At 41.4% G+C, this 65,096-nt stretch overlaps 3 protein-coding genes and 1 non-coding gene across 4 annotated transcripts; 1 reads left to right on the top strand and 3 right to left on the bottom strand.

The window, feature by feature from the left end:
- Window positions 1-9,032: 9,032 nt before the first annotated feature.
- LOC115133478 (cornifelin homolog B-like) lies at window positions 9,033-15,068 on the bottom strand. Its single transcript, XM_029666740.2, has 4 exons — window positions 14,959-15,068; window positions 10,410-10,526; window positions 10,005-10,159; window positions 9,033-9,276 (listed from the first exon to the last, which is right to left on the bottom strand). Exons 2-4 carry the CDS (start codon window positions 10,513-10,515, stop codon window positions 9,154-9,156), a joined length of 384 nt encoding a protein of 127 aa, XP_029522600.1. The 5' UTR covers window positions 10,516-10,526; window positions 14,959-15,068; the 3' UTR covers window positions 9,033-9,153.
- Window positions 15,069-44,607: 29,539 nt separating this feature from the next.
- Window positions 44,608-47,311, top strand: si:dkey-112a7.4 (uncharacterized). Its single transcript, XM_065021862.1, has 3 exons — window positions 44,608-44,865; window positions 45,250-45,595; window positions 45,848-47,311. The coding sequence occupies exons 2-3, from the start codon at window positions 45,406-45,408 to the stop codon at window positions 45,898-45,900; spliced, it is 243 nt and encodes an 80-aa protein (XP_064877934.1). The 5' UTR covers window positions 44,608-44,865; window positions 45,250-45,405; the 3' UTR covers window positions 45,901-47,311.
- On the bottom strand, window positions 46,976-60,966 carry cldn7a (claudin 7a). Its single transcript, XM_029666739.2, has 4 exons — window positions 60,348-60,966; window positions 57,868-58,032; window positions 50,547-50,631; window positions 46,976-49,463 (listed from the first exon to the last, which is right to left on the bottom strand). Exons 1-4 carry the CDS (start codon window positions 60,568-60,570, stop codon window positions 49,289-49,291), a joined length of 648 nt encoding a protein of 215 aa, XP_029522599.1. The 5' UTR covers window positions 60,571-60,966; the 3' UTR covers window positions 46,976-49,288.
- A 1,600-nt stretch (window positions 60,967-62,566) lies between these two features.
- Window positions 62,567-62,635, bottom strand: trnaa-agc (transfer RNA alanine (anticodon AGC)). The gene has a single exon. It is a non-coding gene; the product is annotated as a tRNA-Ala (tRNA).
- Window positions 62,636-65,096: the final 2,461 nt, after the last annotated feature.

Raw genomic sequence — 65,096 nt, 5'->3', positions numbered from 1 at the left:
TGTCTAGTAAAATTGTAATGCCAAGTCTCTCTCCCCAATTCAGACATCAGTATCAAGCCTGTCTATTAGTCTGGACTTCATCTTGAAAGTCTCCATGTGCTGACTCCATACATGTGTCTGTGAACACACACACACAGTCACGGTTATATTACCAACGGAAGTTAGGATAGGTTATATATCTGAGAAACAAACAGATACTATATTGAGGTTTGAACAGGTCAGATAAAAACAACCCTATCAATGGCGGTTATGATTAGCATGGTGGAACCAACCTGATCGCTGCATTCACCTTTCAATTTCACTTCCGATATCATATGTGAAGTGAAATAGAATGGCAAATGCAGCGATCAGGCTGGTTCCACCAGGCTAAATTATGAAGGTGAATAGGGACAAAACACTAAACGGTTTTGACCTTTGACCATTTATAGGAATGCTCACAGCGAGGGCATGTCTGCATGATGTCGAGGGTCCGTTTGCTGGTCTTCTCTATGTTGCATGTTCGGCTGCAAAACTGGACATTTCTCATAAACAACATGTACTTCCTCATCTTATGAGGTGGTGCTGACGGGGAGCGCCGGTAATACAAGGGACAGCCAAGTGGTCAATTATTATCAGGAAAGGACAAAGCTTTTCGATAATGCACTTCACAACCAAAATGACTTACTACTTGTATCTGCTTGGCTGGGTAATTAACCTTGACCTACTAGTTTATCAAACCTGGGTAATTACAACTTTTCACACAACACACATTACATTGTTGATGAAGCTGTCTGTGTCATCAGGGCAGTACCTCTGGTCAAGTTAATTTTATGCTTTACAGATGTTGACTGACTAGCTCAGATTGGATTAGATTCAGGCAGGTGACGGTTTGTTGTTCCTAGTTCATTGTATTAGTCAGACTTAGAAATAAATTAGCTACCATCATAGCTGAATCCATTATTTAATTTTGCCCTAAACAATACAGAATACACTTGTATGAGCTACAAACTGACTTGCAAATCCGACTTGTAGTAGGGTAACGTTAGTTAGCTAGCCTGCCTTGCTAGCGTTATCAAATGATAAATTGTCATGAGGTAGCTAGTTAGTTATCCAACTAACTAACTACGTTAATGGTAGCCAAAATATTAGCTAGCCTGCCTCACTCTATCAACAGATAGCTAACGTTACCTACATAACCAGCAAGAATGTTATATAGAGTCCTTGGCTAAATTACACCAGCTAGCTAGGACATGATGTTCCAGTATCTATAGTTATATGCACCACCACCATTTGATGCACACCAAGCTAGCGTTACTGGTGCAGATTTGGGGAGCGACAAACTCCAACCACCTATTCAGCATACTAGGCTACGAGTACTAGCACAGCTAGAACAATGAGACTAGTTATACAAATCTTTGGTACTAAGGTCCATTGGCAGGGCATGCAAACTTTAGAACGTTGGTTTCCACTAGTTACCACAGCCACAAAGTCAAAACTTTGTGTGTGGAGGCATGATCAGATGTGTATAAGTATTTTCAGTCTCAAACCGGCGGGAGGCGATGAAACAACAGAGCCCCATTCAGTGAAGGGAAGCGGAAGGACGATTTGCACGTGGAGATTGGCAAAAGGAAGCATGATTTGTTGATATTGTAATCCAAACCCAGCCTTAATTTACTCGTTGTGACACACAGGTTCCAAACTCAGTTTTAGACTAAACTGACTTGATGACCAAAATGATCCTATTTACACTTTGTAGTAAATTTTAACACTAGAATACATGTTTCTGACTCATAATGATGCTTCGTAGGCCGTTTTAAGGGTAGTCTCTCTTACATTTTTTTGTATTGTCAAATTTTCAGAAACAGGAGAATAATAGTTTAGAGTTGTTTAGCGAACAATTGTTTATTTTGTTTAACAACAAATATACAAGTTGCAGGCAAAGTAACATTTTATTTTTCACATTAACACATGGTAGTCTTTGGTATAGATAATGTTTTGATAAAAATGTATTTGACAATAAATCCATTTGACATTAGATGGACTCTTCCCTTCACTAATGTACAGCAATGTCCTTCTATGTTTTGGAAAGTCAGAGGGAGAAGGGAGAGAGGGGGTGAGAGAGAAAGACAGAGAGAGCACACTATGCTCAAACCCTATACTCCAACCTGTGCACTCCATTCTGCCATGTCTGGTCTCTTGGCCGTTCTACCCTTACAGGGGGTCAGCTTCTGCTCAGCCCAGTTAAAACTTCTCAGTCCTGACACACCAATGGTGGAACAAGCTTCCCCCTATCGTCTGGACAGCGGAGTCCCCAACCATCTTCCGAAAATGTATAAAACCCAATCTCTTCAATGAGTATCTGGAATAAATCCCACAGGGCCTCCCACCCTCCTTTTCCTATCAACACTGACTTTGAGGATAACTATAGTACTTTATTGACTGAAAATGTACTTGCTACGACTGTGATATGTGGTTGTCTCACCTATGTTAAGATGAATGCGCTAATTGTAAATCTGACTAAAATGGCAAATGAGGGAGGGAGAGGGAGGGAGGGAGGACACAGCAGAAGGAAAATAAACGTGAGCTTTAACGATGATTAAAATCACAGCACATGAGTCACTGTGACTGTTACCACAGTCGTATCAGAGGGCTACAGCCTCCCCCTCTAACTTGCTCTGCTGGCCTTATCCAACGACATTAACAACTGCCTGGCTCTTAAGTTAACAGAGACGCTAAACTGTAGTAAGAATAAGTCATCACAGGCTTGCTTAGAATGGTGCTAGGCCATCATTGTAAATAAGAATTTGTTCTTAACTGACTTGCCCAGTTAAATAAAGGTTAATAAAGGTTCATTAAATTACATAGTGTGAGTGCTACAGGCTATGGTATTTAAATGTATTCTATGGTTAAAGCTATTTATATGTTTTCATAATTAACACTTACATAATCTACATTTAACACATTTCCATCTGCATTGGGGGATTGACATATATTGGGAGCATAATTTTTAAAGGAGTTGAAAGAGTAGATACCTTGGCTTTACCACCAGAGGGCGGGGCTAACCCCGTGAGGTGTGTTTGCAGGGTCAAAGGTTAAAGGTTACCTGAACCTAGTGGCCAAGACTGCCTGAGGGGTGGAGTTGATTATAGGCTGAGAGGATATGACCCGTGGTCTGAGATGTATTGACCCCAGGCTGGGAGGCCATCACCATGTTCTGACCGGGCAGCATCGCAGACTGGGAGTTGATGACTGTGAAGGTCTGTCTGCGTCTCTTGATCTCCCGGGCCAGCTGGCACCAGGAGCAGATGTTGCAAAAGGTGGAGTACACACAGTCCGCCATCATGTCACCCTGACTTAAATACTATAATCTCAAACAGTCATTATCGTTTGATCTTGTAGGCGTCATGTTTAGTACTCTATAGTGTTTCTAGTCATAAACAGTTGCAATAAGGTATAGGCAAAGGGTACCAAACCTGGAATACTGTATGATTACATTGACTGCTAAAACTAAGCTCAAACTTCATGTGACTGAGTTCTATTATGGAAAAGCCAGAGACAGCGAGTGCTTTCTGCCTACTCCGGACTTTCTCTCTCGCTTGACCACCTACCTCAGATGACCACTCAAGCCATGAACTTAATGACTGTCCATCTCAGATGTTTTTTTTTTTTATGACTTGTCTTTTTTTGTGCTTTGGAGCGCTTTGAGATTCTTTGAAAAGTGCTAAATAAGTTGAATAAATTATTATTATTTGTATTATTAGGCACAAGCCCACATAAGCCCTCATGTGCTGTGGAGAATGCACTGCCTCACGGTTACACAAAGTCCATAAGCTTAGTCTGATAGTCTCCCTTTAGTATCTTCATTCCGGCGTTCAGACTAACAGTACAGCTCTCAATTTGTTAACCAACATGAACGGCATAGCGGTTGCACACCGCCACCTTCATGGACATGGACACGAGAGGTCCGGGAAGACACCCCTACCAGCTGGGTAAATCCCATTAAGATGTCCAGCAGGGGGAGACAGAAACACTCTCCGAACTTTGAGGTGGTGGTGTAGGCAAAACAGGGGAAGCACCAGTAGGCAAAACAGCCTGAGGATGGGGTGAGAGAGTGCAGGGCAGAGAAAAGATCTGCTAGCACTGATAGGAGACGTATCTAACTCACCGTGATTAGTAGCGTGTAGCGCTGTGTTTTTATGAAGTTATTTTGTATGCATGGAATATAAAGAGTGGTTGTATCAAGAGGTTGATGTCTCAAAATATGCCATGTTTTAATAAGACATTCTGAAATACAGATGTAAACTGAACTCTGACCGACAGACTCACAGACTTGTAAGTCGTCGAAGCAGCCACAGATGCCAGTGCTCCACTGGTTAGAGTGGGTGGCTATTAGAGCTGGTGTCTAGGGCTGAGGAGGCTGAGACTGTTGGTTGTTGTTGATTATCACGTTTGTTGCCATGGTGACTGGCCAGCCGCTCGACTGAGGAGGAAGAACATGAACAACAAGCAACAACAATGGACTGTTACTTTTTCCTAACTTTTGGCTCTATCTGCAACTCAATGCCAACTTGTGTCAAAAATTAAATACGTTTTACTTGGCTGCAACTTGCTTTTTAACGGCTCTGCAATTCCTTCTATTGTTCAGGGGTGCTGATTCCGACCCGAGTTTTAAGCGTGCATAAATGGAACGTAATTCCCTTTTGATGCACTTTTCTCTCTGTGCATATTCTGACATCAAATTTAAGCATGAGAATAGCGTGCTATTCACCTGCTATTCGTTTTGGGGGAGATCGAATAAATGAAGATGTGGTGGAGGTGTGTCTGACCTTGACTTAATTCCCTAATAATTCCACCACCTTTATGCATGAGGAAACCATGAATAGGGTCTTCCCGAACCAACCGGTTCCAAGTAGGAAAACATCTACTTTATTGTTTCAGATGGAAATAACACCATTCTCCATGCACTGTAATTGATAAGAGCTAGGTTAATGAGCAATTTGTTTGGATAAGGGAATTGTAATATAAATAACATTTTGTTTTAGATATATTTTACCTTATAGTCGCTGGAGACAAATGTAATATGGACGCAAACTGAAGCATGTCATCATATCAACTTTCCCACAGTAAAGTTTATGAAATGCTGTACCGTTATGCAGAATATAAATTGTATGGCCTTTTAACTTGCAGGGGTGGGCACTCTCGAGTGTTTGATAGGCTATACCAACTTTCTCTGTTTCCTATTTCTGTCATGTTATTAGCCACTAGCAGTATCAACCGTCAATATGCCTAATAACAGCACATATTCAACTGCCAATTTACTGTTAGTTCCCTTCAGTTGATACAGTGCCTTCGGAAAGTATTCAGACCCCTTGACTTTTTCCATATTTTGTTAAGTTGCAGCCTTACACTAAAATGTATTACAAATGTATTTTTTCCCTCATGAATTTACACACAATACCCCATAATGACAAAGCAAAAACAGGTTTTTAGAAGGACCAAATATAACATTCACATAAGTATTCAGACCTTTTACTCAGTAATTTGTTGAAGCACCTTTGGCAGCGATTAAGGTAAGGTAAGTCTGAATACGAACTACCCACAATTGTGTAGGAAAGGCGTGCGTAAGAAAGGTATAATTTCCTAAATCAGAATTGGGCCCCTATTGAATAATATTTCTCATTCACATCTTACAAACACTTCAATCTTTCAGTCATCACTTTGCAGCCAATAGGCTACTCTGTGCACTCTTTAAACGGCAAAACCTCAGTGTTTGGAACTATATCTTTCTAAACCATAAGCTATACTGTGCATTATCATGATATTCACCATTGACCTGATGTTAAATTGTATAAATCTCCCCATCAACCACAAATCATGGCATCCTATAATTATAGTAGTGGGTAATATTCAAGTCCCATTTTCTTTAATTCTGATTCTTTCAAAAAAATACACTCACCTGAAATGGTCAACTCTGACTGGCTGTATCCAGGTTTGTGATCCCTACCTCCAGATTACAAACACAATTATGGAGAGTGGCTTTTTGCATGCGTTTGGTTTGCATATGATTCAAAATCCTGAGGGTCTGTGATATACAGTATTCAATGTATTTACATCTTTGAGAATGGCTAGACAGGCACTCATCTTTTAATATTTTACTTACCATTAAAGACACATGCATTTATACTGTAAACAAGTATAAGATAGATATCTATCATTAGATTGAACATTACCCACTACCAGAATTGTAGGCTGCCATGATAGATATATGCAGCACCAGTCAAACGTTTGGACACACCTACTCATTCCAGAATATTTCTTTATTTTTAATGTTTTCTACATTGTAGAATAATAGTGAAGACATCAAAACTACGAAATAACACATATGGAATCATGTAGTAACCAAAAAAGTGTTAAACAAATCAATGTATTTTATATTTGAGAATCCTCAAAGTAGACACCGTTTGCCCTGATGACAGCTTTGCACACTCTTGGCATTCTCTCAACCAGCATCACCTGGAATGGAAATATGTAATTTACATAAGTATTCAGACCCTTTACCCTACTTTGTTGAAGCACCTTTGGCAGCAATTACAGCATCGACTCTTGGGAGATGCTACAAGCCTAGCACACCTGTATTTTGGGGAGTTTCTCCGATTCTTCTCTGTAGATCTTCTCAAGCTCTGTCAGGTTACATAGGGGAGGGTTGCTGTGTGGCTATTTTCAGGTCTCTCCAGAGATGATCGACCGGGTTCAAGTCCGGGCTCTGGCTGGGCCACTCAAGGACATTCAGAGACTTGTCTCGAAGCCACTCCTGCATTGTTATGGCTGTGTACTTAGGTTCATTGTCCTGTTGGAAGGTGAACCTTCACCCCAGTCTGAGGTCCTAAGCACTCTACAGCAGGTTTTCATCAAGGATCGCTCTGTACTTTGCCTAGTCTCCCAGTCCCTGCCCCTGAAAAACATCCCCACAGCATGATTCTGCCACCACCATGCTTCACCATAGGGATGGTGGCAGGTTTTGTCCAGACATGATGCTTGGCATTCAGGTCAAATAGTTCAATCTTTGATTCATCAGACCAGAGAATCTTGTATCTCAGGATCTGAGAGTCCTTTAGCTGCCTTTTGGCAAACTCCAAGCGGGCTGTCATATGCCTTTTACTGAGGAGTGGCTTCAGTCTGCCACTCTACCATAAAGGCCTGATTGGTGGAGTGCTGCAGAGATGGTTGTCCTTCTGGAAAGTTCTCCCATCTCCACAGAGGAACTCTAGAGATCTATCATCGAGTGACCATCGGATTCTTGGTCACATCCCTGACCATGATCCTTCTCTCCCGGTTGCTCAGTTTGGCCGGGCGGACAGCTCAAACTTCTTCCATTTAAGAATGGAGGCCACTGTGTTCTTGGTACCCGTCCCCAGATCTGTGCCTCGACACAATCCTGTCTCGGAGCTCTACGGACAATTCCTTCGACCTCATTGCTTGGTTTTGGCTCTGACAAATATATATAGACAGGTGTGTGCCTTTCCAAATCATGTCCAATCAATTGAATTTACCACAGGTGGACTCCTATCAAGTTGTAGAAATATCTCAAGGATGATCAATGGAAACAGGGTGCATCTGAGCTCAATTTTGAGTCTCATAGCAAAGGGTCTGAATACTTATGTAAATACATTTTCATAAATTATCAAACTTAAAAACCTGTTTTAACTTTGTCATTATGGGGTATTGTGAGTAGATTGCTGAGATTATTTTTTTAAATACATTTTAGATAAGGCTGTAACGTAACAAAATGTGGAAAAAGTCAAGGAGTCTGAATACTTTCCTTAGGCACTGAATGTATATATATATATATATATATATATATATAAATGTCTGTTTTTCCTTGTTAATCTTTCATAACTTTCTCTCGTAATACAATTGTATGTTTCTGCAATACAATGGTCCAGTTTTCAAAAGCGTTTTGTAAATGTATTTATGCGGACCAAACACTGTATTTAGCTGTTGACAGGGAGGAAGTTGTGAATGTGAACTACCTGTGACAGTATGGTGAAAGATGAAGATTGGACATTCCACAACACCCAGACTAGCTCGAAATAGTACACGTGCCTGAGTGACGTTACATGGAGAGTGATTTATTAGAGTCAACTGAGGATATAATGTGTAGTCCACGATAAGTATGATATTGTTGGTATTCCATTCACATATGTCTTATATTTAATATGATTAGTCTAATGACCATGATGAAGATGGATATATGATGATGGTGGTGTGCGACTGTGACAGAGAAGTCCGCAACTGGCCGCGGGCAGCGTTTGGAACACACGCACACTCGTCACCGGCTTCGTTATCAGCTACGTTAGCAATGTGGTTCGACACACAAGTTAACTTCGCCATCTTAGTACCTACATTACACACTTTATTACACACTTTAGTCTTACCTCCCGTCAGTAACAGTTTGTTATGGTATAAATAATATACAGACACGCGTTCATGTTAAACAACGTTTATTGTACTTATCAATGTTATGAATGAGCGCGCTGTTTGTTTGCTTCTATTCCTCTCTCCGTCTCTGTAGCTTCCGGGTATGCTGGGATAAGGACCAGAGCTAATGGCAATAGGACTGGCTTTGTAGTGCCTGTTCCGAATGGCTCGTGCATGTGAATGGGTATGTTGGAAGACACCATGTCAGTAGTAATGGGATTTTGTAAATGTGTTATATTGTATCATGAGAAACAGATTGCAAATGTGCAATGTATATAATTCGTGATGTTTAGCTGAGTGGGAAAATGTAGGCTTTGATGATGGTAATTGCTTAATTAATTTGTGTTAGGTAGTTTCTGATGGGAGGGGCTTCCCCTACAAAACCTGCCTCTCTTTCAGTTTAAAGGGGAGGGGGGCATGTTGGATTGAGCTGTTGATGGGGCACCAATATATGTTTTATTAATTAATTAGAATTTTTTCCTCCTCTTTTTTATTTTAATTTTTTAAAGCTGTCTTATACTTTTGATGGCAGTACTGTTGTTTTTCTTCCAGATTCATTATGTAAATAAACATCCTTACTTTTGCTGGTCCACCATCCTTTTATTTGATAGAGGTGAGGTTTTTCAGTTTGCCTTCTGACCTACTCTACGCGACAGTGATGATGAAGAGGAGTATGAGAAAGAGCGAGGTCTTTCCTTATCTTGTGTGTGCATTGATGAGAGCGATGGGTTGGAGGCGGGTCTTCATCTCTCGTGACATTTGACACCAGGTGCAGGGCAGGCAGAAGAAGGAATAGACACAGTCATTACACATGGTGCCCTGTTAGGGAGGAGACAGAGATACATCGTTACACATTATAACTGATCTAAGATTAGTGGAGAGACAGAGACACTCCACATTACACCTGATTAAGGATCTGTTAGTACTGGCTACATTTGTCAATCAATTACAAAGAGGGGGTAGAATATCTGATCGGAGTGCAGCACTATGACATCATCAGAACATTATGTATTACTCCCCGACTAGCCTGGTCCCCAATCTGTTTGTGCTATCATTCCAACTCCTTGTTTGGCATGACTGGGAGTGGCAAGGAGTGGAACGTTAGTGCAGACAGACTGGTACCCAGGCTACTCCCTGAGCAAGAAGTTACGGAAAACTGGTTAGGACAGTTCTGAGATCAGATTAGAAGTTGTCTAAGGTGAGGGAAACATCATGAATTACTGGAGAGATGGAGGGACTGATAGATTACTGGGACTGAGACATTACACACGTTCACACGAACAGTGTCAAAGGAACTGGGAAATATACCTAATTTCTATGGACACAACATTTTTCCATGATACAACATCTTCACCAATAGTCATACCTGTACATATTGCCTATAACTATAAGGCCCAGAGTATTTCCTGGTCAGATCATATGATCAGTCAGGAACAACCCAGGGCTCTAGTCATAAGACATGCCAAGCTAAGTCAGTAAAATAAATCTAAAGCAAACATCAAGGCTTCAAAGAATAGACTAGAGCATGAGGCTCTGTGTGTCCGTACCTCGATGCCGTAGCGCTGGCGCATGCCCACCCTCATGGACATGGTGGCTGGGGGGATGAGGCTGTAACCGTCTAGCAGAGGCAGACACAGACACTCCCCAGCCTCTTTCGCTGTTATACAGGCAAAACAGGGGAAGCACCAGAACGCAAAGCAACCTATAGAAGGATATAGAGGACAAGAAATCACAGTGAACAGGATGTTCTCTTTGTTGATTGATACAAGCATAGTTTATCGATTGAATGGAATCGAGTGGTAACAGACGCACACGAACACATGCAAGCACGCATGCGCACGCACACACACACACACACACACACACACACACACACACACACACACACACACACACACACACACACACACACACACACACACACACACACACACACACACACACACACTTACACGAAGACATATCCTGGGTGCAGTCACAGATTTCGGAGCTCCATCGGTTTGATGTGACGGCCTGAACAAAGTGATTGGGCTGCTGAATGACCATCTTCTGTGACATGGTGGCGGTGTCTGTGGGGATTTTTAAAAAAATGTTATGACAGGAGTCACACCACCAGCAAACTAATATGAGGGGATGTTTCACACTCCACAATAATAGTGCTATATAGTTTTCAAGATAGTTTGTGAAGTCAAACTGAGTTGAAATTCTTCATAATGCTGTATGTTCAGCACACAAAAGTCCAGTGCAAACTGGTTTAGTCAACATTTCAACGTAATTTGTCAATATATTGTGACGTGGAAAATACATTGGATTGGAAAAAAGTAATCAACGTAAACTGTTGTTTTGATGGTGGAATTTCAACCAGAGGATTATGTCATGATTGTAATTCATTTTCAGCGTATAAAATATGTTGAATTTGTACCTTTGAAACAATATAAATTCTTCAACGTTATATCCAGTATCAGAAAAAGACAATTGGCTAGGCAGCACCTCCTACTGGAGAGGTGATCTATCTACAGCTATTTATTGGGTCTCCCATCCTGGGTTTTAATTAAACCCAGCTCTGCTTAGCACATAGGTGACAAATATCAAAGCTATCTCAAGAATGATTGTTGAATGATTTTTGAGAGATCTCTTAATAACTATATTCACTATTGCTATCAAAATCATTCCAAAAGGTAGGTTTAACAGAGCAAATGAAATGTAACCATACTTTATAAGTCATATATCATCAATGAGACTATTTAGGCCTATATAGCATATTCAAAGTCATCAACAGCCATTGTTTGTATTCCATCCAGGGTTCAACAAAAAATGTACAATATATATATAGGCCTAGGGCTTCGAGCTTTGGTTGATTTTAAATGTCATCTTCAAGTTAATCATTAATATGTTGGATTCACTTTTGAATTGTGTTTGGTTGTCAATGCAACCAAATATCAACATTTGAAGGAGATCTTCTGCTTGGATAGTTCCATCAAAGTAACACATACATGGCCACATTTTGAGGTTAGCTGTTACGTTCCCCAGTTTCTGTGTTGTTGTGGGTTTGTATGTGTGTGTGCATTTCAGGAAACAGTTTTGTTAAAAGTATTTTATAGCGGCTTTCTGAGGTATGTGTATGCCAATAGGACTTAGAGTTTTTGATTATTGAAATTCTTCACTTTAAGTTAGTAATTATTCTGTTTTATTTGTTCCTGGGGGTGAAGGGAAATGCACATTGGGAGTGTTTAGGCTAGAGGCCTGCGGGCATGCGTAACCCGTAGTATTTACTGTCTACGCACACTAGGTAAGATCTGGGCGGACCACCTCCTGTATTTTGGTTAGCATGCCAGGAGGTGCTGAAAGATTAGGTAAGTAGTGGGTAGGCAGGTAAGGTAGGAGAGGGTTCTCTTTAACTTTGAACTTTCTTTGCTTTGGGTCCGTCCAGCCCTTTTCCCAACAATACCGTGTTAGGAATAATAAATTCCCTGTAAAAGGTCATTTTTCTCTGCCTCTGTCGTCCTTCCTCCGCACCTACGGCCACATACTTTTTTTCACTCCACAGGGAGTTGAGTTGTAGCAGGGTGTTGCGTTCCCCCTCCAAGAGGCATATGTAACATTAACCTACCTTAACAAATGTCTTACGTAATCATAAAAAGTGTGCATGTTCAAGATGGCATGCATAGGTTGCATGTTTGTTACGATCTTCACAATCGCTATACATTGCCTTCAGAAAGTATTCATACCCCTTGACTTTTTTCAATGTTATTTTACAGGCTGAATTCAATTTAGATTTGTCATTGGCTTATACATAATAACCCATAATGTCAAAGTGGACTTATGTTTACAAAGGAAAACCTGAAATGTGTTCAACCCCTTAAGTCTATGAGTAAAGACTGGATCACCGGCAACAATATGAGAGCCTATAGGGAGGTCAGAGAACTGGCAGTGTGGTGTCAGGACAACTTTTCCCTCAACGTGAGCAAGACAAAGGAGTTGATCGTGGTCTACAGGAAACGGTGGGTCGAACAGGCCCCTATTGACGGTGCTGTAGTGGAGCGGGTTGAGAGTTTCAAGTGCCTTGGTGTCCACATCACCAACGAACTATCATGGTCCAAACACACCAAGACAGTCGTGAAGAGGACACAACAAAACCTATTCCCCCTCAGGTTCCTAGATCCTCAAAGTTCTACAGCTGCACCATCGAGAGCATCCTGCCCGGTTGCGTCACCACGTGGTATGGCAACTGCTCGGCATCTGACCGTAAGGCGCTAGAGGTTAGTGCGTACGACCCAGTACATCGCTGGGGCCAAGGTTCCTGCCATCCAGTACCTATATAACAGGTGGTGTTAGAGGAAAGCCCATTAAATTGTCAGACTCCAGTCCCCAAAGTCATAGACTGTTTCCTCTGTGACCGTACGACAAGCGGTACAGGAGCACCAGGTCTAGGACCAAAAGGCTCCTTAACAGCTTCTACCCCCAAGCCATAAGACTACTGAACAATTAATAAAATGGCCACCGGACTATTTACATTGACCCCCCAGCCCCCCCCCCCCTAGTCACTTCACCCCTACCTACATGGCAAATTACCTCAACTAACCTGTACCACCTGTATATAGCCTCGTTATTGTTATTTTATGGTGTTACATTTTTAAGTACTTTTGTTTATTTTGCAAGTATTTTCTTAACTCTTCTTGAACTGCACTGTTGGTTAAGGGCTTGTAAGTAAATATTTCATGTTAAGGTTCTTGTTGTATTTGGCGCATGTGACAATGTTTGATTTAATTTCCTTAAGTCACAGAATATCCCTTTGAGAATGGTGAAGTTATTAATTACACTTTGTAGGGTGTATCAATACACCCAATCTCTACAAAGATACAGGCATTCGTCCTGACCCAGTTGCCGGAAAAGAAGGAAACTGCTCAGGGATTTCACCATGAGGCCAATGATGACTTTAAAATAGTTGCAGAGTTTAATGGCTATGATAGAACACTGAGGATGGATCAACACAATATTAACCTAGTTGATAGAGTGAAAATAAGGAAGCATGTACAGACTAAAAATATTCCAAAACATGCATCCTGTTTGCAACAAGGCACTAAAGTAATACTGCAAAAAATGTGGCAAAGTAATTAACCTTTTGTCCTGAATAGAAAGTGTTATGTTTGGGGCAAATCCAACACAACACATTACTGAGTAACACTCTCCAGAATTTTCGAGTACAGTGGTGGCTGCATCATGTTGTGTAAGCTAGTAACCGTTTCAGCAGGACAATATCCTAAAACAGAAGGCCAAATCTACACTGGAGTTGCTTACCAAGAAGAGAGTGAATGTTCCTGAGTGGCCATAACAGTTTTGACTAAAATCTACTTGAAGATCTTTGGCAAGACCTGAAAATGGTTGTGTAGCAATGATCAACAACCAATTTGACAGAATTGAATTTTTTGTTGTTGTAATGGGCAAATGTTGCACAATGCAGATGTGGAAAGCTCTTAGAGATTTACCCAGAAAGACACACAGCTGTAATCGCTGCCAAAGGTGCTTCTACAGAGTATTGACTCAGGGGTGTGAATGCTTATGTACAGTGCCTTCGGAAAGTATTCAGATCCCAGACTTTTTTGGTTACTATATGATTCCATATGTGTTATTTCCTAGTTTTCCTATATTATTCTACAATGTAGAGAATAGTAAAAAATAAATAAAAACCCTTGAATGAGTAGGTGTTCTGAAACTTTTGACCGGTAGTGTATGTAAATCTTATATCTCATTTAAAAAAAAAAATATATATACATTTGCAAGAAATTCAAAAAAACTGTTTTTGCTATGTCATTATGGAGTATTGTGTGTAGATTGACGATGAAAAATAACGATTTAATCCATTTTAGAATAAGGCTGTAACAAAATGTGGAAAAAGTCGAGGGGTCTGAATACTTTCTAAATGCACCGTGAGTGAGATATTTGTGTATTTCAGTTCAATAAATGTGCAACAATTTCTAAAGCATGTTTTGACTTTGTCATTAAGGGGTATTGTGTGTAGATGGGTAAGACATTCTTTTGATTTATTCAATTATGAATTCAGGTTCTAACACAACAAAATGTGGAATTGGTCAAGGGGTATGAATACTTTCCAAAGGCACTGTAATAATCTAGCAGAATCTCAAACAGCATTGATCACTTGCACTATGTACTGTTAATGTCATCTCGACTGGAATCAGGTCATTTGGTTCTGATATTAGATGAAGCAATATGATAACACATTTAGATGACAACTAAATCAAAAATCAGACACTGTTTTTCTATTGGAATTTGGTTGTGCTTTTAGATAGTTTTAAGCATAGTGATAACACATTGGGAATTCAACAAACTTCTGGCTGAGTGGGTGAATAAAGGTTGAAATCTCATTGATCAACGTCTTTACCGAATATTACCAACATTTCCACATTGAAATGACAAAAAGTAGGTAATATGTTAATGACATACAGTATATGCGTAAATATGAAATATTTATGTTTGTCTTACCTGAGTTAGCTTCAGAGAAGAGAAGTGTGAAGTGGGAGGCTGAGTGACTGAAACCCAGTTAGGAAGTGTGGCATGCTTTAATGTAGGACAGAGAACGAAGGAATGTCTCAACAAACACACACACAGAGATGACAAAACCACCCATGAACTGGCCCATCCAGTTTGGCTAAATAGTTTAGACTCTCAGATAGTCTTTCCTGATAAGCCCCGTGAGCTCAAAATCTCAAAAGACTACGTGACCTGAGCACGACAAACTTGAAATTATAGGCCATTGTTACATAAAGTAGAAAGACAATTTAAAAAAAAAACATGGCTGTGAAGTGAAACCATGAGAAGTAGTGCACCTAGACTGAGATCTGGTGTTTGGGATGTTTTTGAATGGAAACCCAAATGTAAATGTTATGACACACAGAAAGTGTTTTTAAAACAGAGTAGAAGTACTCTGAAAGTACTCTCAACGTGGATCTTCAATCTAAATGTTGGTGTTTCTAAGAGAATGTCTTGAAAAAACTTGTTTGTGTATCAATGCATGTACAAAACAGCATCAAAACACACAAATAATGCTTTGGAATCATAGAATCAAATGGTGAAATACAAATATTTTATAGCGTAAGTATTGATTGATAATTTTTTCCATAAATATTTGACATCTTATTGTACACAACAATTAAACAAATATTTAGATACAGAGCTGCTTTATTTTTCCAACATTTTCTAAAATATGTTAATACTTTAAAGAAGACACTGGTAACTAAATAATTGTCCTATAGTAGTTTAAATAGTCCATAGGCTACAGTTGCCAGGCAAATTGTAAGATTATAAATTATCTTACAATAAAAATTAAATCAAATCAAACTTTATTTGTCACAATGCGCTGAATACATCAAGTGTAGTCTTTACCGTGAAATGCTTACCTACTTACAAGCCCTTAAACAACAGTGCAGCTCAAGAAGAAGAACATTTTTACCATGTAGGCTAAAATAAAAAGCCCGGTCGATGTTAATGGAGGCCTGTTCGGCCTGCATTTTCCTGTAGTTCACAATCAGCTCCTTTGTCTTGCTCACATTGAGGGAGAGGTTATTGTCCTGGCACCACACTGACAGTTTTCTGACCACCTCCCTATAGACCGTCTCATCGTTGTCGGTGATCAGGCCTATCACTGTTGTGTTGTCAGAAAACTTAATTATGGTGTTGGAGTCGTGTTTGGCCATGCAGTCATGGGTGAACAGGGAATACAGGAGGGGATTAAGTACACACCCCTGAGTGGCCCCAGTGTTAAGGATCAGCGTGGCAGACGTATTTTGCCTACTCTTACCAGAGTCCTTAGCTTAGTGATGAGCTTCGTGGACATTATGGTGTTGAACGCTGAGCTGTACAGTAGTCGATGAACAGCATTCTCACATAAGTGTTCCTTTTGGTCCAGGTGAGAAAGGGCGGTGTGGAATGCGATTAAGATTGCATCATCTGTGGATCTGTTGGGGCGGTGTGCGAATTGGAGTGGGTCTAGGGTGTCCGGGAGGCTGCTGTTGATGTGAGCCATGACCAACCTTTCAAAGCACTTCATGGCTACCGACTTGCTTGAAACATGTAGGTATTACAGACTCGGCCAGGGAGAGATTGAAAATGTCAGTGAAGACACTTGACAGTTGGTCCGGGTATGCTTTGAGTACACGTCTGGCCCAGCGGCTTTGTGAACGTTGACCTGTTTAAAGATTTTGTTCACATCAGCTACCGAGAGCGTTACCACACGGTCATCCAGAACAGCTGGTGCTCTCATGCATGCTTCAGTGTTGCTTGCCTCAAAGCGAGCATAAACGCATTTAGGTTGTCTGGTAGGCTTGCGTCACTGGGCAGCTCGCGTCCGGGTTTCCCTTTGTAGTCCGTAATAGTTTTCAAGGCCTGCCACATCCGATGAGCATCAGAGCTGGTGTAGTAGGATTCAATCTTAATCCTGTATTGACACTTTCCTTTTTTGATGGTTCGTCTGAGGGCATAGCGAGATTTCTTATAAGCGTCCGGATTAGTCTCCCGCTCCTTGAAAGTGGCAGCTCTAGCCTTTAGCTGGATGCGGATGTTGCCTGTAATCCATGGCTTCTGGTTGGGATATGTACGTACAGTCACTGTGGGGACGACGTCGTCGATGCACTTATTGATGATGCCAATGACTGAGGTGGTGTATTCTTCAATGCAATTGGATGAATCCCGGAACATATTCCAGTCTGTGCTAGCAAAACAGTCCTGTAGTGTAGCATCCGCGTCACCTGACCAGTTCCGTATTGAGCGAGTCACTAGTACTTCCTGCTTTAGTTTTAGCTTGTAAGCAGAAATCAGGAGGATATTGTTGCCAAATGGAGGGCGGGGGAGAGCTTTGTATGCTTCTCTGTGTGTGGAGTAAAGGTGTTCTAGGATTTTTTTCCCCCCCTGGTTGCACATGTGACATGCTGGTAAAAATTTGGTAAAACTGATTTAAGTTTGCCTGCAATTAATGTCCCCGGCCACTAGAAGCGCCGCTTCTGGGTGAGCATTTTCTTCTTTGCTTATGGCCTTACAGAGTTGGTTGAGAGCAGTCTTAGTGCCAGCTTCGCTTTGTGGTGGTAAATAGACTGTTACGAATATACAGATGAGAACTCTTTTGGTAGATATTGCGGTCAACAACTTATCATAAGGTACTCTACCTCAGGAGAGCAATACCTCGATACTTCTTTAATTTTTCACATCGTACACCAGCTGTTATTGAAAAAAAGACACACACCCCCACCCCTCGTCTTACCAGAGGTAGCGTCTCTGTTCTGCCGGTGCATGGAAAATCCCGCCAGCTCTATATTGTCCGTTTCTTCGTTCAGCCACGTCTGTGCCATTCACTTTGAACTGTTTTTTACAGCTTGAGCAGATGTGCTTATTTTGAGATCAAAGTGAAAGCTGCATGTTGCCACCTGTGCACATTTGTTCATATTTTATTATTTATTTTAACTAGGCAAGTCAGTTAAGAACGAATTCTTATTTTCAATGACAGCCTACCAGGGAACTGTGGCTGTAACAGTAACTGCCTTGTTCAGGGGCAGAACAACAGATTTGTACCTTGTCAGCTATGGGGATTCCATCCAGCAACCTTACGGTTACTGGCCCAACGCTCTAACCACTAGGGTACCTGCCATTTGTTGTGCTCAGGTCACACAGTCTTTTGAGGTTTGGAGATTACGGTGCTTACCAGGAATGCCTGTATCTGAACTATTTAGCCAAAATGGATGGGCCAGTTAATCGGTGGTTTTGCTAGTTAGTGAGTTATTAGCCCAGTTATAGATAATTTGTTAACAGCAATGGGGGAGTGATTGCTTCCTACAAGAGTACAAAATGTGCATTTATAGACATCTTTGAAAAGTGAGTCAAGGTTAGAGCTTTTTTTTGCCTTAAAGGGGCCGTGTTGTATTTTGAGACAGGCTGGAATGAGCTAAATAGCCAATAGGCGGAGGGTAGAATAATTAGTCTCATTGTCTGTAATAATGGTATGGGAATAATAATAATGCATTTTATTTTGTAAAGTGGTTTCTTCCATCAAACTCAACATTTTCAGTCACGTCCTTGTCTGAAGGACAAGCGGATAAACAGGTTCATGTCAAGCCCTGCATGTTTTTTCTAAAAGTCTCATGGAATGTAGGCCTACATTGAACACCACACATTGGCTGCTACTGTAGGCTGAACGATAGAACAAGTTTGTGCTCAGCAGACCAGACATTTGCTCAGTCACGAAAACATTTGCTCAAGGCCATTATTTACTCTATCTCTGGAGCAATTGGGACTAAGTGCCTTGCTCAAGAACACAAAAATTGTTCTACGTGTCGGCACCATAATTCAAACAAACCACATTCTGCTAACTGTACCAACTCAGACCTCAAGGCTATTTGCCACCCCAAATGTGTAGAGAAGGGTGCAATTGCAGCCCGCAATTCAGGATGTTCCTGCATGTGGGTGGTTCTGCATCTGCACAAACGCATCCTTATTTGCATCAACATAGAGACTGAAGTGGAAGCAAGACATGTCACTCCATAGGCGGTCATGAAATTTTGTCAGCTGGTGATTGTCAAACAAATAACTGTCGGTCTCACTGTAATTGACAGTTAATTAATAACATTAACACATCTAGGATCTCCTGGCTTCCACACATAGCCTACAAGACATATTAAAAAGTCTAATAAATCCATGCAATATAGCCTACACCTTAACAATAAATGCATTATTTATTTTATACAGGTCTAAAGAAGCGTGATATTAAGAAAATGTAGTCTATTTCAGATGAAAAGAATAGCATACTCTGAGTTGTCCTTATGTTAGATCCTGATGTGGCTATGCCAAATTGTTGTGGGCTACACTAGTTCCTTTAGCAGACAAGATTTTCTTATAATTCCATGGTATTGTTTTATATTATTTTATAGAATGAAGAATACAATTGAACAAAGCTGAAGAAAAAAAATTGAAATATTTTCTCCAAACGATTTGAGGGAGTGCGCACATGTGGCTATTCTGTGTTGGGCAGTTAACAAAGAAATAGGTACTCCCATATGCTTCATTTAGAGTTATTAATGTAACTTTAGTTGTTCTACAAACGTTGGGCTATATGTTTAGATTTTTTAATACATTGTAAGGCTGCATGATGAGAATATAATGATGATTTGAAAAAGTCGCTTGAAAGGCATTTGCTCTGCTTTTTTTGCGTAGGATGTACACACTTCATCAGTCTCTCATTCACAATTTGACAAGCACTTCATAATGCCTCTAATTTCACAGCGGCATCCCCTTTGTGGCCGTAATGCACCCTAAAAAAATCCTTGCTTTTTGCAGCTTGGAGTGCCCTTCTCCCTGAGTGTGCTGCACAATCAGAAGCGCCTCTCGCTCACATCTAGTCTTTCTCACAGGCTACAAGTGAAGACAGACATATCGGGGACGCAACTGGGCGTGTCCTTTTCCAAATCCGAGGTGCATATTGAAGACATTGGAAGAACTGTCCACATTTAATTTTCGTCAGCCAACAAGATAAGTAAGCCTAACGAACAGCAAAAGCACTAGCCTATGCTAATCTACTGTCCCCTACAGTACAAAAGTCGACCTATTCTACTGTGTGTGAGAAATATATATTACAAACAGCCTGGGACAGTTGTGGGATACAATAGATCCCAAATTCATACAACCACTAGCATAAAAAAAAACGTTTTTATGCAATGTGGCTGACGCAACAGATCAGAACGTTTAGCTTAAAATGTTGATAAACTATCAGTGTATTTCTTCACATTATAAGCGCAGCAATGCGCACACGGTAATAAGTCCCATTAGCGGAAAACACATTATCAAAAGTGACTGCAAATGCAATTTTGCATGTAATGCTTTTATTATAAAGGTGCATTTTTATGGTGAAAAATATTTTCCCCAAACTTGAAACTCACACGCTGCTTATGTATGCCAGTTAGGCTCTACACCCCTTGTAAAGTGGGTTAATGTGCTTAATTTTAAGAAGTTATTTGGCTACTTTAGTTGTGATACAAACCTTATTAAAACATATAGGCCAATGGGCTAAGCTACATGAAGTGTGCGACTATGATTCGAAAAAGTTGCAAAAAGAGGCATTGTTTCTTATGCCAGGCAACATTCACAAGTGATAATATATCATTCACAAGTGATAGGCTAATATTGTCACCCATCAGACTAATCTTGATTTAATTTTGTCTTTACATATACTAAATAACATATGTGTGACACTTGTTTTGATTTAGAATGGACCATTAGCATGCACCTATATCGAAACAGGGGCCGTGGGAATAAATATATGTCATCTATGCACTTAAAGACACTTTTCCCCGTGATTTATTTTCATGCCAGACAGGTAGGCTACACTCCTGTTGTAAATATAAGCAATGTGCTTAATATTAGGAAAGTTGAGAAATAAATATAGTTGGCCTAGCCTATAGAAAGCTGATGGGATCCTCCTCTTTTTATTTGCGGCCATCACTCTGTTTTCTCCCGCAATTGCATAGCCTATAGAAATGTTGAGCAACATGAGCTCATGTGCTCTCATGAAGTGTTGGATTAGATTTTCGAAAACATTTGCGTTGATGTCAGAGTGATTAGATGGACAATAGAGTGCTGAGTACCAGGCAGTTAGCAAGTTTGGTAGGCTACTAATGACCAGCAGCAGCATCAGAGCTTGGAGAAGCCTAATTACCATGACTAACGGTCATGTGGAAATTGACTCATTTTATTTCTGGTTCAGTAGAAGTCAATGTGCTAAGCCAAAGAGATGGATAGAGGCCTCTAGTGACCAAAAGGCCATTTTAGCATGGACATTGCCTTTGAGGGCTTCTACCATTTTACTGTAATCAGCTGCTTGGGTTAAGGAAGGATCACATGATTATATCTAGGTCATGAGGAGGGATCAGCCAATGATCAGATCATTCTCTCCGACCGTACCTGACAATTCTTTTAAAATCTGTCATCTTGGCTATGGATAATTAACACAAAAGTTTGGACATAACTATGTCCTTTGCAGTTTTGATAACAACGTTACGACAAGGGAAGTAGCTAGCTAGCTAGCTAGAACACGGTACACAGTGTCCTTTGCCCTCGCCGGGGCCGGTGTCATAGCATACGTTAGCTAGCTACTTCTTCTATGGTATTATGGTGGTCTGCAAACAATTGGGTGAATGCCTCCATCTACTGTGCTGGCACTAGGTAGCTACATCCTTCTAAGCTAACCAGGTACTTCCCTCACCGTAATCATGTTTTGTTTAGTCTGATGTTTTGTTATGCCTCATGTTTTTGTATTTTTTTTCTATAATTCTAAAGCGACTTTGTGTCCTTGAAAAGCGCTTTATAAGTCCCATGTATTATTATTATTTGAACCAATGGAAATTCCAACATTATTTTCAAATGCTTTATTTAGACATTAGAAACAGGAAGAGAAGGAGACAGTCAGAAGAATAGAACCCCCAACCTCAGGAAATTAACATGACATTTGCTTTGGGAATGTTTCCCACTCAACCACACAACCGCGTATCATGTGAGGAACTTGTGAATCCCATTAAGGTAAAGCCTGGGCCCCCAAGTCAGAAGGGTGCATTCAGAAAGTATTCAGACCCTTTGACTTTTTCCACAGTCTGTTACGTTTTTCCACTCATCAATCCACACACTACCCCATAATGACAAAGCAAAAACAGCTTTTTTTATAAATGTTTGCAAATGTATAAAAAAAAAAAAACTGAAATGACATTTACATACGTATTTAGACCCTTTACTCAGTACTTTGTTGAAGCACCTTTGGCAGCGATTACAGCCTTGAGTCTTCTTGGGTGTGACACTACAAGCTTGGCACATGTGTATTTGGGAAGTTTCTCCCATTCACCTCGGTGGATCCTCTCAAGCTCTGTCAGGTTGGATGGGGAGCGTCGCTGCACAGAGATGTTCAATCAGGTTCATGTCTGGGCTCTGGCTGGGCCACTCAAGGACATTCAGAGACTTGTCCCAAGCCACTCCTGCGTTGTCTTGGCTGTGTGCTTAGGGTCGTTGTCCTGTTGGAAGGTACCTTCACCCCAGTCTAAAGTCCTGAGTGCTCTGGAGCAGGTTTTCATCAAGGATCTCTCTGTACTTTGCTCTGTTAATTTTTCCCTCGATCCTGACTACTTTCCCAGTCCCTGCCGCTGAAAAACATCCCCACCATGCTGCCACCACCATGCTTCACCATAGCGATGGTGCCAGGTTTCCTCCAGATGTGGCATTCAGGCCAAATAGTTATTGGATTCATCAGACCAGATAATCTTGTATCTCAGGATCTGAGAGTCCTTTAGGTGCCTTTTGACAAAGTCCAAGCTGACTGTCATATGCCTTTTATAGAGGAGTGGCTCCCTTATGGCCACTACCATAAAGCCTTGATTGGTGAAGTGCTGCAAAGATGTTTGTTGTCCTGGAAGGTTCTCCCATCTCCACAGAGGACCTTTGTCAAAGGCCCTTCCCCCCCGATTGCTCAGTTTGGCCGGGAGGCGAGCTCTAGGAAGAGTCTTGGTGGATCCAAACTTCTTCCATTTAAGAATGGAGGCCACTGTTCTTGGGACCTTCAATGCTGCAAACTCTTTTTTGTACCCTTCCCCAGATGTGTGCCTCGACACAATCCTGTCTCGGAGTTCTGACAATTCCTTTGAACACATTGCTTGTTTTTTGTTCTGACATGCACTGTCAACTGTGGGACCATATAGACAGGTGTGCCTTTCCAAATCATGTCCAATCAATTGAATTTACCAAGTGGACTCCAATCAAGTTGTAGAAACATCAAGGATGATCAATGGAAACAGGGTGCACCGGAGCTCAATTTCAGGTCTCATAGCAAGGGTCTGAATACTTGTTTTATTTGTAACACATTTGCAAACATTACTTAACCTTTTTCGCTTTGTCATTATGGGGTATTGTGTGTAGATTGGAAAAACGTTTATTTTATCCATCTTAGAATAAGGCTGTAACGTAACAAAATGTAGAAAAAGTCAAGGGATCTGAATACTTGCAGAATGCACTGTATTTATATTCAAGGCAATATGTCAACTTCAAACATTGTGCTATCTTAAATTGTCTAACTCTTAAAGGGTAGTCACAATTGAGAATTCAAGCCTGTACAACTCTGATCATGTAGCGCCACAATAAGAGTTGGTCCCGTACTTTCCCCAACCAGGGAATGAACCTGAAACCTATTGTTCAAGAAAACACCTTAACTCACTTAACACAAAACCATGCATTTTCCTAGATAGACATTAGCATAATGAATAACTGGTGGATAACATTGTCACGAACCGGCTCAAAGCCCGTAACAAAAGGGAGACAACGTTGAGATAAGGAGCAACAAAATATATATTTATTAAATTACGTAAACTAAGTACAATATACAATGGTGTGTAATCAGTAGTGTAAGTGAGTGATTTGCATGCATGAATGTGATAATGCAGGGTGTTGAAAGGTGCCAAAGCAAACAGCCAAAAACAACCAAGATACACAACTAAATCTATAAAGGTGTCTGCATGGCAAGAGTCTCTTCCATGAATGGGGAAGAGGTGTATTTATCCTGGGACACACCGGGACCAGGTGTTTCCCATGTAGCTGACGACCCTCTCAACTCCGCCCACCGGCATCCTAATAAGGAAACAGGAACAAAGAGAGAATACGGCAGACAGAGTGGGAGGGTCATCACACACCCCCATAAAACCGGGGACCAACAAGGACCCCGGAACATACCGGCCTCTGCGTCCCCAAATTGATGAGGAGTACGTGTTCACACTTCCACTTGCCCCAGCCAACCTCCTCCCCAGACCTCGGCAACCTTTGCACACAGGAAGCAACATTTAAGAGGAAGGAAGAACACAAGACCAGGAGGGAACAGACAGGAAAGATAGAACATGACAACACCAAACAATGGTCAGTCACGTAAACATTCAGGAACAGGGCACAAGAGACCGCATCAGCTACAAACGAAAAGAACAACTCCCAACAATTCATAGTCACTTCCCAACGATTCATAGTCACTTCCCAAAGTAACAGAATTTCACTAATTTCAATCATTCAACCTTGTAATGTTCAGCGATCTTTAACAACTGTTCTCTAGTACATAATTCGAACAGTTCCTCTGATGGAAAGCGAATGAACTCGTCTACATAAGACGCCATAGTCATAAGTAAATAATCTTGCTCAACCCGTCTGCTGAGCACATCAGACGACAACCAGAGAAATGACAATCACCCTGAGCACCTCAGGAGAGAGAGGAGATATGGAGCTTCCCCAAAACCTACAATAACTCAACCCTAGTCTTCGTGCGGATTTGCGGTGGGTATTTACACACTGTAGCCTGCTGGCAAGGTAGCAATTTCCACTACCCTACCCAAATCTCCCACCGAGGTACACAGCCGATTTACTCACCTCAGACCGATGTCCCAACAGAAAGTTGAACAAGAGTTCAGGCTGGGCAGGGCCTGGAAACGAACCATTATACTCTCCAACGCAGCACACAAACCAAAACAAAGGCAACCAATACTGGGCCTATCAAACTCAAAAAACTAAATATGCAAACCAAACACGTACAGAATTTAACATTACCTCCAAGTTCTCCCAAACCAATACCGTGCAAAGATCCCGGATGAGCGCCCACTTGTCACGAACCGGCTCAAAGCCCGCAACAAAAGGGAGACAATGTTTTTAGGATATCCATTTTAGGATAAGGCTGTAACTTAACAAAATGTGGAAATATTCAAGGGATCTGAATACTTTTTGAATAGACTGTATATACAGCAAAGTCTTATTTTTATCAGTTTAAATAAAAGTAGGGATAATTATTTAGGTTTTTGTAGGTATTTGTAAATCAGAGATCAATTGCCATGTGAGTGAATAAAACAACTTGAAATATACATACAATAGTGAACTTGGGGGAGGTATCCAAACATGTTTTTCTTTTTTTATACAGAGTTCATCTTGAATGTTGAAGCGTCTCCCCTGGAAGGCACATCTGGGGCTAACGCCCCTGAAAAAGGCTGGCCAGACAATTTCACTACATGTGAGGACACTGTTAATGAAGCTTCAAAATGCCTTTTGGAACAAAGTGGATGTCACAAAGCCTCAATTTCATCACCCGAGGGGTATGTTGCAGTCTGCATTTGTTGACGAAACACACAACATATTTATTTTATTTATTTATTTTGCTCCCTTGCACCCCAGTATTTCTACTTTGCACATTCACCTACTGCAAATCTACAATTCCAGTGTATTTAATTGCTATATTGTATTTACTTCACCAATGTGGCCTTTTTATTGCCTTTACCTCCTTTATCTCACCTCATTTGCTCACATCGTATATAGACTTGGTTCTACTGTATTATTGACTGTATCTTTGTTTTACTCCATGTGTAACTCTGTGTTGTTGTATGTGTCGAACTGCTTTGCTTTGTCTTGGCCAAGTCACAGTTGTAAATGAGAACTTGTTCTCAACTTGCCTACCTGGTTAAACAAAGGTGAAATAAAATATCATGTAAGGTACCAGAAAATGTTTATGGCAAATGCCATAATCTGGAAATGGCTACACCTTGAAGGCCAAATGGGGTTCACCCACTACAGTGTGGCTTACGTGTGTTATGGACAAAGTAAAGAACAGACGGCGAGGCATAAGAGCAGCAGAGGGTGAGGGAGTGTCTCAGACATCAAAACAAAATGTAGGACTGACTCTTCAACCGGTGTGAACTTGGAGCCACCGACATGCCAGGCCACATCAGATGCAGTATCACTAATGAATGAAGAAATAAGAAAGATAGATGGGGAGAGGGGTATGAGCAAGATAAAAAGTGTTCTTGAGGAAACATTCACACAAAGGAGAAAGTTACTAAATACGTGACAATAAAGATGAAATATTCATGGAATATCCTTTTTGTTCAACAAATATGGATTTAGCTTAGACTTTGAACTACTTACTAACTCAACACAGGTACTCAGAGACTTTCAGAGATATGCTGCCATTCAGGCGGTAAAGTTATTTCATATGGGCAGAGACAAAATTGAAAAAATGGAGTGCAACCCACAGCAAAGGAACAAATGAAAAGGAGCAGTCCTCCAAAGCATTGTGGAGAGACTGAACATTACCTTCGAGGAAGACATGAAGGCACAAGACCCAAGTTGAATGGTAACACAACACCATACTCTAGCTGGCCTCCGGATGCTTCCCCATCTCCTTGAGGAAGAACATACACTGTTTGTAAAGTAGTTTTCACTAAGTTACTATTTACGGTATTTAAAGTATTGGTGTATGCTACATTCTTTTTCATTCAATTCTATGATATATTGTATTTTATTCATTTCAAGAGACTTCCACAACATCTGGTGTCACCACAGGACCTCCTATGTTGTGACTATTGGCTCAGTCCATTCCTCAACACGTTTCTACTTGGTGGTGGACAACAAAGCATTTTAATCCCTAGTTTTATCCCTAGTTTTATCCCTCCATCTCGGGCATTTTCTCATAGGGATTTTACCCATGGCAAACAATGTCAGTATACAACAAGTTATCTTTAAAGATTAGATTCACAGCTATACATAAGACACATTTTCAGGGAATGTTCAGGTCAACAGAAGTTTGAACTTTGACCTCTATGAAACATTTCAGAATGATATGTATAAATTGCTTTTTAAAAGGAAATACTAATACATTTTCAACTTTGTTTGACAAGTGATTCTGAAATGTTTCTTAGTGATATAATATAACCAACTTTGAAAGCACTAGCTATAGCTTATAGCCTTACATACAATTCAGTGTAATTATGCAGCTATGTTTTTGGATTGTAACTTTGGTGATAGAGGCACCAAATGTTACATACACAGCTAGAACATGGTTTTAAAAAGATTTGTATATTTCAGGGCTATCACAGGATTCACACATTAACCCCACAGAAGCCTTTTTTTCAATATGGCCGCCAAACAACTCAATCGAGTCTTATTGGATACGTTTCGCATCACCATACCTGTATGAAATATAATTGTAGAATATGCTCAATAATATCTAAAAATGTTCATAGTGATGTAGAATACACAACCAAATCAGCCAGGTGTGCCAGATATATAAAGATGTTCAATTATTCACAGAATTGTTGTAAGAATGTACCCAGAAAGCTGAAATATTGCAACTATTGATCATAACATCTTCAGAAATCAGCTATTCGGACAGTTTTTTGCATCTTAGGCGTCTAGGGCACCGCACCAGAATCTCTCATTAGTGTTCAATTGGGTTGAGATCTGGTGACTGATACACACACACACATACACACACCCGTTAAACCCCCTATGCTCCTTTGAGAGCCCTCTTTCAAAGTCACTGAGATCTCTTCTAGCCATGGTAGCCAAAATAATGGGCAACTGGGCATTTTTATACATGACCCTAAGCTTTTGAGGTTCATTTCTTAATTAACGTTTGGCAGTTACCTGTATCTGGTAGCATTGAAGATAGGACCCTGTATGTTAGCAACCAAGATTCTGCAAAAAAGCTTGAAGTGCTGCTATTTCTCTAGAATCACCTAAAACAATGTATTATATGCAGACATATCAGTGACAATCAAAATATCAAAGACATGTGAAACACAGAAACAAAAGACGGCCTTTACAACTCTAGTTAATCCCCTCTGATTATTTTCAGGTTCCTCGGAACTTGTTTGGCATGGTTTTGGAATGTTAAGGCCCCGAGTCAGTTCCTAGAAGATAGGATGTCATCCATTTGGTGGTTGAAGGAGGCCATCGAAACCTCATAAACCACAAAGAGAATAGAATACCGACTGACTGCATTCCACCTCATTCCACCCAAAGTGATAGTAAAAGAGGCAAAGACAATAATAATTGAGCGAGTTCTTGTTGTAGTGTTAGCTTTGGTACTAACTGCAATTTGTGCATGTTGTGTAGAGAAGCAGCACTGGAAATTCCACTCTGTGTATTTATCAAGACTGGACAGACTAGTTGCCAAGATGATTGACACTAAAATATTTTAAAGCTGAGTCACACCCACCTTCACTGAATATCACTCATCGTTACTCTCCTCTCTCATTTCTTCTATCGCCATTCTCTAAACTCTTGCCCTTTTAAAGTTTTCCTTGTGTAATTGCACCTTGTTCGCCGCTCTCCTAACAACATCACCATTTGCTTCTCTACTATCTTCCTTTTTTAAAAATGAATTATCAGAGGAGACCACAACAAATTTCATTTACAAAAGTATATGAATATTTTGAACAAGCTGCTTTGTTCATTCTTCATGCAATAGGTTGGCTTGCATGACGCATCAGAAGCTGGAGAGATGAGGAAGGGATCAGGGAGAGGAAGGACAGAGCCTGCATGTGGTGAAAAGCCCTGAGGGTGTAGTCAGTAGTCGGTGTCAATGATGTCATAGGTTTGTCTCATGGTGCTATAATATGATGTTGCCTCAGGAAGAGACTGAATGTTACGAGAATTAAGTTCTCATGTTCATTAACCAATTCAATTAAACTACTCAGTCTGCTATATCAGGATTTGTAGGATACTGATAGAAATGAAAACAGACAGAGGCCAGTCTACAATAGTCATGAATGTTTATTTATGAGAGCTCTCATCATTTCCTGTACATTGGTCTATATACCTCACATTTTGTCATAAATGTCCCTCCTCCTCTCAGAAACAATGACAATATAGTTCACAAGTCTTCACCTACTCATACATTGTCTGCCACCTGTTATACAATCTACTACAAGCCCAAGGTCTCTCCCCTCCCTGGGTGGGGACAGAATGTCCTGTAAAGAACACAGTAGTACAGCTTGTCTGTCGATAGCTCCTCTTATCATTTGTTTCACACTTGCACCCTGCTTACATACTAAAAAGGGAAAAAAAAGTCCTAGTTCTAATTCTGACTAGAACTACACACAACAGATTTAGATTTATGATTCTAATGAATTTCATACAATCATATAGTGACAGGGTAGAATTCTGTTAGTTATAGTTCTACGTTAAATGTATACATCATTTAGTCATTATTCATAAAATTCATAACACTGAACCAATGTCATTTTTCCATTGCTATCTCCATCTACATCAACTGCACCCCCTGCAGGGAGGTGAGAGCGGTGGAGAGGTGGGTAGAGGTAAAGGTGGAGGAGGAGGAGGAGGAGGAGGAGGAGAGAGAGGGATCAATAGAGAGCGAGTGTGTGAGAGAGGGGGGGGAGTGAGGGAGGGAGGGAGAGAGAGGGATCAATAGAGAGCGAGTGTGTGAGAGAGGGGGGGGGTGAGGGAGGGAGAGAGAGACAGAAGGAGATGGAGAGAGACGAGAGAGAGAGTGTGAGCGAGTGGGTAGCAGAGAGCTCAAACCGTGTAGGTGGTTATAAACTAACAATAAACAAGGTGTTCACTGAATATCTCTGTGTTGCAGTACTTGATACCACATAAACAATTCACATGCAAAGGAGTGTTCAAACAGGTGGTGGATCAGCTATTAGTCTTCTACACCTGTCCATGTTGCGTCATTTTATTTTCTTAATCATCAGAGATTGATAGTGCAAGTGCACTCTGTTTTTGTGTGGAAGAGCTCTCTCTAGAGACAAAGATGGTGTACGGCAGTGCCGTCAAAAAGTAGACCTTGTATCTGATATTTCCACACTATAAGGTTGATAAAGCACTCTGAAATGGTAAAAATTACGGTAATGTCCTTTTTGTGAAAGAGGAAGCCATTGTTATTTTCATGAAATAAACACAGTGATTTATTAGGCATACAGTGATGATTTAAAATAGAATAAAATAGTCTGCATGAGGGCTTTAATGTCTTACAGGTCCTGGAACATTGGCGCCCTGTTTTTCAACTACTTGGAACTACCTTTAATCTGTGGTTTTGATTTGCTCTGTTGCAGATGCTGGTGAAAGGTGAATGCATCGTACCAGTGTGTATGGAAAGAGAGAAGGAGGATGTGAGGGTAACACAGATGTAAGCATTTATCTGTGTGTCTAACCAGAAGAAGAACATACAAAATGGTTTGCACCAAAATGTATGTTGTAATTTTTTTAATTGATCCCCTTTATTAAAGTAGTGAATTTAAGGATATTTTTAATACACGACAATAAAATCAGATGCTCGTCCATCAGATACTAACTGCACATACTGCTTAGCAGAAGGTATGGTATCTATAGCTCACATACTGCAGTAGCAGCAACAGCCCACTCTATCTCAGTGGGCCAAAACCATTCGATTTCTATGGCCTGACTCCAACAACTGGTATCAGCCCATTGCCCATCAGTTCCTCTCTTATCTCGATTCTCTCGTCTTCCTCTCCAACAGGGAATTTTAGTTCTGTTCTTTTGGTTCATACATGCCCCTTGGCCCAGGCAAGCTCTTTTTGCTGTGTTGTGTTGCCCAAATTTGCCTACCGCCAACCGCACTGTCAGTGACTGAAACTGTGTGAGCTGATGACCTTCAGTTTCAGAGGCCCTGGAGACAAACAGGTGCCATGTCAGGCTGTTGTGTTGACAAACAATACCTACTAGCTACTTGCATCTGTGCACAGTGTCCAGATGCATGCTTATTACACTGTCATTACATTATCATGGTGACCTGGCAGGATATATATTCATATTAGAATAATAATATAATAATATACCATCCTAATATTAATATATCAATAAAGCAATTGCTAAATGAAAGGGCTAATTCCACCCCCCCCCCAAAATGAAGTTTAAAAGTTCTACACAATGACATCGTCATGTTACATTTTAAAAACAGTGATTTTCAAGCACTATGAAATTCGCAATGATGCGGGGACCAAGAAAATACCCTCTCTCTGGCTAGAAACTCGTTGCAGGTTTTGAAAATCACCGTTTCTCTTCATTTTAATCCTACCCTGTCACGTCAAAGAGAAGCATTTTTTAGGACCTTTCTTGTCATCTTTTTAACCACAGATCATAGAAACTTGCTGTTTTCACATACAGTATGTAGACACTGGTATGGTGCTGGAGATAATGAACATGAGGTTGAAAAGTGGTGGAATTGCCCTTTAATGTATGACAATTAATCAATTAAGAAGGCCCTTTAGTTGACCTCTATGCCATATTTTTTCCTGACAAACACTCTCATGGCCAGTGAGGCAGGGGGCACACGCATCCCCCAAAGCACAGACATCCCTGGGTTGCTTGTCTTTTCAGTTCGCTGCCGCTAGCAACTGGAACGAGCTGCAACAAACACTCAAACTGGACAGTTTTATCTCAATCTCTTCATTCAAAGACTCAATCATGGACACTCTTACTGACAGTTGTGGCTGCTTTGCGTGATGTATTGTTGTCTCTACCTTCTTGCCCTTTGTGCTGTTGCCCAATAATGTTTGTACCATGTTTTGTGCTGCTACCATGTTGTGCTGCTACCATGTTGTTGTCATGTTGTGTTGCTACCATACTGTGTTTGTCATGTGTTGCTGCCATGCTATGTTGTTGTCTTAGATCTCTCTTTATGTTGTGTTGTCTCTCTTGTCGTGATGTGTGTTTATTTGTATTTTTAATCCCAGCCCCCGTCCCCGCAGGAGGCCTTTTGCCTTTTCCTAGGCCGTCATTGTAAATAAGAATTTGTTCTTAACTGACTTGCCTAGTTAAATAAAATAAATAAATAAAACATATCTGATACAGTCCAGCAGGGGACGACGGGGGCAACCCCCCACCCCACTGGTTGTCTTACACAGGCAGACACCACAGGGCACAGCAACCGGGAGACAGACATTCACATACGTATATACGCACGCACGCACATACACACAGACACACACGTTCTTGTTTTGGTTTACGACCAGTAGTTTCCCATCAGTTAAAGAAATGACACAGGACAAATTCCATTGGTGAATCTTTCACTTAAGTTCACCCACTATATGTCAGTGTCTCAGGGTCCATCGCTGACCAGTGGAGAATGAGTCATACAGTTACAGATGTCTTTAAAAGGAGTTCAATTCATTGGAAACTGTCGTGTTGCAATACCATACAATATGACTGTATGTGTTGCTTCCTGGCTTGGAAGCTTGTTGCTAAGTCAGACTCACAGACAGGGGTGTTGATGGCTAGTTCCTGATGTGAAGACTGGGTTCCCATACAGGAGTCTCCTGATCAGTGTTCACCCGTGTCTCAGTACTCTCAGATTACAGTCCGTGCTATCATGTTTTACCTCTCTGTTACTCGTCCTTACCAGGGGTTTACAGTGTAAACAGACAGAAACCACATGGAGTAAACAGCAGTGGACTCACGTTCCCACGGACGCTTACAAGGATTTGCTGACCTGACTGTAGTTTGTATAGTTTTTCCTTTCAATTGGTGATATTTTATGCCAAAGGACTTTGACATAAAGTAGGACTTTGGCACAAAATAAAACTAAAACCAGATTGAGGTTGAGCTCTCCATGATGAATAAAACAACTGAACATCCATTACAGTACTGCGCCATCACTTTAAAACTGCGATTTCACATGTTATTGGTCGATGACATAACTGATGCCAAGGCCCAGCAGTTTGTGTGTGTGTGATCTGTCATTGAGATTTCCTCATGACTCTTAAGTCAGGGTTAGATGATAGAGATACAGTGCAGGTTATTTTGCAGCAAAGGCATTTCATCAGCTTGTGCCTCTCCGTGTCAGTTTTGGGAAAGAGTGGTTTACAGCAGATTTCTCTCCCAGTGGGAAGAACTGAAGAGAGAGAGAGAGAGAATGAGATCCACTGAGCCATTCAATTACACATGCGTATGTATTTAAACACATGACAGAATCATCATAGTTATGCTATGTTTGGATGTTGACGATGACCTTTCCCAGGCCTGTAGGAAACTTTGTACAGAAATAAGTTTGAGTTCAAGTTCAAGTTTAGGTTTAAGTTTAACTAGGCAGTGATGTTAACTTACAGCAACTGCTTTATAGTCAACAAATATAACGAATATGTCTTCATTGGCATTTATAATTTACAGTACTTACTAAATAGGCATGCTCACCTTTGCACCGACACGTACAGAGCATGTCCCTCACAGACCATTTGGCAAAAGAGATGATTAGACAAAACGGAGAAGAGTTAACTTAATCATTGTTCCCATTTTGTCATAAATGTTGAAATGCTGCAACAACGCGTTACTGATCAACCCCTGAGAACACAACAGTCCATTCAGAAGGTGTGAAGTACATTCACTGTTTAATATCGGTTAGTCATTGACCTTGCGATGTTCAGGTGTCATAAATCTACAGAACTGACAACATGCAGGCATGCAAGACTTACCTATGTAATGCAGAAAGTGTATTGTAAACTCACATATAATATACTGCATACTGTATTGTACCTGTGCTGTCGCACCAAACGGAGACCACGACAACCAGCAGGAGAGACACCCAGATGATCTTGGACATGATGATGGCAGCCGTGAACACTGGACAAAGTGGGTCTTTACTCTTGGTAATGTCTCAGTAGTGTTTCAGTGAAATAGTACATTTCCTTCCCTTGCCTCTCTGTCAACTCTCCATGGGTCTTGTTTGTGTTCTTGCCAGGCAGAGAAAGAGATAGGTCTGCACAGGCCGTAGGGGCTTTTTGATTTCGTCTACCACAGGCTTGCCTTCGCAGCTGATATGTGATGATGAAGGGGCTAGAAAAGGCAGGACAACAGGAGGTGAAACAGAAAAACCCATGAAGACCCATCTATGGCCCCAATGCTGCAAGAGCTGTTGTGGTGGTGGTGGTGGTTAAGACTGATTGGGGCTGTGTTCATATTAATCTGGTAAAGATTCGATCTGTAACTAGGGCTACAATATGCAAGGTGGGTGATCATTGCCCAACCATTAGTTGTTGCATTTTTACCAACGGCTTTTCAATCTGTAACTATTCAAAGAAAGGCCTCCACATGTCAAATGTGCATTTCTTTCTCTGATTATATCTGTTTACCTGGAATTTATCAGTCATTGTGTGTGCTCTCTGCAATCATATCACATTATTCAAGATTTATAAAATATTTTTAAAATAAAATATTAACATTTAGGCCTAGAGACCCTTCACAAAGCCTTTACACAAGGTAAAGTGCTACCATTGAATTCTGCAAAAAAATACACAAAAAGAACTGAGGTTGGCACAAGATGGAGGGAAAGTTGGAGCATAATTAACAAAATTACAGTTAACAAAAATGTACAGTATAAACGAATGTATAGAATTTATTATACAAGAGACAAAATTCACAAATTATACAGCATAACGCCAGAGTAATGTCTTAAGTTTAAACTAATAATGACTCGACAATCCATGCTTTCTGGTAAAGGTATAAAGTCCGGAAGTTGTGGGTGGAGCTAGAAAGTTGGTTGTCAGAAGTATTACAATGTAAACTTACTTTTAATCCATCTGTCTACATATTTCAAGTATGGCATATGGGGGAGATACCCAATGGGCTGGCGATTATTTTTTCATCACTCATCTTGAAAAAATGTATACTAAAAACTTGGAAATCAATCTGTCATTATTAACACAATGGAAAATCTATGATTTACAGTGCCTTGCAAAAGTATTCATCCCCTTTGGCGTTTTTTCTATTTTCTTGCATTTTCTTGCAACCTGTAATTTAAATCTATTTTTATTTGGATTTCATGTAATGGACATACACAAAATAGTTATTGAAATTATTGTTTAAAAAAAAGAAAAAAAAAGTGGTGCTAGCATATGTATTCACCCCCTTTGCTATGAAGCCCCTAAATATGATCTAGTGCCACCAATTACCTTCAGAAGTCACATAATTAGTTAAATAAAGTCAACTTGTGTGCAATCTAAGTGCCACATGATCTGTCATATGATCTCAGTATATCTATACCTATTCTGAAAGACCCCATAGTCTGCAACACCACTAAGCAAGGGGCACCACCAAGCAAGCGGCACCATGAAGACCAAGGAGCTCTCCAAACAGGTCAGGGAGAAAGTTGTAGAGAAGTACAGATCAGGGTTGGGTTATAAACAAATATCTGAAACTTTGAACATCCCACAGAGCTCCATTAAATCCATTATTAAAAAATGGAAAGAATATGGCACCACAACAAACCTGCCAAGACAGGGCTGCCCACCAAAACTCACGGACCAGGCAAGGAGGGCATTAATCAGAGAGGCAACAAAGAGACCAAAGATAACCCTGAATGAGCTGCAAAGCTCCACAGTGGAGATTGGAGTATCTGTCCATAGGACCACCTTAAGCCATACACTCCACAGAGTGAAAATTGGTGTTCACCAAAAGGCATGTGGGATACTCCCCAAACATATGGAAGAAGGTACTCTGGTCAGATGAGACTACAATTTAGTTTTTTGGCCATCAAGGAAAACGCTATGTCTGGCGCAAACCCAACACCTCTCATCATCCCGAGAACACCATCCCCACAGTGAAGCATGGTGGTTGCAGCATCATGCTGTGGGGATGTTTTTCATCGGCAGGGACTGGGAAACTGGTCAGAATTTAAGGAATGATGGATGGCGCTAAATACAGGGAAATTCTTGAGGGAAACCTGTTTCAGTCTTCCAGAGATTTAAGACTGGGATGGAGGTTCACCTTCAAGCAGGACACTAAGCATACTGCTAAAGCAACACTCAAGTGGTTTAAGGGGAAACATTTAAATGTCTTTGAATGGCCTAGTCAAAGCTCAGACCTCAATCCAATTGATGAGAAACTGTGATATGACTTAAAGATTGCTGTACACCAGTGGAGCTGGAGGAGCTGGAGCTGGAGCAGGAGCAGTTTTGCCTTGAAGAATGGGCAAAAATCCCAGTGGCTAGATGTGCCAAGCTTATAGAGACATACCCCATGAAACTTGCAGCTGTAATTGCTGCAAAAGGTGGCTATACAAAGTATTGACTTTGGGGGGTGAATAGTTATGCATGCTCAAAAAGATTTCATTTTTTTTGTCTTATTCCTTGTTTGTTTCACGGTAAAAAATATTTTGTACAATTTGAGACTAAGTGGCAAACAACAGCGCAGTCACTAGGGATAGGGGTGTGAGCGTGTGGGGGTAGATTAGATGTAGTCATTGTTTGTGTGTGTCTCTGTAAGTTTTGTTCGTGTAAATGTGCATCTGTAGTGGGGGAAAAAATCTGAAAAAATTGGGGGAAAAATATTATATACAGTACGAGTCACACTAACTCATTCCAGGGTTTTTCTTTATTTTGACTATTTTCTACACTGTAGAATAATAGCTAAGATATCAAAACTATGAAATAACACATATTTATTTAACTAGGCATGTCAGTTAAGAACAACTTCTTATTTACAATGACGGCCTACCGGTGAACAGTGGGTTAACTGGCAAAAGGCCTCCTGCTGGATGGGGGCTGGGATTCAAAATATTAAAAAATATATATATATAGGACATAACACACATCATGTCAAGAGAGACAACACAACACTACATAAAGAGAGACCTAAGACAACAACATAGCAACACATGACAACACAGCATGGTAGCAGCACAACATGGTAGCAGAACAACACATGGTACAAACATTATTGGGCACAGACAACAGCACAAAGGGCAAGAAGGGAGAGACAACAATACATCACACAAAGCAGGCACAACTGTCAGTAAGAGTGTCCATGATTGAGCCTTTGAATGAAGAGATTGAGATAAAACTGTCCAGTTTGAGTGTTTGTTGCAGCTTGTTCCAGTCGCTAACTGCAGCGAACTGAAAAGACGAGGAACCAAGGGATGTGTGTGCTTCGGGGACTTTTAATAGAATGTGACTGGCAATACAGGTGTTGTATGTGGAGGATGAGGGCTGCAGTAGATATCTCAAATAGGAGGGAGTGAGACCTAAGAGGGTTTTATAAATAAGCATCAACCAGTGGGTCTTGCGACGGGTGTACAGAGTTGACTAGTTTACAGAGGAGTATAGAGTGGAGTGATGTGTCCTATATGGAGCATTGGTGGCACCCTTACCTGCCGATCTATAAATCACGTCTCCGTAATCTAGCAGGGGTAGGATGGTCATCTGAACCAGGTTCAGATCGATAGCTGGGGTGAAAAAGGAGCGATTACGATAGAGGAAACCAAGTCTAGATTTAACTTTAGCCTGCAGCTTTGATATGTGCTGAGAGATGGACAGTGTACCGTCGAACCATACTCCCACATACAGTGCCTTGCGAAAGTATTCGGCCCCCTTGAACTTTGCGACCTTTTGCCACATTTCAGGCTTCAAACATAAATATATAAAACTGTATTTTTTTGTGAAGAATCAACAACAAGTGGGACACAATCATGAAGTGGAACGACATTTATTGGATATTTCAAACTTTTTTAACAAATCAAAAACTGAAAAATTGGGCGTGCAAAATTATTCAGCCCCCTTAAGTTAATACTTTGTAGCGCCACCTTTTGCTGCGATTACAGCTGTAAGTCGCTTGGGGTATGTCTCTATCAGTTTTACACATCGAGAGACTGAAATGTTTTCCCATTCCTCCTTGCAAAACAGCTCGAGCTCAGTGAGGTTGGATGGAGAGCATTTGTGAACAGCAGTTTTCAGTTCTTTCCACAGATTCTCGATTGGATTCAGGTCTGGACTTTGACTTGGCCATTCTAACACCTGGATATGTTTATTTTTGAACCATTCCATTGTAGATTTTGCTTTATGTTTTGGATCATTGTCTTGTTGGAAGACAAATCTCCATCCCAGTCTCAGGTCTTTTGCAGACTCCATCAGGTTTTCTTCCAGAATGGTCCTGTATTTGGCTCCATCCATCTTCCCATCAATTTTAACCATCTTCCCTGTCCCTGCTGAAGAAAAGCAGGCCCAAACCATGATGCTGCCACCACCATGTTTGACAGTGGGGATGGTGTGTTCAGGGTGATGAGCTGTGTTGCTTTTACGCCAAACATATCCAAATCCGGCTTTAAACTTCTTCACAACAGTATCTCGGACCTGCCTGGTGTGTTCCTTGTTCTTCATGATGCTCTCTGCGCTTTTAACGGACCTCTGAGACTATCACAGTGCAGGTGCATTTATACGGAGACTTGATTACACACAGGTGGATTGTATTTATCATCATTAGTCATTTAGGTCAACATTGGATCAGTCAGAGATCCTCACTGAACTTCTAGAGAGAGTTTGCTGCACTGAAAGTAAAGGGGCTGAATAATTTTGCACGCCCAATTTTTCAGTTTTTGATTTGTTAAAAAAGTTTGAAATATCCAATAAATGTCGTTCCACTTCATGATTGTGTCCCACTTGTTGTTGATTCATCACAAAAACACAGTTTTATATCTTTATGTTTGAAGCCTGAAATGTGGCAAAAGGTCGCAAAGTTCAAGGGGGCCGAATACTTTCGCAAGGCACTGTACTTGTATGAGGTGACTACCTCAAGCTCTGAACCCTCAGAGGTAGTAATCACACCTGTGGGGAGAGGGGCATTCTTCTTACCAAACCACATTACCTTTATTTTGGAGGTGTTCAGAACAAGGTTAAGGGTAGAAAAAGCTTGTTGGACACTAAGAAAGCTTTGTTGTAGAGCGTTTAACACAACATCTTGGGAAGGGCCAGCTGAGAATAAGACTGTATCATCTGCATATAAATGAATACTAGAGCTTCCTACTGCCTGAGCTATGTTGTTTATGTAAATTGAGAAGAGTGTGGGGCCTAGGATCAAGCCTTGGGATACTCCCTTGGTGACATGCAGTGGCTGAGACAGCAGATGGTCTGACTTTATACACTGCACTCTTTAAGAGAGGTAGTTAGCAAACCAGGCCAAAGGCCCCTCAGAGACACCAATACTCCTTAGCCGGCCCACTAGAATGGAATGGTCTACCGTATCAAAAGCTTTGGCTAAGTCAATAAAAATAGCAGCACAACATTGTTTAGAATCAAGGGAAATGGTGACATCATTGAGGACCTTTAAGGTTGCAGTGACACATCCATAACCTGAGTGGAAACCAGATAATACTATAGACATCAAGAAAGCCAGTCAGTTGATTATTGACAAGTTTTTTCAACACTTTTGATAAACAGGGCAAAATAGAAATAAGCAGTCAAGATCAGCTTGATCTCCCCCTTTAAATAAATGATTAACCGTGGCTGCCTTCCAAGCAATGGGAACCTCCCCAGAGAGGAGAGACAGGTTAAAAAGGTCAGAGATGGGCTTGGCAATGATAGGGGCAGCAACCTTAAAGAACCAAGGGTCTAAACCATCTTTTTTTTATTTTTTTATTTTTTTATTTCACCTTTATTTAACCAGGTAGGCTAGTTGAGAACAAGTTCTCATTTGCAACTACGACCTGGCCAAGATAAAGCATAGCAGTGTGAACAGACAACACAGAGTTACACATGGAGTAAACAATTAATAAGTCAATAACACAGTAGAAAAAAAAGGGAGTCTATATACATTGTGTGCAAAAGGCATGAGGAGGTAGGCGAATAATTAAAATTTTGCAGATTAACACTGGAGTGATAAATGATCAGATGGTCATGTACAGGTAGAGATATTGGTGTGCAAAAGAGAGGAAAAGTAAATAAATAAAAACAGTAATGGGATGAGGTAGGTAAAAATGGGTGGACTATTTACCGATAGACTATGTACAGCTGCAGCGATCGGTTAGTTGCTCAGATAGCAGATGTTTGAAGTTGGTGAGGGAGATAAAAGTCTCCAACTTCAGCGATTTTTGCAATTCGTTCCAGTCACAGGCAGCAGAGAACTGGAACGAAAGGCGGCCAAATGAGGTGTTGGCTTTAGGGATGATCAGTGAGATACACCTGCTGGAGCGCGTGCTACGGGTGGGTGTTGCCATCGTGACCAGTGAACTGAGATAAGGCGGAGCTTTACCTAGCATTGACTTGTAGATGACCTGGAGCCAGTGGGTCTGGTGACGAATATGTAGCGAGGGCCAGCCGACTAGAGCATACAGGTCGCAGTGATGGGTGGTATAAGGTGCTTTAGTGACAAAACGGATGGCACTGTGATAAACTGCATCCAGTTTGCTGAGTAGAGTGTTGGAAGCAATTTTGTAGATGACATCGCCGAAGTCGAGGATCTGTAGGATAGTCAGTTTTACTAGGGTAAGTTTGGCGGCGTGAGTGAAGGAGGCTTTGTTGCGGAATAGAAAGCCGACTCTAGATTTGATTTTCGATTGGAGATGTTTGATATGAGTCTGGAAGGAGAGTTTACAGTCTAGCCAGACACCTAGGTACTTATAGATGTCCACATATTCAAGGTCGGAACCATCCAGGGTGGTGATGCTAGTCAGGCGTGCGGGTGCAGGCAGCGAACGGTTGAAAAGCATTCATTTGGTTTTACTAGCGTTTAAGAGCAGTTGGAGGCCATGGAAGGAGTGTTGTATGGCATTGAAGCTCGTTTGGAGGTTAGATAGCACAGTGTCCAAGGACGGGCTGGAAGTATATAGAATGGTGTCGTCTGCGTAGAGGTGGATCAGGGAATCGCCCGCAGCACGAGCAACATCATTGATATATACAGAGAAAAGAGTCGGCCCGAGAATTTAACCCTGTGGCACCCCCATAGAGACTGCCAGAGGACCGGACAGCATGCCCTCCGATTTGACACACTGAACTCTGTCTGCAAAGTAGTTGGTGAACCAGGCAAGGCAGTCATCAGAAAAACCGAGGCTACTGAGTCTGCAGATAAGAATATGGTGATTGACAGAGTCGAAAGCCTTTGCAAGGTCGATGAAGACGGCTGCACAGTACTGTCTTTTATCGATGGGGGTTATGATATCGTTTAGTACCTTGAGCGTGGCTGAGGTGCACCCGTGACCGGCTCGGAAACCAGATTGCACAGCGGAGAAGGTACGGTGGGTTTCGAGATGGTCAGTGACCTGTTTGTTGACTTGGCTTTCGAAGACCTTAGATATGCAGGGCAGGATGGATATAGGTCTGTAACAGTTTGGGTCCAGGGTGTCTCCCCCTTTGAAGAGGGGGATGACTGCGGCAGCTTTCCAATCCTTGGGGCTCTCAGACGATATGAAAGAGAGGTTGAACAGGCTGGTAATAGGGGTTGCGACAATGGCGGCGGATAGTTTCAGAAATAGAGGGTCCAGATTGTCAAGTCCAGCTGATTTGTACGGGTCCAGGTTTTCCAGCTCTTTCAGAACATCTGCTATCTGGATTTGGGTAAAGGAGAACCTGGAGAGGCTTGGGCGAGTAGCTGCGTGGGGGGCGGAGCTGCGTGGGGGGCGGCCGAGGTTGGAGAAGCCAGGCGGAAGGCATGGCCAGCCGTTGAGAAATGCTTGTTGAAGTTTTCGATAATCATGGATTTATCGGTGGTGACCGTGTTACCTAGCCTCAGTGCAGTGGGCAGCTGGGAGGAGGTGCTATTGTTCTCCATGGACTTCACAGTGTCCCAGAACTTTTTGGAGTTGGAGCTACAGGATGCAAATTTCTGCCTGAAGAAGCTGGCCATCTGACCCAGATGGTTTTGGGGGGTTAAGTTTAAGGAGCTCCTTTAGCACCCCAGACTCAGTGACTGCCTTCGGGGAGAAACTTTGTAGCGGGGCAGGGGAAAAGATGGAGAAGCATCAGGATAGTTGCATTAGAAGGGGTGGGAGATGAGGAAATGTTGGACGGGCAAGGAGGCATTGCTGAGTCTAATAGGAATCCTGACTTAGTGGTGATTAAAGAGCTCGGTCATGTGCTTCTTGTCAGTAACAACCACATCATCAACATTAAGGGACATGGGCAGCTGTGAGGAGGAGGGTTTATTCTCCAGGTCTTAACCGTTTTCCAGAACTTCTTGGGGTTAGAGCCACAGAGAGAGAACTGCTCCTTAAAGTAACTAACTTTGGCCTTCCGGATAGCCTGAGTGCACTTATTTCTCATTTGCCTGAACGAGAGCCAGTCAGCCTGAGTATGCTAGTGCCGAGCCTTTCGCCAAATGGAATTCTTCAGGTGGAGTAACTCTTCAAGATCACGGTCAAACCAGGGGCTGAACCTGTTTTTAATTCTCATTTTATTTATGGGGCCTTATTTGTAAACAATACCACAGAAAATATTAAAAAAGAAGGTCCCAGCACCTTTGACAGAGAGGATCAAGCTGATTCTATACCATGTTACAGAGGCCAGTTCATGAAGGAAGGCTTGCTCATTAAAGCTTTTTTAGCAAGCGTCTATGACAAATCAGAACAGGTCGTTTCACTGAGCAGCCATTACGAACACAGGCTGTAAAACAGTGATCACTAAGGTCATTACAGAAAGCACCAGACTGATACATATCAGGATTATTTGTGAGGATCGAGGAGAGTAGCCTTTTCTGGGTGTTTGGAGTCATACCTTGTGGGATTGGTAATGATCTGAGAAAGATTTAGGGAGTCCCATTGCTTTAGGAGTTCCAGTTTAGGTCACCTAGCAGGACAAATTCAGACTTAGTGTAAGGGGCCAGGAGAGACCTCAGGGCAGGTAGGGTACAGGCCGGTGCAGATGGAGGACGATAGCATAAAGCAACAGTCAACAAAGAGCTATTTGAAAGTTTAATGCTTAAAACCAGCAAATCAAATTGTTTGAGGACAGACTTGGTGGAGACAACCGAGCACTGAAGGTGTTCCTTGGTAAAGATTGCCACTCCCCCACCTTTGGAAGATCTGTCTTGCCAAAAAAGGTTATAATCAGAAAGGTTAACTTCAGTATTCACAACACTCTTGGAATCATGTAGTAACCAAAAAAGTGTTAAAGAAATCAAAATATTTGTTTGTTTGTTGAGATTATTCAAAGTAGGCACCCTTTGCATTGATGACAGCTTTGCACACTGTTGGTGTTCTCTCATTTAGCTTTATAAGGTTGTTACCTGGAATGCATTTCAATGAACAGGTATGCCTTGTTAAAAGTTAATTTGTTGAATTTCCTTCCTTTTGAGCCAATCAGTTGTGTTGTGACAAGGAAGGGGTAGTATACAGAAGATAGCCCTATTTGGTAAATGACTAAATCCATATTATGTCAGGAACAGCTCAAACAAGCCAAGGGAAACAACAGTCCATCATTACATTAAGACATAAAGGTCAGTTAATATGTAACATTTAAAGAACTTTGAAAGTTTCTTCAAGTGCAGTCGCAAAAACTATGAAGAGCTATGATGAAACTGGCTCTCACGAGGACCGCCACAGGAAAGGAAGACCCAGAGTTACCTCTGCTGCAGAGTTACCTCTGCTGCAGAGTTAGCTGCACCTCAGATTGCAGCCCAAATAAATGCTTCACAGAGTTCAAGTAACAGATACAACTGTTCAGAGGAGACTGTGTGAATCAGGCCTTCATGGTTGAATTGCTGCAAAGAAACCACTACTAAAGGACACCAATAATAAGAACAGACTTGCTTGGACATTAGACCGGTGTCCAAATTTTAGATTTTTGGTTCCATGCCTTTGTGAGACGCAGAGTAGGTGAACAGATGTAGGTGAACAGATGATCTCTGCACGTGTGGTTCCCACCATGAAGCATGGAGGAGGAGGTGTGATGGTGTGGGGGTGCTTTGCTGGTGAAGCTGTCTGTAATTTATTTAGACTTCAAGGCACACTTAACTAACATGGCTGCTACAGCATTCTGCAGTAATACGCCATCCCATCTGGTTTGTGCTTAGAGGGAATATAATTGGTTTTTCAACAGGAAAATTACCTGAAACCCACCTCCAGGCTGTGTAAGGGCTAATTTACCAAGAAGGAAAGTGATGAAGTGCTGCATCAGATTACCTGGCCTCCACAATCACCTGACCTCAACCCAATTGAGATGGTTTGGGATGAGTTGGACTGCAGAGTGAAGGAAAAGTAGCCAATAAGTGCTCAGCACATGTTGGATCTCCTTCAAGACTGTTGGAAAAGCATTCCTCATGAAGCTGCTTGAGTGCATGCCAAAAGTGTGCAAAGGTGGCTACTTTGAAGAATCTAAAATCTAAAATATATTTTGATTTGTTTAACACTTTTTTTTGGCTACTACATACTTCTATGTGTTATGGCATAACTTTGATGTATTCACTATTATTTTAGAAAATAGTAAAAATAAAGAAAAACCTTGAATGAGTAGGCGTGTCCAAACTTTTTTATCTGCCATTTGACCTCAATGCATCTGGAAGAAACCAGCTACTGCAGATGAGTCACCTATTTTGTGTGGTTGGTGCGTTATAGGTTATGCATATATTGCGTGGATGGCGCGGGTAGGTTCTATTAAACCCACGTTTCAATACAGTCCCTCGCAGTGACGTAGAAAAGAGCAATGTGTGTGAGTCAGAACAACTAGGAAATCCCCCAGTGAGAGTTACGACAGAAGGTGCTGTTCCTTTAAGCGGAGACTTCCTAAAACAAGCACGACACGAAAGGAGCAGATAAACAACAACCGCCGGGGGTAGAATAACCTCGAATAGACAGTTTACCGGGATTAATCTTGTTCATACAAACGACGGATCTTTAAGGTAAGAGTGTTGTTTACAGCTAGACAATTATACACAAAACGTATGTTATTTATTAGTTATAAGGAAACGGGTACATGGTACGCTTTCTTATAGCCCAGGCCGGCTTGGCAAATATGGACATTGACATGACACACACCACACTTTACACTTAAGTCCAGAAATGAATCCATATTGTATAGGCTATTGCAACACTATGTTTATGTGTACAGGTAGGCCACTATATAATTCATAGGCTCAATTCTGTGAATAATTATGTAGCCAAGAGACTTCATTCGTCAATACTGTTGTTTCATCGGCAAACGAGCTTCTCCCGTTATGCGCACTTTATTTGGTTAATACTCAGGAACGCAACTAATTTCATGGCAACTATTTCCCCATCCGTAGGTGTGTCAGAGCACAATTTCTGCTGATTTTGCATATCAAAAATCCCAGAACACTGTTGAAAGCCATTGCGGAAGTAAACCCAACCTCGACGTGAGAAGAGAGAATAGTGGGCCACCAAGTGGACTCAACTGAGAAATACTGCGCACGACCTTTTGTATGGGAGAGATGTACGGATCGTCAGGAATGCCAGATCTGATTCCATCGAATGGCCCGCGACAGCCTGGTCCGGCCGGCCAGTTCAACCCGGGACATAGGCAGGTAGCACAGAATGGGCATGAGAGGCCCAACCCCCAGAGACTAGGGCAGCGGGCGCCCAAGCTTGGACAAATTGGTCGTTCCAAGAAAGGTGAGTAGTGGAAATATTCCTCTCCCTGTACACCCACATATTTTGAGAGATATATGCCTACTGTATTGTGGTTATGTCAGGTGTTATGAGTATAGACAAAGATAGAGACATTTGAAACCAGAATCTGTCATCTTTCCAGCCTCCCCACCACTATATAATCTTATCAAAATAGGAATAAAATATGATTATTCTCAACCTTATTGACAGTTGTATGAGTAGATATTCAACTAATTGTTACCTTTCCTTTTCCAGTGGACCTAGGGGATGAGGACGTGGATGACATCATGAATAATAATGGCCAATAAAAATGTTCTGTGTCCCTCAACCTCTCACCCATCTCCTAAACCACACCACATGTGCCAATGAAGATCTTCGAAGCCAAACTCAACTGAATCAATTTGACCTTGATCAATCAACTTTACAAGTGACCTCCCCTGAAGCTTGGCCTAGGATATCATAGCTGAAAAGCTCATCGTGGCACATTGAGGGACAGTTCTATTGCCGGAATTCTAGACATTAGTTCTAGACATAAATAGGATTTAGGATTCTATAGACCTTTGCATCAAAAGCTTGTATATTGCGGTTAACTTGTCTGTTGTTATACTGTGAATGAATTGTAATGAAACGTGTTCTGCTCTTATTACCTCTGTTGTGGACTATCTGCACTTGGGAAAGTACAGTGTGGCTTGTCTTTAAAGCTTCTAAAGGGCTACATTTGAAAAAAGTTGCACTCTTTAAATGATAAGGTAAAATGAAATGGAGTAGGAGTGCTGATCTAGGATCAGGTCCCCACTTGTCTATAGAATCTTATTTAATATCATCTAAAAGGCAAGTCTGATCTTAGATCAGCACACAGAGACTATGAATACAGTTTTCTTCTTGGTTACTGATTTTACAAGGTGGATGTTTTGTAGAAGAAGGCAGGACGGAAGCCTGTTAACATGTAACGTACAGGTGGAACATTGAGTTACTGACAGTTGTGATTTAATCTAAATCTGTGGTTCTCTCACCTTGTGGAGTATCAGGTTACTGCTGAATGATCACTGTTTTGGAATGCAGGGACAGTTGGAAAAGGTTACTACTGATCATTTATATTTACAAAAAAAATATTGTTTTGGTTTATTACCTTGTTTTAAATCAATTATGGATGGCTATTATTTTCCAGCACATTTTTTTTAGAGTTGATATAATATATGGATATGTTGTTTTTCTTATGTTATTGCGTAATGGTGCACTTTGTGGGAATGACTGTTAAATATGTGACGATGAAACTTTACATATTTCTATGCACGGATTCTATTTAAGCATCAACAAGTCGGGGCATACTTCCTGTCCAGAAGGGCTACTTTCTTCTTCGTTTAAATGTTTTTATCATAAAGGATGAGTCCCAAATGGCACCCTATTCCCTACATAGGTCCTATGGGCCATAGTCAAAAGTAGTGCACTATATAGGGAATAGGGTGCCGTTTGGGACACATATAATATTTCATGTGGACTGTAAGGACAATGTTGACCTAACTAATGCCTGTAACTTTCTTGTACACTGGTCACTACTTTCAGTGAAACATTCATTTCACAGCATAGCTAATAGTGACGCTGTCATGATCACATGGCTTAAATGGATGGAATTGTTATGTGCATTGGGAATGTTTGCATGAAAATGTGATGATTTTTGCATAATAATTCATTATTGGTAATAAAGGAGGGAAGAGCTTTTCTTTTTTAATGGAACATTTATTATATCATTATGATTGAAATGCAACCTCCAGAATTAGTCGCCCGTGTCATACTTCTAAACAGCCAAATACGAGCCCCCATGTCGAACCAAATACGACAAAGAACACACATCACCCGTTGTATAATATTCCTGTTGTGTATTTTATTATCAGAGATGTTCCATATTGGGATATTGACAGTTATAACATTGCATTTGAACTGTTGTTATGAGAAAACAAGAACCATTGGATAAACTTTCAATAAAAGAAAAATGGGCTAGATATACAAATTGTAGAAGAACATGTATTATGTAGTAAGCTACATGGCCATTTATTAAAATAAACATTTCTAGAAACATTGGACATCTTACAACCATAGAAATATAATTACTATTTAGTAATCTGGTTACTATTACTATCTAACAATTGTATTTCTATGCTTACAACATCACCTAATACAAAAGCACCCACGGTTAAAATTCCACTGAGCATCTTCTCAGTCAAAGGCAGGATGGTTGAGCTTTCTCAGTGATCACAAATATCAAACATAAAATATTATTTATGCTGTCTAAAGCTAAAAGCAAAAACACAAGACTGTACTGGAGACACAAGGCTACACTAGCACTTGGGAATGGTACTACCATATTCTGCTACATTTAAAACACAAACAGAGGCTACAATCAGAGCTCAACACTAGCATACTATATAGAATGCATTCCAAACATATTGCTCCGCCCTAAGTAGAATACTAGTGTGGACATCAGAACAGAGCAAGACTTCATACAGAGTAATTAACAAATGGTCAAACACATAAATAAAAACCTGTTTGATGGTAATAATATATATCGTGTATTTCAGTAATAAAAACAAACAAACACTCCTTAGTAATAGTCAAGGCACCTGTTAAGAATGACTGTGGTGAAAGATATTTTATAGTGGGATAGAGTACATTGCAGGCCTGTATGAAAAGCCCTCTCCCTTTTGGTGTGCAGTGGGGAATTACTTGGGGATTCACCATAGTGTATGCAGTCACTCACAACTAGTGTGACGTCAACACTTGGCTTGAACGTTGAACGCCCTTGGTGACAGTCATGTCGACAGAAAACCCCATTGTAAAAGAACGGGTGGCGCGCTAGTCCCTTTTGCTATTAGACATACATAGCTATCCCCTGAGTATGCCAAAAGTATGCCCTTAGCACCACACAGAGTTTAATTTATTACCTTCAATTACAATGGAAATGCTCAATTAAATACACAGTGTTTCTTACAGGGGGGTGAGAGTGTTTGCCATGATGCTGCATCTTGGCTGTAATACGAGAAGTGTGTGTGTGTAATACGAGAACATACACCCTAAGACATGGTCTGTAAATATAAGGCGCTTCCAATAACCAATTACAGTGTATTTGTGAGGTCCACTCATAAACTCATAAACAATTGTGGAATGTTGGGAGGGGGTGAGAGACGTCACTCAAAAACAAACTACTGCATGATAGAGTCTTGTTGGGGTGGGGGTCGGGCGGTCTCCTCTGTAAAACTATATTCACATCCAGTAATTCTTTCTTTTTTTGTCATCCTGTCATACTATCCCGATATGCCCCCCAAATGCAAACTTCATGGGCAACATTTACGCTGTCCAAAAGAGCACCTATCTGTGCAAATTTATTTGACAGTAAATCTCATTATAATCTGGCAGCTGGTTTAATTTGAAACTCATGCGTTACTCTTTATGCATTGCTCAGTTTACTAAACTCTAGTTAAATAACCGCATCCTTAATACACATTGTTGAAGAAAAGTTTCAGATGAAATCACGGTGCCAGAATATAATGAAGTTTACGGTATTTCTTATACATATCTGTGCTCTTTTGCGCCACAAAAATGTCACCCCATAAGTACAACAGACTAGTCAGGTTCGACTCCATGTACAAACTCTTTCATATTCAAGCTTCTGTTATTCCAGTTATCGGCAGTAGAGGGCACTCACACATACTCCTTGGTGCTGCTGGGGGGGGAGCGGGCGCTCACGCCACTCATGGCGGGGTATTTGGGCACCGGCTTTTTACTCCTGGGGCAGGAAGATGCCAGCATGGCTCCCCCCAGCACATCCAGGAAAGAACCTCCCCAAGCAATGAAGATGGCTGCTCCAAACTCAAACCTGTGAGTGGGATGAGGGAGAGAAGAGTGAGACATGGTTTTAAAGCAGTGTTCTTACATTCTTCGGTAACACTTTACACCTTAAGTTGCCCCTATAGCCTTACAATAATAAAACATAGTTTTGTCCATTATTGCCCTTACGAAAAAAGCTAGCAGTCATAGTGCAGTATAACTGCAGTTAAAGTGCAGTTTAACTGCAGTATGCTGCAATTACAGCGCCCGAAATACCAGTCGACTGCAGTTACTACACTTTACTGCAGTTTAAAAACTGCAATCTTTTTTTGTAAGGCCGCAAACAGGTTAATGTAGTCCTAAAAAGATATTCAGAAATTATGTAGGCAGCCAGGGCTGTCTCAGCCTCCAGTATTTATGCTGCAATAGTTTCTGTATCGGGGGGCTAGGGTCAGTCTGTTATATCTGGAGTATTTCTCCTGTTTTATCCGGTGTCCTGTTTGAATTCAAGTATGCTCTCTCTAATTTTTTTCTTTCTTTCTTTCTTTCTTTCTTTCTTTCTGAGGACCTGAGCCATAGGACCATGCCTCAGGACTACCTGGCCTGATGACTCCTTGCTGTCCCCAGTCCACCTGGTCGTGCTGCTGTTTCCAGATTCAACTGTTCTGCCTGCGGCTATGGAACACTGACCTGTTCACCGGACGTGCTACCATGTCCCAGACCTGCTGTTTTCAACTCTCTAGAGACAGCAAGAGCGGTAGAGATACTCTGAATGATCAGCTATGAAAAGCCAACTGACATTTACTCCTGAGGTGCTGACCTGTTGCACCCTCAACAACCACTGTGATTATTATTATTTGACCCTGCTGGTCATCTATGAACATTTGAACATCTTGGCCTTGTTCTGTTATAATCTCCACACGGCACAGCCAGAAGAGGACTGGCCACCCCTCATAGCCTGGTTCCTCTCTAGGTTTCTTCCTAGGTTCCGGCCTTTCTAGGGAGTTTTTCCTAGCCACCGTGCTTCTACACCTGCATTGCTTGCTGTTTGGGGGTTTTAGGCTGGGTTTCTGTACAGCACTTTGTGACATCAGCTGATGTAAGAAGGACTTTATAAATACATTTGACTTACTTGGTGTTGACAGGAGTATAAGGGTTATAGAAGGCCCGGATGACATTGTGAGCGAACCACGAACAGGCCACTACTGCACACAGAGCTGAATGAGAAAGAAAAAACATTCACATACATAAAAAGAGGGATCAGACGGATCAGCATAGTTTTACGTCAGACGGTGTCACTCCAAAGTGACGCTCATCCCTCAACTGATCAGTCTTGTAGGATGTGTAACTCATATTAACATTTTAATATTCCAGAGCATCCGCCATTCAAATATGAAAACATATTTCCTAATTTATGATGTCACTGCGTTTTCATTGATCCTCTATGAAATAGGCAGAATAGCTAGCTAAATTATCAATTGCAATGGGAGAAAAAACAAAATGGTGGCTACCTCCTAGTAAAATGATGTGCAAGCACGTTAGCCGCAAGTGCCTTGATCAGCTGCTTAACGTTAGCTAACTTGTAGCTAGCTTACTGACATAGTTACGTACCTAGCTGACTCTACCTTACTGACATAATCATATTGCTTGACTTGTTTAATTACCCTCAAGTTGTAGACATGCTGCCTCAAAAGTAAGAGAGAATGTTATCTGATTCTGGGAACAGACAGAACAGGTAGCGCATCTGCCTCATGAAAATAGCTAGCTTTTGGTGGAAGCATTCAGCATTGAGTGTGCAGCACAAGGTAGCTGGTTGGTTAGCAGCATCCCATAATTCGTTTTATATGAAGTGACTGGCTCAGCTAGCAAGCTAATGTTGGACAAATTTAACCTCTATTGGCTAGGGGGCAGAATTTTCACTTTTGGATAAATAGCGTGCCCAATTTCAACTTCCTGCTACTCATGCCAAGAATATAATATAAGATATGCATATCATTCATATATTTGGATAGAAAACACGCTGAAGTTTCTAAAACTGTTTGAATCATGTCTGTGAGTATAACAGAATTTATGTAGCAGGCAAAACCCCAAGGACTAACTGTTCAGAATTTGTTTTTCTTCTCTCTGTTCCCTGACTTGTTATTGCCAAGGGATATTTCTTAGGGACCTGTTTTCAGTTCCTACCGCTTCCACTGGATGTCACCAGTCTTTGGAATTTGGTTGAGGTTATTCCTTTGTGCAATGAAGAAGTAGGCCATCTAGGAACTGGGTACACTTTAGTAAGTTGCGCAAGACGTGAAAAGTGGCGCTGGTTTGTTTTCATTCCTGTATTGAACACAGATTGCCCCGTCTACAATTTGATTGATTATTAACGTTTAAAAATACCTAAAGTTGTATTACAAAAGTAGTTTGAAATATTTTGGCAAAGTTCATAGGCAACTTTTGAAATATTTTGTAGTGACGTTGCGTTTTTTGTAAGTTGTTTTTTTCTGCATCAAACGCGCTTTATAAATGGACATTTTGGATATATATGGACGGAATTAATCGAACAAAAGGACCAATTGTGATGTTTATGGGACATATTGGAGTGCCAAGAAAAGAAGCTCGTCAAAGGTAATGCATGTTTTATATTTTATTTCAGCGTTTTGTGTAGCGCCTGCAGGGTTGAAATATGCTAACTCCTTTGTTTACTGCTGGTGCATATGGTGCAGGCTATCAGATAATAGCTTCTTATGCTTTCGCCGAAAAGCATTTTTAAAATCTGACATGTTGGCTAGATTCACAACGAGTGTAGCTTTAATTGAGTATCTTACATGTGTGATTTAATGAAAGTTTGAATTTTATAGTATTTTATTTGAATCTGGCGCTCTGCATTTTCCCTGGTAATTGGCCAGTTGAGACATTTGCGTCCCGCCTATCCATAACTCAAGCTAGCTTTCGTGTACATTGTCAATCTTCAGAAATACTGCTTGTTAAAGCACAAACAGTATTTTGACTTCCGGATGAAAAGCGTACCCAAAGTAAACTGCCTGTTACTCAGGCCCAGAAGCTAGGATATGCATTGGTGGATTTGGATAGAAAACACTCTAAAGTTTCTAAAACTGTTAAAATTATGTCTGTGAGTATAACAGAACCGATATGGCAGGCGAAAACCCAGAGGACAACCCCCCCAAACAAAATGTCAGCCTACCTCTATTTTCAATGGCTATCACTTTAATTACAAGGCCAAGTCCTCCCAGATTGCAGTTCCTAGGGCTTCCACTAGATGTCAACAGTCTTTAGAAAGAGTTTCAGGCTGGTTTTTGGAAAAATGAGCCAGAAATTGTAGTTTTTCTAGGTGGCTCCCATTTTGGCTGTAGTGTTTCCAAGCGTGTGGAAGAGAGCGCGTTCTTTGGTATTTTTCTCCGGTAAAGACAATAACGATTCAACGTCTTAAATTGTATCATTTATTTATGTATAAGGATACCTAAGGTTTGATTATAAACGTTGTTTGACTTGTTTGGAAAAGTTTATTAGTAATGTTTGGGATTCATTTTGTATGCATTTTGATGGAAGGAAACTGGGTGGATTATTGACTGAGGCGCGCCAGCTAAACTGAGTTTTTATGGATATAAAGAAGGACATTATCGAACAAAAGGACCATTTGTTATGTAACTGGGACCGTTTGGAGTGCAAACAGAAGAAGATCATCAAAGGTAAGGCATTTTAATCCCACACAGTTATACATAAAGAGATCAATGATCAATTCAAACAATTTTACTCTGCGCTATACACCTCTGAATCCCCTCAAGACCCTTTGCTGATTGATTCCTTCTTTAATGGCTTGAATATGCCTTCAATTGATACAGACTCCCATGACTGTCTAGAAAAATAATTTACACCTGAGGAGATTGCAACAGTAGTATCCACAATGAAAAGTGGTAAATCACAGAGTCCGGACGGTTTTCTGGTCTGCTTTGCCCTTTCTTGTCTCGATTATTTGCAGAGTGCCTTAATACCTCAAAGATATCGCCTAGTCTTTATCAGGCTTCAATTTCATTACTATTAAAGAAAAACAAAGACCCCCTGGAATGTGGATCCTGTCGCCCAATCTCGCTTTTAAACTGTGATTACAAAATCCAAGCCAAGCTTTTAGCCATTCTTATGGAAGGCTCACTGCACCAAGTAATACACCCTGACCAGACTGGCTTTATGAGAAATAGGCATTTGTTTTTCAATATTAGGCGCCTTATGAATATACTGTACTCCCCAGCGTCAGCGGACCCGGAGGTGGTGGTCTCACTTGATGCAGAAAAAGCTTTTGACCGCGTTGAGTGGGATTACCTAACAGCTGCACTTTATAGATTTGGCTTTGGCCCCAAATTCATTGCTTGGATAAAGATTCTTTATTTTTCCCCCATGGCTTCGGTATGGACTAAAAACTTGTCCTCAGACTATTTTCTCTTGCACCACGGATCCAGAAAGGGTTGTCCACTCTCCCCCTTGCTGTTTGCTTTGGCAATCGAGCCTCTCGCCATTGCACTATGCTCTAATGATGCCATTCAAGGGATAATTAGGACGGGCTTAGAGCAGAAAGTCTCGCTATATGCTGACAACCTCCTTTTGTTTATCTCTAACTCTGATACCTCATTCCCACGTGCTTAACTGTTCTTAAAAAGTTTGGATCAAGCTCAGGGTACAAGCTGAATCTAGGCAAGAGTGAACTTTTTCCTGTAAATAAGGCTGCTTTAAAGCGCTCTTTTACAAGTTTTCAGTTTAGGATTGTCCGGGATCAATTCACCTACTTGGGAGTTAAAGTGACAAGGAAATATTCAAATTTATTTCAGGAAAACTTTGTTGCTCTAGCAGACAGTTTGAAATCATCTTTTACTTTTTGGAATTCGCTACCTTTTTCTCTTATCGGAAGGATTAATGTCATTAAAATGAATGTGTTGCCCAAATTTGTATATTTATTTCAATGTTTACCCATTTTCATTCCAAAATATTTTTTTATTTCACTGGATCAAACTTTCATGTATTTTATTTGGGATGGCAAGGTACCACGGATTGGTAGAAAACATTTACAGAAGCCTAAAGCATTGGGGGGTTTAGCTCTACCAAATTTTCAGACATACTATTGGGCTGCAAATTTCAGATCCCTTCTATACTGGCTGCAGACTGATCCTACTGGCCCTTAAACACTCTGGGTCCAGATGGAGTCTGAATCATGTAAACCTGCTACACTTTCTTCTGTGTTGTGCTCGTCTCTCCCAGGGTCCCTAGGCAAAAGGTGTGTCAACCCAATTGTAAAGCAGTCTCTTAAAATTTGGAATCAGTTCCGTTTTGCCTTTAGCCTCCAAGGCTTTTCTCTATCAGGCCCAATCAATCAGAACATTTTATTTCCTCCATCTTTGAATGATGGGGCTTTTGCCATCTGGCACTCACTAGGCCTCTCCTCACTAGCCCAATTATTATTTGATGATACATTTGCCTCTTTTGCTCAGCTACAGGAAAAGTTCAACCTCCCCCAATCCCACTTTTTCCGCTATCCCTAGACTAGGAACTTTGTCAGAGCTAACACACCTGAATTTCCCCATAGGCCTGCGAATACAGCTATAGAGAGCATCTTTGAGCTGAACAAGCTTCCTAGGGGCGCAATTTCAGATGTATATGGAACCATTCATGACCTACAGAACCCTTCTTTGGTGCCTTTAAAGCCTCGATGGGAAAATGATTTGGGGGAGGAACTTGGGGAAGACACATGGGAATCTGTGCTGCACAGGGTGCATTCGTCCACTTTTAGCACGAGACACAGCCTCATTCAATTCAAGGTGGTTCACTGTATCCACTGGTCCGGGGCCAAACTTGGAAGAATATTCTCTGATTTTGATCCTGCCTGTGTCAGATGTAAAATGGAACCAGCCACACTGTTGCATATGTTTTGGGGCTGTCATAAACTGTCAGGTTTCTGGGAATTAATATTCTCTGATATATATGACACTGTTATAGATCCGTCTCCCCTTACAGCCCTTTTTGGAGTACTGCCCATAGGTACCCCCTGTCAAGAATCCAGTTGGACACTGTTGCTTATACAACTCTTTTAGCTAGACGGCTAATACTACAGAACTGGAAGATGGCAGCTCCCCAATCTTATAAACATTGGGTGAGAGATGTGTTGTGCTCTCTGAGTTGAATATATTATTTATATCGCTTTGAATTTTGCGCTCTGCAATTTCACTGGATGTTGGCCACACAGAACCAATAGAATAGGTAAACTTATGTACTATGGGGATAGTAGATGGACATAGGTTAGTGCTTTTGCTGTTTGTTAGGCCTACTCATCTTTGTTGGCTGATGAAAAGTAAATGTGGACAGTTCTTCTAACATCTTGAATATGCTCCTCAGAATGAGATAAGAAGGAAATGCGCAGTTGCGTCCCTGATGTGCCTGTCTTCACTTGTAGCCTACTTCGAAGCTAAGATGCCTGTGAAATGGACCCGATCACGCGACGGGCATTGGCTAATAATAATTGAGATCTCTGAGAGAGCCATGTGAGTGAGAGGTGCTTAGGAGAACAGCGATTAGCAGCCGGGAGAAGGGAATTATAATTATTATATTCAGCCCAAGGGCAAAACGGCCACACAAGGATGCTGCCGTGAAATTCAAGGCTTGGTGAGAATATTATCAAGTGCTTGTCAAATTGTGAATGAGAGACTGATGAAGTGTGTGCAGCCTCTGCAAGAAACAAAGCAGAGCTCATGCCTTTCATGAGACTTTTTTTCAAATCATCATTAGAGTCACATCATGCAGCCTTGGAATGTACAGTATGAAAAATCAAAACATATAGCCCAACATTTGAATCACAACTAAAGGTGCATAAATAAATAACTATTTGGAGAACCTATTTCTTTGTTACCCGCTCAATATAGAATAGCCACATGTGCACACTCCCTCTGAAATCATTTGGAGAAAATATCCTTTCTATTTTATTCAGCTTTTTTCAATTGTGTTCTTCATACTATTTTGCCACAGAATTCTAAGCCAATCTTGTCTGCTAAATGAACTAGTGTATCCCACAGCCATATGGCAGAGCCAGATCAGGGCCTAACATAATGTCAGGGCATGCTATTCTGTTCTTCTGAAATAGACTACATTTTCTTCATATCATGTTTCTTTAGACCTGTCTAAAATAAATAATGGTTTTATTGTGACTATATGTAGGCTATATTACATTGATTTATTATACTTAATGTTAATGTAGACATTCCAAAGGTCTGCATCAGTGGTTTATAGGCTATGCGTGGAAGCCAGGAGATGCTAAACGTGTTTATGTTAATTAACAGGCAATTACCATGAGACCGGCAGCTATTGGCTTGACAATCAACGGCTGACAAAATGTCATGACTGCAACAGCCCTATTATTGACAGAGTTGTTGTTTTAGCTCAGATTAATTGAGACGGTTTTGAGGCATAAATGGGGTTCAGCAGACAATGTTACCTAGGTAATGGTATGATAGCCCATTGTAGCCGGACTACTTTCGAGCTATCCCATTACGCTTTGCGAGATACGAGACAGATCAGTGCAGGAGGAATTAAGGCGCTATCGGACAATGGCAGAACAGTACATTCAGGTAGCATCAATACGTATTTGAGAGAGGGGAGCCAAACACTTCTCAAGAAGTCAATGGGCGGCTAGCTATTAAATCCCCCCTCCCCCCCAACCATACTGCCATTGTCCTATAAGAGTTTTCACATGATCTAAGATCGCATGCTAGTTTGTTCATTATAATCTAAAAGGCAAAACTGATCCTAGATCAGCACTCCTACTCTGAGACACTTTAAACCTGTAAAATTGCAAGTAGTCTAGTACATATTTTTTTCTACTCTGAGACCGATTAGCTTTTTACTGGCATTGTTCTATGAGAGTTTCTAATGACCTCTTATATAACAGTAACAATCTGTATCCCAAATGACACCTTATTCCCTATATAGTTCCCTACATTTGACCACCAGTGACATTTGACTAGTGAAAAGGAGTGCACTAAATAGGGAATAGTGTCCGAGTAATAGTCAGTCAGTAAAACGTGCCCATTCTCTCCCTCTTTGATCTCCAGGGGAACCTAGGTAGATGAGTGGGACTTTTATTGTGCAACGTTTCGACCCGAAGGCCTTCGACAGGTTTAGATGAGTGGGAGAGCAGCTGGTGGCCAGACAGAGGAACAAAACCCTCATTTATAATGGTGACCAACTGAGTGTGGTGATTCTCTTGATCTCTTTCTATAGCTCCTGGTATGGACCAGAATGATCAAGTGATCTAATGAGCATGGATTTCAGACCAGTTTAGAATGATTTTTTTTACAAAAGTAGGGCCCTGAGATTTTCATGACCAAGTCATTTAATCATGTGGGGAAAACTCTGGACCCTAAGAAATAACATGTTTGTGGTGATTCTCCTGATCTCCCTCCCTCTCTCACCTCCAATCAGTAGGATGATGCCTCCAGTCATGGCGGTCCGAGACTTGCGCACTTTGTTGTTCCCTCCGCAGGTGGTACACTTCATGCCCATAGTGGCCACGCCCAGCCCAGCGATAGAGACGATGATGCCAACGATCATCAGGGCACGGGTGGCCTGGAGAGCACCTAAGACACACACACACAAACACCAGGGAGGGGAGCGAGAGAGGGATAAGGGAGAGGAGGGAAAGGAGTAGCAAGATAGTGAGAGAATGAGGGAGGGTGTGTGTGTGTGAGAGAGAGAGATATGGTACAGTTATAGAATGATATTGTATAGAACGCTTTCATTTATAGGCATGGGGGATATATTGCAAATGTCAATTAATAAACTTTAGTTTTTTATCAGCAAGTAAGCAAAAGTTGTGAACAAATATAAAATATGCATTATCAACACAATCCAACCCCAACCGTGGATCTTATACAGTATGGTGTTCACAAAGTATTGGATTTAAAAAAGTGACTGTATAAACACAGCTCAATGGATCACTGGGGTTTAATGTGACAGGATACTTTAATGTGTGTTTTTCCTGGATGAGAAACCCTGAGATACACCCTCCCTCTCCCTCCCCCTCTCTGTCTCGCTCTCTCTCTCTTTCGTGCTCTCTCTCTCTTCCATCTGCTTTTGTTGAGAGGAAGGGGGCAGTGAAAGCTACTGTCAGGACACCCTTAATCTGTCACCTCCCTCTTAAAACTGACAGAGGGTGGGAGACAGAGAGGGAGAGTACCTCCTTGGTCCACCCTGAACCAGTCTGTGCCAGTCCAGGCCATCCCTGAGCTCACAAACACAACCCTCCATCCATGAGAAAGGGAGGGAGGGAAGGAGAGAGGGGGAGAGTACCTTTCTTTTACTTTTAGATTGGTGTGTATTGATGTGAATTGTTAGATGCTACTGCACTTTTGGGGCTAGGAACACAAGCATTTTTGCTACACCCACAATAACATCTGCTAAATATGTGTATGTGACCAATAAAATAGGATTTAAGGATGGGGGTGGGAGAGAAGGCAACTGTGAGTGGGGAGGAGAGGGAGGAGAGAGGGAGGCGGAGAGGGGAAGAGGGTGATGAGGAGAGAGGAAGGAAGAAATACTAATCTTCTGCTGTACTTTAAACACACAATGAGGGTCCTTTCACCAGCATGCAAATTGGAGCTACCATGGAATATCACCCCATCACCTCTGTACCCCACCCCCTGTACCGTTCCAATAACCCCCAAACCTGCCCTCTGTCAGCAGGTGCAGTTACAACAAGTTAACCCCCCCCCAAGTGTTCTGAATCTGAACAAGACTCTCTGTTCAATGAAACCCCTCACACCAACAACAATGACCAGAGAAACCAACAGGAGTAGATGGGGAGTTATATCAAATCACACCCTGGTTCTCGTCATCATGGTGCCCTAAGGGTTTGGGGCGAACCGAAGTGGGAGGAGGAGGTAAAATTCCTGTACAGGGTACTGTGCTGCTGTCGCCATGGCTACTCCTGTGTTCTGTATTCTTCTGGTTGTTTACCGTTAGGTCGTTAGGACCAAGTTGTCTCTGGCATCTGGAGCCCCAGCCAGCCCCCAGTCCCCTCTCTATGCCAGGGAACAGTGGGTGATGAATGGGCAGGGGCCTGCTTAGGGGGTGGAGTGGCCCAGCCATGTGAGAATATACAGCAGAGAGGGGTGGAGGTGGGTGGGGAGGTTGGTGAGAGGGTGCCAGAAGTTAACAATATCCCACTGTATGTTAACACGAAGGGTGCTACTAAAGGAGAACCATGAGGGCCAATGACTGACTAACAGCTCTGAGCCAACACCTTTATCAGCGGCACCAATGTGCTGTACTGAGGATGCACTACACCATAAAGGGGAGTGTGGGGAACCTCAGCTGACCGTCTCAGGTGTCTGCTCACCTGTATCACCCGTCAATCAACACTATTTACTGGTACAACGTGAGACTTCCTGACACAAGTGAAGTCACCAACTTCCCAGAAATCCTCCTTTGATAATTAGATAATGGTGGATATACAACAAAGTGCTGCACAGGATAAGCATGGCATACATTTGATGTTTTGCTTAAACTGGCAATCTGCAGTTGCTACTTCCCTTTTTGGAATGTATAAATTCATGATGTGTACCCATTGATTCTTGAAGACTATAACTTATAACTGCCTCATGAGCTTACTTCAACTGTCCTACCCCATCAGAACCCAAAATATAACATCGTTTTACTCCAATAATGTAAACAAAGAAAACCTAAACAAACACTGTATAACCTTGAAACATGCTTAAAACCATAATGTTGATATCATGGATGGTCAGTCCTTTGTATCCATAGCTCTGTCTATGAATTTGAGAGTGGGTGTATCTCTCCAGCCACATCCATCAGCTTTTTACCAAAACAGGGGCCGGGATCGCTTTCTTATTGTTTCAACTTCTGATTGCCACTTTAAAGCATCTATACTTACTGTCGAGCTGCAGGATCGAGTCGTATATTTTACATTGGAGCTGCCCTGTGCTCTGAAAAGCGCATGACATCCATAATCCTTGGTACATGGCAACCGCCGTTATGATGTTGTCTCCTATGTACGCAGACATCTTCCACTGTGGCAGAATGGTCCCCACGATCAGTGCAATAACACCGACGAGTGACAGGGCGAATCCTAAAAGTTGAATTCCCGAGTTTGCCATCTTGAAAAAAAATACGATTTTGTAGATTATTTTTGATTCCTAAATAAATACGTTTCTGTTGGCGAAAAAAACGAAGAATCCTTTGGGTGCGTGTGTCCAAAGGCTACGGTTATCTTGCTGCCCACCCTTTCTCACTACACCTGCTGTCGTTATCCTTCCAATTAGGTCTATCTACCTACGTTCCTTTTACGCGGCAGAATAGCGGAATCAGTAAACACAATCTCCGAGTTGTGAAAAGGTTTTGCTTGTCTATCTCCTTTCCACCTGTTTTCTGTTATAGTTCGAGTCGCGCCTTGAATACTGTAGTAGTGAGAGTGCGGACGGAATATTTAAATTCTGGATGGTGTGCGCGCGAGAGGTGTCCGGTGCCGGGTCTCTTCCCGCATCCCCTCCTCCGGTGGCAGTTACCGTTATGTCACGCCCATTGATTTGGCTACTCCTGCATTCCGAGGAAGTTGTTCCTCAAGCTCTAGCTAGGTAGTCGGTACTGTAAAAACCACGGTACAGTTCATATCGGGCTGACCCCCCCAGTGGGTTCATCTTTTACCTTCAACAGTTGTCTAGCTGACAGTAATTGACCTTTTCTTAGAACTTGTTTAACAGTTAGTGACGCCTCTCCATGTAGTCATAGACGTGCATTTGTTTTAAGAGAGATGGCATTATAGGCCTTGTTAATAACATTATAAAGGCTTATATGTGCTTATAACAAGTTAGACATCAGTGTACGTGAATGCTTTAAGTAAAACGTTACCAAAATATCCACCTGATTCTTTATAATACGTTAGTCTTGTGTTGAATCATATTGCATTGTTCAGTTCAGTAGGTAAACCTTGTTTGTTATGTCATTTAAACACAGGATACGCCTCATTAGAATATTATCAATCTTTAATAAAATCTTTTGTCGGAATAATATTTTTTATTGTCTAGACTTTAGAAAAGCGAGCAATGACTAATTATACCGAATAACAATCACATTCCTTTCAATCTTTTATCCAGATTTTAGCAGCGATACAGAGAAGCATTTTTAGTTTCTTTCAAAAAAAAATAGCCTCCAATCAGGATACAGACAGATCAAGCGGTATGCTTACATATGCAGAAAAATACTTAGTTTAAATATAATCTGGTACCTTATGATAATATCATGATATTTGTGTATTAATTATAATGCCAGGGTATGTGCCTGTATTGATGATGTGTGTTATGATTCCAGGTGCTGTGTTGTAAATTGGATGTAATATCCTAGGCATGTTAGTGCAGTATATTGAGATGTGTGATTTACAACAGTCAGAATGACACCCTCATTACAATTAGACAGTAAAGTAGTATGCTTAGATGACTTAAGCAGACAAATAGACATGTTTTTTTTTACACAGAATTAGACATAATGATTATGACTCTAGATTGCAGGAAAAAGCTGCTTCAGGTGTTTGAAAAATGCTAAATTCAGTACACTGAAATTACACAGTTCCAATTCTCTTCAATTGACTGAATTGACTTCAATTGAAATGGAAGCGACTTCAACCCTGGTGGGGCCAGTTGGAATCTGATGGTTTTCAGCATTTTTTCTAAAGGAATCATTTTTTTCTTTTATTTTTACCTTTATTTTACCAGGCAAATCAGTTAAGAACAAATTCTTATTTTCAATGACGGCCTAGGAACAGCGGGTTAACTGCCTGTTCAGGGGCAGAACGACACATTTGTAAAGGAATCATCTAATCTTTTGCGGACAAATTTGGCTTGATTTGAATCAATTGCAAACACATTTGAGTTCATATTTGATATATTTTGTCATTGGCTACAGTAAAGGAATCATTGCCAATTCTGTTTGGTACTACTTGTTAGAGTAGGCCTATAGTTGAATCAACTGACCCCGAATCTGATCCCTTACCCATCTAGTCCACATATAATGATTTCCCTACAGTATTTCATTTGCATAATTCAGCAGACGCTCTTATCCGGAGCAAGTTACAATTGTGAGTGCATACATTTTCATACTAGTTCCCCGTGGGAATCGAATCCACAACCCTGGCAGTGCTAGTGCCATGCTCTACCAACTGAGCTACACAGGACTACTCCCAGAGCTGTCATGCTGGCTGAATCAATCAATCATCCAATGAGCACTTCACTTCACTTCCTGGTTGTGATTGGGCAGTAATCGTAGAACAATGACCGCCATTGTCCCAAGAGCAACATGACTGGCGCCACAGTGTGTGTGACTTCACACAGCTAGGAAACCCCGATCCACAGCCGGACACTGGGAGGAAGCTATGGTCATAGACGCTCGGGAGGAAATCATATCTGCAGTGCCAGAATACTAAGATTTTTGCAAGCTACCAGTGGATTAAATGTAAAATAATACATACTTAGAGCTTGATGGGTGTTTCTCACAGAGCATGGTAGGCTACAGGATGTCCCAAGGGCAGGGCTGAGTCCCCTCCCCAATATCACCCCTCCTCCGTCCCTTGAATCTCCGCCCTCCCCTCCCCTCCTCCACCAGCACCCTTCATCTCCCCACCCTGCAGCCAGTAGCCCTGTTTATACCTGGCTCTAACATGCATACTCTGTCCTGATCTTCTCCACATTCTGATTGTTTTCAGACAGGTGTAGACGACTAAAAGATGCGTTGTGATCTGCATGTGATCAGATCTTCCCGACCACCTAAGCCAGTAGGCACCCCTTGTGTCTGGATATCTTACAAGTGCAGAGACATATGGACAGTGAAACCATTCAATCATCATTATCCCATCTTCTTAAATCATTGACAGGTTACACCATTGACTTATGGCATCAACATTAGACTTAAAATGAATAAATAAATATTGTAGCTGTCAAATAATTTCCCTAGCCTAAGGGAGTCACAAGGAAATCTGGTCACAATGCAGCCACAGTGGACAGATACGAGACACATTTTAATACCATGTATTGACATATTTCATCAAATGTGGGCACAATCAGAATGTGGACAAGATCAGGACAAAGGACCCATGTTAGTGCCGCGTATAAACTAGGCTAGTGCCCAGCCTCTTCCTAGCTAGGCCCGGAGCCTTGATGCTGGGCTCAGAGGACCAACAAATGGCCCATTGTCACTGGGGAGAAGGTCCCTGTAACTTCAGGAATGTCCTCTAGTCCTGTAGCTTGACTCTGAGAAAGCATGGAGGTAGAGGAGGAGAGGGGGAAAAGGAGAGGGGGTATGTAACTTATCCTCAGGGTAACCCCTATAGCTATCTCAGTGCTGATCACCGGTGCCGTTGCTCCTGGTTACAGCATGCGATTCATCTATCGTCCTATTGGCCGGTATTGGAACCAGGGCACCAGAGTTGCCAGGACACACAAAAGAAACTGTTCTCTCCCTCCGTCTCTCCTTCCCGTTCCCTTTAACCCCCCCCCCCCCCGGAAAACTCACATTTCTCTTCTTTTTTTTGCCGTTGCACTGCTCGATGGGAGAGCAAAAACAGCTAAATCAGCCCTTAAAAAGGGCAAGGCTAACATCTCTGCCTTTCTCCTGCGGGCCCCCTGCCCTCCTCTGGTGTTGGAGAAAGTGAAGCCCAGTGAAAATCAGTGATTTAAGTCCTGCAAGCTCCATTGGAAGCCACTGAACCGTTAACAATAAAACATGCTGGGTCCTTTTCCCTGAAAAGACAACAGTCCACAACAGGGTAATGGGAAAGACTGACTCCCTCCGACACTTTTCTTTTCTCCCTCTCTCCCCTGACTCTCTCTTTCTCTCTCCCTATATTGCTCAGTTACATTCTCTCTCTATTTCTCCCTAAGTCTTCTTATGCAACAAGGTAAGCCTGTGGTCCATAGATAGCAACATAGTCCGAGGGAAATTGTCTTGATCTTTTGGGTTCATTTCTCAGGTCAAACGACATTAAGAGAGGTAATGTTCTTTCCGTTTAGTATGTGTGTACTCAACTTCATGGCCAATTGACCATCTAACCTGTATGGGAGTGAAAACATGTTTTGATGACTGGTTAAACAGAAGAATACAGTATGTAGCGAATGTCATGGTAGTTTGTACTCGTACCTCAGTTGGTGGTTTTGTATTGAACGTTCCTTTACCAGGTTGTCCCATTGAGATCAAAATACCTCTCTTTCAAAGGAGACCTGGCAATGAAAAAACATTACCACCAATTGATCCACATCCCTCGGTGTCAAGAACCTTATTCATGTTTACATACTGGTTTTCCCCACTTCATATGTACAGTTGAAGTCGGAAGTTTACATACACTTCGGCTCGAGTCATTAAAACTTGTTTTTCAACCACTTCACAAATGTCTTGTTAACTAACTATAGTTTGGGCAAGTCGGTTAGGACATCTACTTTGTGCATGACACATGTCATTTTTCCAACAATTGTTTACAGACTGATTATTTCACTTATAATTCACTGTGTCACAATTCCAGCGGGTCAGAAGTTTACATAACCTAAGTTAAACAGCTTGGAAAATTTCAGAAAATTATGTCATGGCTTTAGAAACTTCTGATAGGATAATCTACATCAATTAAGTCCATTGGAGATGCACC

The sequence above is a fragment of the Oncorhynchus nerka genome, linkage group LG8, assembly GCF_034236695.1.
Source record: "Oncorhynchus nerka isolate Pitt River linkage group LG8, Oner_Uvic_2.0, whole genome shotgun sequence".
Lineage (NCBI taxonomy): Eukaryota > Metazoa > Chordata > Actinopteri > Salmoniformes > Salmonidae > Oncorhynchus > Oncorhynchus nerka.
Note: the sequence above shows the minus strand (reverse complement) of the source record. Positions and strands in the feature narration are given on the sequence as shown.

What these genes read in the sequence shown, in the direction of transcription:
- LOC115133478 (XM_029666740.2), bottom strand. Translation starts at nt 10,515, where the DNA reads ATGTCACAGAAGATGGTCATTCAGCAGCCCAATCACTTTGTTCAGGCC. An exon ending in CACCCAGGATATGTCTTCGT is followed by an intron (nt 10,160 to 10,409) that starts GTAAGTGTGTGT and finishes ATCCTTCTATAG; the next exon opens with GTTGCTTTGCGTTCTGGTGC. An exon ending in GCCAGCGCTACGGCATCGAG is followed by an intron (nt 9,277 to 10,004) that starts GTACGGACACAC and finishes CCTCCCTAACAG; the next exon opens with GGCACCATGTGTAATGACTG.
- cldn7a (XM_029666739.2), bottom strand. Translation starts at nt 60,570, where the DNA reads ATGGCAAACTCGGGAATTCAACTTTTAGGATTCGCCCTGTCACTCGTC. An exon ending in CTCGATCCTGCAGCTCGACA is followed by an intron (nt 58,033 to 60,347) that starts GTAAGTATAGAT and finishes TGTGTGTCTTAG; the next exon opens with GTGCTCTCCAGGCCACCCGT. An exon ending in CATCATCCTACTGATTGGAG is followed by an intron (nt 50,632 to 57,867) that starts GTGAGAGAGGGA and finishes TTTCTCATTCAG; the next exon opens with CTCTGTGTGCAGTAGTGGCC.
- si:dkey-112a7.4 (XM_065021862.1), top strand. Translation starts at nt 45,406, where the DNA reads ATGGGAGAGATGTACGGATCGTCAGGAATGCCAGATCTGATTCCATCG. An exon ending in AATTGGTCGTTCCAAGAAAG is followed by an intron (nt 45,596 to 45,847) that starts GTGAGTAGTGGA and finishes TTCCTTTTCCAG; the next exon opens with TGGACCTAGGGGATGAGGAC.